This window comes from Triplophysa dalaica, chromosome 10 (assembly GCF_015846415.1).
Source record: "Triplophysa dalaica isolate WHDGS20190420 chromosome 10, ASM1584641v1, whole genome shotgun sequence".
Taxonomy (NCBI): Eukaryota; Metazoa; Chordata; class Actinopteri; order Cypriniformes; family Nemacheilidae; genus Triplophysa; species Triplophysa dalaica.
Window position 1 is genome coordinate 15895051 of NC_079551.1, and position 72089 is coordinate 15967139.

The 72089-nt window shown below is 45.2% G+C and overlaps 1 protein-coding gene and 1 long non-coding RNA gene across 2 annotated transcripts; both read right to left on the reverse strand.

Moving 5' to 3' along the window:
- Positions 1-25471: 25471 nt before the first annotated feature.
- On the reverse strand, positions 25472-27184 carry LOC130429334 (uncharacterized). Its single transcript, XM_056757824.1, has 5 exons — positions 26998-27184; positions 26773-26901; positions 26359-26493; positions 26106-26232; positions 25472-25594 (listed from the first exon to the last, which is right to left on the reverse strand). The coding sequence occupies exons 1-5, from the start codon at positions 27145-27147 to the stop codon at positions 25515-25517; spliced, it is 621 nt and encodes a 206-aa protein (XP_056613802.1). The 5' UTR covers positions 27148-27184; the 3' UTR covers positions 25472-25514.
- A 3877-nt stretch (positions 27185-31061) lies between these two features.
- Positions 31062-36798, reverse strand: LOC130430714 (uncharacterized). Its single transcript, XR_008907888.1, has 6 exons — positions 36610-36798; positions 35126-35217; positions 34969-35021; positions 34575-34711; positions 34384-34475; positions 31062-31161 (listed from the first exon to the last, which is right to left on the reverse strand). It is a non-coding gene; the product is annotated as an uncharacterized LOC130430714 (long non-coding RNA).
- Positions 36799-72089: the final 35291 nt, after the last annotated feature.

A 72089-nucleotide genomic window follows, 5' to 3' on the forward strand; every position in this document is an offset into this window, starting at 1 on the left:
CGGAATGCTATATGCCAGACGCAACAATGCAGAAGAGCTGAAGGCCACTATCAAAGCAACCTGGTCTCTCATAACACCTGAGCAGTGCCACAGACTGATCGACTCCATGCCACGCCACATTGCTGCAGTAATTCCGGCAAAAGAAGACCCAACTAAGTATTGAGTGCAGTACATGCTGCACACGCTTTCCTGTAGCTCAGTGGTGAGAGCATTGCGTTAACATTGCAAGGTTGTGGGTTCGATCCCAGGGGATTGGAAATACCTATGTAAAATGTATAGGATAAAGCAATGTAAGTCGCTTTGGATAAAAGCGTCTGCTAAATGTCTATCCTGAATGAAATGATGGATGCTTTAAGAGAGGGCAGTTGGATCAGACTTGCTGGCGCTGGTTAGACCCCTGCTGAGAGGTCATGGTGTTTTACGATGCCCAAATGGTCTCCTTTGGTCCGGCCAGATCCTACATATTCCCCCATTCGACTGACAGGGTTTGCATAGAAGCTTAGTTGGACGATGATTGCTTGGATCGTAATAGTCAAGGTGACAGGTCAGACTTATTCGTCCTCAGTGCTGTGGTGCCCTGGCAATGGGTCGATCTCGATCAGGTTAGGTTCGGATTCACCTTGCGTCTCTTCTCGTGGCTCCGCTTGAATGTCAGAGGAAACACCGCTGTACACTTGTTTACTGACTGTAAAGGCCAAAGGATAGGCCAAGGGTAAGTGCATATCCTAACATGGTGGTTAAACACAATGCGTTGTCTGTGGAGATCCAGTATCAGACCACAGGGGAGTTGACGAGAGCAGACATCCGATCAAGATTCACGAGTTCACCTTAGCAAATAATTAAAGGGGGGGCAGGGTGGTTTCGGCATTCTCTCCCAATCCCGGAGCGCTCTCCCTTTGTTCGGGACGAGTGCTCTGGTCTCTGTTTGCCCATGCCCCGAGCGCTTTCCCCCCAAAAATGCGACTAGTGCAGGACAGCAGCCAAAGCTGGGCGTTATTGCCCCCCCAAAAAAAAATTAGCAAGGTTTACAGCTGTGAGTTGCTGGCCTTCGTTTTGAGTAGGGTCCCAGCTGGAGCCTCTGAGGGGTTGATTTCTGTGTGCTTTCTCTGCGGTACGGATACTAGTGTGGTCATGTGAAATGTGGATGGAGGCCCCTGTGCGGAAGGTGCTGCTGCGGTTTAAACGACGTGCATGGGAACCCCTACTGGGACGACGCTTCATCTGAGGCGGTAGAAAGCTTCTGCTGGGGCGGCATTGCTGCGGCGGATTTAGATATAGATAGAGGGCCCCGGCTGGGGTAGCACTGCTGAGGTAGTGTAAACAACGGATAAAGGCCCCTGCTGGGGTGGCGCTGCTGCTGCGGTGTAAAAATGTAGATGAGAGACCCCTGCTGGGGTTGCGCTGCTGCTGCAAATGGAGATATAGGTAAAGACCCCTGCTGGGGTGGCACTGCTGCTGCAGTGTGAAATATAGATAGAGGCCCCTGCTGGGGCGGCAGCTGCTGCTGCAGTGTGAAATAAAAGCCCCTGCTGGGGCATCACTGCTGGTGCAGTGGAAAATACAGGTGGAGGCCCCCGCTGGGGAAGCACTGCTGCTGCAGTGTGAAATATAGATAAAGACCCCTGCTGGGGTGGCACTGCTGCTGCAGTTGGAAATACAGGTGGAAAACCCCTGCTGGGGAGCACTGCTGCTGCAGTGTGAAATATAGATAAAGACCCTGCTGGGGTGGCGCTGCTGCTGCAGTGGGAAATACAGGTAAAGACCCCTCCTGGGTTGGCACTCCTGTTGCAGTGTGAAATATAGATAAAGACCCTGCTGGGGTGGCGCTGCTGCTGCAGTGGGAAATACAGGTAAAGACCCCTCCTGGGGTGGCACTCCTGTTGCAGTGTGAAATATAGGTAAAAGCCCCTGCTGGGGCGTCACTGCTGCTGCAGTGTGAAATATAGGTGAAGGCCCCTGCTGGGGTGGCACTGCTGCTGCGGTGCGAAATACAGGTAAAGGCCCCTGCTGGGGTGGCACTGCTGCTGCGGTGCGAAATACAGGTAAAGGCCCCTGCTGGGGTGGCACTGCTGCTGCAGTGTGAAATGGAGATAAAAGCCCCTGCTGGGGCGTCACTGCTGTTGCGGTGGGAAATGCAGGTGAAAGCCCCCCTGCTGGGGAAGCACTGCTGCTGCAGTGTGAAATATAGGTAAGGACCCCTGCTGGGGTAGCACTGCTGCTGCAGTGTGAGATATAGGTAAGGACCCCTGCTGGGGTAGCACTGCTGCTGCAGTGTGAGATATGGATAGAGACCCCTGCTGGGGTGGCACTGCTGCGGCAGTGTGGAAAATAGGAAAGAAGGCCTCTGCTGGATCGACTCTGTGGCTATGGGTTGTTGATGGGTGTGGGGGATTGGCGGCGGACTAGGATTAACAGTTTGGTTGGTGAAGGTTAGTTGTGCTCCTTATTGGGGTATGTGTGCTTCTGAGCTGGCGGTAGGCTTGGGGGGTTATGGAGTGGTTTGAGGCTTCTGGCTTAGAAGGTGGTGTTGTTAAGGGGCTTCGGTGGGTGGTCTAGGGAAATATGAGTTCCGAATAGGGAGGTACTGGGGTGGGGTGTTGGTCCGCCTCTGGAGCCAGCTGCCTGAATTTCTTGAAAGCGAAGCGAGAGAGTGAATCGGCTATTTTTTTTTTGACCCGGGGATGTGTTTTGCGGTCAATATGAATTGGTCGCACGCTGATATCCAAGTTAGTCTTCTTATCAAAGGCGTTAGTGTGGGGGAGTGGGAATGGCCTTTGTTGATGCATTGCACGGCTGCTTCATTGTCGCAGTAAACTGAAATACTGCTGGTTGACCATTCTTTCCCCCACAGAAAGGCTGAGATGACTAGTGGGTAGAGCTCGAAGAGCGCCGAGGAAGACTGGGGAAAATTTTGTAGCTGGGGAGGCCATGTGGATGCGAACCAGCGACCTTGGTAATACCCTCCAAAGCCGACGGATGGGGCTGCGTCGGTAAATAATTGGATGTCTTCCGGGTGTAAAATCATGTCGTTGTAGAAAAAGGAGAGCCCGTTCCATTGTTTTAGGAAGGTTATTCACAAACTCAGCTCGTTGCGGCAGGCATTGGTTAGGGATAACTGGTCCTCGAGTGCTTAACGGAAGACGCGAGTGAGAGGAGGTGGGAGATGAAAGGGCGACCTTGAGGGATGATGCGGATGGCGAAATTAAGGTGGCCGAGGATGGAAAGCAGTTCGCGTTTAGTGCAGTTAGGGTTATCTATGAGAGCGCTGGCGACCAGAATGATCCTGTCGATTTTCTCTTTAGGTAGGGAAGCTTGAAATTTTGCTGAATCTAAGTTGATACCTAGGAACTCTATGGATGTGCTTGGTCCTGCGGTTTTTTCTTGTGCAAGGGGATCCCGAGCTTGGCGAAGAGCTTTTGAACCGTTAGGAGGTGTGCGGCTGGGAGGGAGTTGTGTGGGGAAATTATTAGAAAATCGTCTAGTAGGTGGATGATGTGTGGAATTGCGTAGTTGTTTGACAGAATTCAACAAATTGCTTCTGACAGCATGTCAAATATTTTAGGGCTGCTTCGGCATCCGAAGGTCAGGCGTACGGAAAAATAGAACTTTTGGTTCCAACGAATTCCAAATAAATGCCAGAAATCTGGGTGGATCGGCATTATTTTAAATGCTGAAGTGATATCGACTTTGGCTAGCCAGGCGCTGCGCCCTGCTTTTTTGATCAGGGTTATTGCTTGTTCGATGTCGTGGTAGTGAAAGGAGAATTCGTCGAGTGGTATGAGGCTGTTGATACTTGGGATTGCGGAGTTATGTGGTGATGAAAGGTCGATTATTAAGCTTTTTTTTTTTTTTGGGAAAATTTTCTGGTTGCTATGCCTATGGGGCTGATGCAGAAAACGCTGAAGGAAGGTTCGTGGAATGGGCCTATCATGAACTTTGTGTCGATTTCGCTTTTGATTAGGTTGTCGACTATTTTTGGTTCGGCGATAGCGGACTGGAGGCTTGCGCAGATGGTGCTCTCGGATGGGAGACTTTCGACGCCGGGGTTGAAACCGTGTTTGAGCCCAGACAGTAGAAACTCTGAGAAATTAGCGTCGGGGTGTTGTGACAATTCTAGAGAAAGGTAATAAACGTTTACTGGAGTCAAAGGGTAGTTTCTATAATTTTTATTTGCAGATTTTTTGACAGGGCATATATAGCGGGCGTGAGCGCCGCCGCAAAAATCGCAAATATGCATGAAGTTACAACGGTGCCTGGTGCAGGTGCTGTGGTTGAAATTCAGGCAGACTTGGTTCCTGGTCCGGTGGTGGTGCTTGGCTGGTGGTGCGGAATGGGTGCTCGTGCGAGGAACGTAGCTGGTAGATTTTTCCTGCTGCGGTTCGGGGCAGGGTGGAATGGAGGGGTTGATTTGGGGGCATGCTATGGTTGAGTGGGTTAATGATCGTCAGACGGCGCAGGAGTTGTTGTAGCATCCAAGAAATCCGCGTGCTCGCGCTGCCGAGGCGGTGATGGACCGGCGTAGAGTCGTCGGAGGTGCTGGACTCGGGTGATCCTGCAGCCAGCTGGTGTCAGCGTGGTCCGGGGCGTGGCTTAGGCTGGCCGAGTGCCGTCCTTGCTTGCTCGGTGAACGGCGCCTCTTCCTGGCCGCGGTTGGAGTAGACGGTTCTTGGTGATGGATGATGGTGGTGCTGCGGGTCTTGTCAGCGGCTTTTGGTTTTGATGTCGGAGCGGTTGTTAGAACTCCGGGCTGGCTGGTGGTGAATAGGTGGTACAACTCCGCCTTTGTTGCCTTCTTGGAGAAAGGGATGTCTGCATTTTCCAGAGCCTGTCTCAGGGTTACGACTGTCCATTTCCTCATCTCAGGAATCGAGCGTTGAGCCAAGGTGTAGGAAGAGGCGCAAGAAGCTGCTGATGCCCTGGATGGCGGAGGAGACGACGCCGCGTTGCTTTGTCGTTTTGGGGTGCGACGGACGGTGCAGGAGGGCTGGCGGCCTCTTGGTGTCTCTGTCATCTTACCCAAGGCGGCTTCTTGGCTGGTGCTCTGTTGGGCGGCCGGGTTTTCTGAGGGACCCTGGGCAGCCAAGGAATCGTTGATGTTCATTTCTGAACTGTCGTACTCAGACATGCTGCTGTATGCTGCAAAAATCTATGAGTGAAGGAGGTAAGACGGTTTCACAATTTATAGAGCTCGTTCTGATTTGGAAGGATAAATGATGTGATTGCTAATGCCGGGCAGCTGCGTGATTTCTGATGCCGTGCAGCTGCTTAATTATTTGCACGTGCTCCTCCCGAACTTTGTTAATAAAACATCATGTCTGTAAGGCCTGGTCGATGGGGATGATGTCGATCAACTGGAGCCCCTCCTCTGTAATCATCTCTAGATCAGGACCGAGGGTGAAATTATAGTCCCTGAAAAAGGTTGAGACCTCCAGCTCGGTGTGTGGTATTCTTCGCTGGGTAGGTGATAGAGTGCCAAGTTGTGAATGAGTAGGATTGTGTCCTTTTGGACTTGCATCAGCCTACTTAATCAAACCATGTGGATTCGAGTAGCGGTATCATCCTGGTTGTAGGTTAGAGTTGCTATCCGGGCTGGGGTGTTGACTAACCAGCGGTCTTCCACAATTTCAGCCAGTGTATAGGTGACTTGGACACAAGGTTTAGCCTCCGCTGGGCAGCGGGTGTCACTTCTCATGGGGTGAATCCCACAGATTCCCTCTGTGCTGTCCCGTAGCAATGGCTTACTTGGGCAAAGGTAGTGGATATCTTTGGTCAGGGTACACATGCGCGTGTTCGGGGCTAGGTACAGCTGGTCATTGTTGTCGTGGTAAGCCACCATTTTGGGGATGTGTATCCTGATGTGGGTGTTACCTTGCTAAAACCCGACATTTACCATGTCCTTGAGTCTCTAAATGTTGTTAGACTCATTATTGGGTAAGTTCAAAAGAAATGCTATCACACCTGTCTCGGGGGCTATGTGTAGAGGGATAGCACTATCCAGAGAGTAGGCGAGATGTGCTTGAAGGGGGTTTGTTGGTCCTAAGGTGGCTGAGGCCAGCACAGTCTGTACAAGGCTCAGCGGTACCAGGTATGGAGGAATCCTGCCCATGGCGAGACTGTCTACAGACGAGCTCACCTCTCGCAGCATGTCTGACATCAAAGCTGTCACAAGTTGAGCATGTGCATAATCATTCTGGGTTACAGAAAAAGCTGCTTCATGGAATTCACAGTATGGTTAAGGAGGACACTGTGGGTGTTGAGGACCACCACAGTGCCTTTTAATGACTTGCCTATGGTCTGCAGGGTTCTGCTTTGGGTTGTCCGTTGTGCTCTTAGCTGGGGATTCTCAGTTTGGATCTCCTGCACATATCGCCTGACAGTGGCTAGGCTCACCGCGTTGAGCCTAGTGATTCAGAGGTTAAACAGGGCGGCGGCCCCCAGTAGGGCTCCCAGGAAACGTTTGGTGAACCGTTTTTGCTCACTCAGGTCGGCTTGGGTAACGGTCATCTTCTGAAGTTGGGTGAGCATGTGGCTGATGTCAGCCTCTGCGTGGTCTTGAGCAGTCTGTGTCCATCGCCCGCCAGCCCATCCATCTTGTGGTTCTGCAATGGGGTAGTGTGCTCTGAAGACGTCACAGGAATTGAGTAGGACGTACACCTTTTGAGTGTGTGTCAGGCAGTTGGTGACCAGAAGGCCCAGTTGCTCCCTCAAAACGATGCCTGATGTGTAGGGCTGAAACATCAGATACCAGGCGAAACTGTAATACCAGACCCTGTCACCCACATCCAGTTCATCTCGTGATGCTTTCTTATCGTAGTATGCTTTCTGGCCCTCCGCACTCTTCTGGAGTTGCTGTTCGGCGAATGCAAACCCTGTTCTAAGATGCCTGTGCAGCTCCTCGAGATACTGGTGAGTGTTGTAAGCTGTGACCAGGTTGGAGTCTCAGGGCTGGTATAACAGGTGTAACGGCAGAGTCATCTGTCATCCAGTCATCAGCTCGAAGGGTGGCACACCAGTTAACTGACTCGGGGTTGCTCTAATAGCCATCAGCACAAGGGGGAGTTATAACTCCCAGTCCTTCTGGTTCACTGCCACACACTTTTTCAACATACCGACCACTGTCCGGATGGTTCGCTCCACTTGGCCAGATGAGATTGGATAATGACTGATATGGAGATGGGCTTGTACACCCAACAGTTTCCACGTCTCTTGCATAATCTCAGCCGTGAAGTGTGTTACCCTGTCTGAATTAACCCTGTAACATCTTGCTGCAGGCCGGGCAAGCATGCCACCTGTTTTAGTTTCTCAGGTGGCTCTGATACCGTGGTGTCCGGCACATGGTGCATTGTGGAACTGGGGAACCAAGAGCTTTGGTGTTGAGTTCATCAGGGATGAACCAGGATGTTGTCCAGGATGTTGTCTGTCACACGCAACGTGTGCTCCTTTCTCGATCAGATTTCCTAGAAGACTTTATACAGGGGCCTGTGTGGTAACTGACAGCCAGTTAGGGCTGGTTTCCGGTTGTTCAGTTTGAAGACAAACAACTAACACAGCACTTTCTGGTACCTCGGGATCTTGATTGATGATTGACTGAAATGTTTTGGCTGGTCAGTTAGGGTGTTGTTTTGGCTTCCGAATCTTTTGTTGTCAGGGAGGTTGTCTCTGAGTGGGGGCGTTTGCAGAGATCTGTGAATTGTCTTTAGGAGGAGGGCATTCTGAAGGGTTGTTGATTCACGCCACTGGTAGTCACAAGGAATCTGACTTACCCTTCTTATTTCGCTTGTTAGGCCCTTTTTGGACCAACTCCCTTAGTATCTTCAGGATCTCTGCTGACTGAGGTCCCTGTACTGTCCTGCTCTGGAGAGGGGAGGTTTGGACAGGTCACAGGAGTGTTGAGGTGCACCCTCTGGTGATGGTATGGGCTGGTTGCCCCTACTAGAGCGGGTCGGTGACTCCTAGGTCAACCATTATGTTCGCCACGACCATCTGAGACCCCGGACTGTGGATTACCTGAAATTTAAAGGGTTGTAACACCAGATTCCGGCGGGTGATCCGCGTGTTAATATCTTTCATGTGGTGGAGCCGCTGGAGGGGAGGGTGAATTCGCGCCACAGGAGATAGCGGAGGGTGAGTATGGCCCACCTGATCGCCAGGCACTCTTTTTCGATGTTGCTGTACTTCGTCTCTCTCCTAGAGGGCTTCCGACTGAGGTACAGCACCGGCCGTTCTTCACCCCTCGTTTCCTGGGACAAAACTGCCCCCACACCCCGATCCAACCTGTCCGTCTGCAACGTAAAAGGAAGAGGAAAGTAAGGGGAGTGCAATAACGGTCCACCACAGAGAGCAACCTTCACCTGGGTAAAAGCCTGCTGGCATTGCTCCGTCCACTGGACGGTATCGGGTGCCTCCTTTCTAGTGAAGTCAGTCAGCGGGCTGGTGATGTCCGAATAATTAGGTACAAACCTTCTATAGTATCCCGCCATCCCCAGGAACTGCCTCACCTCATTTTTGGTCTTGGGTCTTGGTGCGGTTGCAACTCCTGCAGTCTTATTAATTTGGGGACGCACCTGACCATGACCCAAGTGGAAACCCTGATACCTTACCTCAACACGCCCATTTGGACACTTCTGAGTGTTAGCTGTCAGCCTGGCCCCTCTCAGCGAACCCAGGACCGCCCTCAGATGGTGCATATTCCGCTCCCAGTCATTGCTGTAAATGACTATGTCGTCCAGATATGCCGCCGCATATCCAGCATTTGGTCGCAGCAGGCGGTCCATGAGCCGCTGGAAGGTGACCGGAGCTCCAAATAAGCCGAATGGAAGTGTAACGAATTGGTGTAATCCGCCTTCAAATGGCGTGGTGAAGGTGGTTTTCTCTTTGGATAGGGGTGATAAGGGGATTTGCCAGTATCCTTTACAAAAACGAGCCAAGCCAAGTCAATCCAGAAACTTGTCAATCCGTGGAATCAGTTATGCATCGAACTTCGACACAGCATTCACCCTTCTGTAGTCCACACAGAATTGGACAGAGCCGTCTGTTTTAGGGACGAAGGCCGAGGGGACGCTGCCGCGGCTGGTGCACCCGGTGGGTGTCCCGCTCCACCACTCCCCCAACAAAAGTTGGGACCCGGGGATGACTTTCAATGGATCGCAGCGAGGAGCTACTCAGTCACTCACGACTTAGTCATATCGCTGCCTTCAGGAGGGATTCCAACTTAGAGGCGTTCAAGTGTAATCCCGCAGACGGTAGCCTCGCGCCAGTGGCTCCTCAGCCAAGCGCACGAACCAAAGGTTTCTCACGTACTGAGCAGGATTACTGTCGCAACAACACGGCATCAGTAGGGTAAAACTAACCTGTCTCACGACGGTCTGAACCCAGCTAACGTTCCCTGTTAGTGGGTGAACAATCCAACGCTTGGCGAATTCTGCTTCGCAATGATAGGAAGAGCCGACATCGAACGATCAAAAAGCGGCGTAGCTGTGAACGCTTGGCCGTCACAAGCCAGTTATCCCTGTGGTAACTTTTCTGGACACCTCCTTCTTAAAACCCAAAATGCCAGAAGGATCGTGAGGCCCCGCTTTCACGGTTCGTACTCATACTGAAAATCAAGATCAAGCGAGCTTTTACCCTTCTGCTCCCCGGGAGGTTTCCGTCCTCCCTGAGCTCGCCTTAGAGCACCTGCGTTACTGTTTGACAGGTGTACCGCCACAGTCAAACTCCCCACCTGCCACTGTCCCCGGGGCGCGTGAGAAAACGATAAGAGTAGTGGTATTTCACCATCGGCGCCAGCGCGAGGCCGGGCCTCCCACTTATTTTACACCCCTCATGTCTCGTTCAAGGTGGCAGACTAGAGTCAAGCTCAACAGGGTCTTCTTTCCCCGCTGATTCCGCCAACCCGATCTCGGGAAAGGCCCGGGTGCTGTGCACCATCCGTCACCGTCCGTCAATTCTCCGTTTCCCTCCATGACCTCACCGATCTGATTGCTGTTCACATGCCTTAGAGAAGGTTCATAGAATGTCGAGCGAGTAGAGACGAACTCTCCTACACGAACGATCTCACCCTGCTGCGTCCCATACCCAGAGTTTCTAAAACATGCTCATTGGCCCTATGCCACAGTCCCCGAGCCCCCAGTGGGAACCCGTAGAACTGTACATCGCTCGTTCCCAGCGACTGAGCGATTCTGCTTTTATGAGGGCTGTAATACCGTACCTTCTCATTTGCCGCATCACGGAGCGTGTTAGAGTCAGATTCGTAACGCACCATGACTTTAATGACCAAGGCTTCAGAACCCTGAATGAGCACCAGGTCAAGCCGCCGCAACTCCCCGGAGGCAGTGACGAACGACTATTCCCTGCGGACCTCCCATCCAAGGCCTTCAGCCTTGGTCGCCAGGAGATGACAGATCTTATGGTGCCTCAAGACTCGCATTGATTGCATCGTGGGACACGACAGATCTTATGGTGCCCCAAGACACTGTCCCAAGACGTGAGAGACCGATTCCAACCACGCCGAACAGAGTCTGCATGATGCTGCTGTGGTTTTGGGCCTGCCTCTGAGTCGGGACTCAGCCGTAGGGTACACATTCGCTTATACCTGCAGCGCTGCAATGAAGCAGCGCTCGGTAAAGCCCTGATGTTTTCGCAGCCAGCTGTTGCTAGCCGGGCAACCTTTGAATCTGGCAATACCCTTGCCCTGAACAGGCAAGCTCTGTCCATATGTGGAATTCATCGGCCCTCCAATCTCACGGCCATGGACAGGCAGGCGTCAGCGGGCAGGGCTCGTCTCCGTTTGCGTTCACATTCCACAGTCCCAACTGTGGAATTTCATCTGCGCCTGCCCTCAGCCAGAGTAGCCTGAAATGATCTTTCGCCCAGTCACTAGTAGCCAACGTTTTCACCACATCGTTTGAGGAAATAGACAACCGTAACCACCTTCTCACCTGTGTTATAGGGGCTTGTCGGGCGAGCTAACAGATCCCCAGGCCACCATCCCGATTCCTTGCATATAATAGCCCATCGCATGTTGACTGAGGAAGGCGCAGCCATGCCTTCACAGTCTTACGTACGATCCCGTCCAGGTGGTTCAATTTTACCAATCCGAGCTCGGCATGATGGCCAGGTAGTGGAGTCGGGGTATTGCGTGCCGGTTCAGCAGAGTCACCTTCTGGGATGGTTTTAGGTGAGACTTTGCCAATCGTCTCACCCAGATGTCGAGAGTACTGGCCTGATCCGGCTGTACAATCCCAACCCAAGGATTGCATTGCGCCCAGAGGTACTTGAATGAGTCCTCGAGGCCAGTGAGTTGCAGAGCCGTACCCCCCAGAACCCATGGAGGACAGCTGTTAATCGTGTACGAACCTCTGCAAGGCCGGATGAGGAAGCCGAAGCATTTCCTTTGGTTGACTTTCAGGCCAGTGACTCGACAAAAGGAATCCAGTACCGCCAGTTGTTGTGCCATTCCCACCCAGGATCCGCTTACCAACACGAGGTCATCGGCGAACGCCAGACTCGACACCGAGTGACCTCCGAAACGATACCCATTACCACCTCATTCGACTTTATGAATGAGAGGATCCATAGCCAGGTTGAAAAGTAGTGGGGAAAGTGGGTCCCCTTGCTTAACACCTACCCTCAATGCGATAATCGGAGTGTTCCCATCTCCAATTCTGTAACGCGTCACGCTGTCCGTGTAGAGTTGCTGGACCATTTCTACCATGTGTGGGTCGACGCCGATCCCCATAAGAGCGGCCACCAAGTGCTCGTGTGAGATCGAGTCAAACGCCTGTGCAAAGTCAATCGATACCACTGCGAGATGGCTGCTGCACTCTGAATTGCAGTGCCGGATCAGGCCCCGGAGGACCTCGATGGTTTCAGAACATCCGGGAGTGGGACGAAACCCCCTTTGACTAGGGTGTAGCTGACAGAACAGAGCCAATCGCTTCAACAGGATCCTTGTGAACACCCGTACAATCACCGACCCGATGGTAATCGGCCTCCAGTTGCTGATATCCATCGCCTTCCCTGGGTCGGGTGATTTGGTTAGCAGTATCGATTGACAAATCTTCAGGCGCTTAGCCTGACGATACCGGTGACACACCACATGTTGAACATACGTGTGAGGGCCTCGCCTTCCGGGTCCCATTCGAGAATGTCCTGCTTTCGTATACCGTCTGGACCCGGTGCGGAGGCGTTCACCACTTGTTTCAGGCTAAGCATCACCTCCTCTTCCGAGATAAGCCCAGACAGGAGTTCGTTACCCGCGTGCTCCCCCGCCCTGAATTGACCCAGCCCGCGGAAAGAAGGCATTTCTTCCCACTTGTTCTTGTACGCCTGGAATATCACATGCGGGGAGAACTGGCACTTAGTTGGAACCGCACCATCCAGGATCTCCTCCGCCAGGCGGGCCGGGTCAGTGCGATACAGGTATTGATATCTGCGAAAGGCTTCCATCCGATCCTTTACGCCGCCTACGCAGAACCTTACGGGGAGCACGACCTCTCTTGCGGTGAGAGGGTGCCGGGCGCACTCTTGCTTCATGTGTCAAACCCTGAAGCATTGAGGAGGTTGCTTCCGTGACCAGTGCAGGTAACTGGTCAGTGCCTTTCAACCAATTTTTCAGGACAGGTATGTGTTCCGCATCATCGCCCTCAACCACGTCGACCATTTCATGAACGAGCTCTCGGAGTCGTACTTTGAGCCCGCTCTCTGGTCGGCCGGGTGTTGCCACGGGGATCGATGAATTCGCGTCAGGCTCGAACGGAATCATTTCGTCCACAGAGACATCTACTCGTTGGCGCTTCGAACGTGACAAAGTGCCCGGGTCACCATCCAACTGGGTCTGCATGGTTCTTGCTTCCAACGCCACGGGCTGGCACCTGCATTTTGGGACTTGGCAGGCGATCGAATGGAACGTAGGGGACGTTTTCCCACACGTAGGGGACGTTTTCCCACACGCGGCGCACATAAATCTTACCAAGACACCAGAATGCACGAGTGAGGTATGCCTCCTCGTAAGGCATTCGAATCACCAGCCCAGTCGCTGTTACCTGGGCTGCTGGAGCGATGACCATGGCAGAATCACCCTCCTGCTCGTCGGCAGTTTGCACTGTCGCAGCGGCTTCTAGCATCACCACTAGTTCCGGGTTGTTCAGTAAGAGCATTCGGAGTCCCCATCCTCGCGCCAGAGCTCTCCTTAACGCGCGTGAGGATTCCCGAACACTCGCTTAGTCGTCCGTCAATTCCAGTATCGTCAACGCCTTGGCCACCGTCAGCACCATGCACCCTGGCCAGGGGGGCATGGAGGGGGTCTGGCTCTAATGAGGTTGCGCACCCCTACGCTTCCTCATAGCAGCTTTGTAACCCGGGCGACCTGCTATCCGGTATGAGTTTTCACCCTCTGACATAGGATAAAAGCGTCTGCCAAAGCGAGACCGCCTCAATCGAGACAGTCATGTAATGGTGCTCCTGTTCCAGTCTGAGAGTGACACCTCTATCGGCACAGGAGACGGATGGAAGGTAAGAACCGTAGGCCCCTCCAGACCTCTTGCTCTGTATCACCATGGAACTATCACGGTAGCCCAATCGCTTTAGAGCGTTTTTTCTTGACCCATATAGCTGTTCCAAAGACCGCCATAGCAGTGCAAGTTACGGCTACGTCGCATGCCAGTTACCCTCTAGGATTGGACTTTGTTTCTGCGTCACCGCTCTCAGCCTCAACCGACCATTTAACGAGCGAGCTCTTTGAAGTGATCTCGGAGCCCGCTCTCTGGCAAGTGGGTTTTCAAGAGAGAGATCGATGAACTCGCGACGGGCTCAGCGCCGTCCTCGCCTCCTCGAGGTCGTCCTGGCGAGACTCAGTTCCATCTTGATTCATCCCATGAACCAAGCCAGACCATAAGTCCGCTGAGTTGCACGCCTGCTGCCTTCCTTGGATGTGGTAGCCGTTTCTCAGGCTCCCTCTCCGGAATCGAACCCCGATTCCCCGTCACCTGTGGTCACCATGGTAGGCGCCCAGAGTACCATTGAAAGTTGATAGGTCAGACATTTGAATGAGTCGTCGCCGCCGCGAGGGCGCGCGATCGGCCCGAGGTTATCTTGAGTCATCAAAGAGACCCATCATAAAGGAAAAGACCCCTGTGGTTGGGGTGCAGCCTGATAATGACCTCCAGCCAGTGCACTTGGACCAACCTAGTGGCAGAGCTGCACGGGACAGAATTGTGCTTAGTTAACTTGTGCTAACAAATATGCTTAGTTCCTTGAGTTTTATTGAAAATATTCTTTATAAAGAAAAGCCAGCAAGTCATCTTTTGCCTGCAATAAGAGATAGTTATGTTAAGTCAGAAATACTAATAATAGTGTATTAGCACTTACTCTGAAGGTCCTTTTGAAGCAACTACATCTCCAGTGGAATTTTTCTCTTTTTCAAGTTGTTGAGTTCTATTTCTCCTCTTAATTTATCGTTTTTCAACACAAAATACTCAATTTTCTGTTTAAGATGCTGTTTATATAGGGTACGGATGTCACCCTGTGTAATTTCGTGAAAAAAGGGTCAAAACATGCCTCATGCAACAAAAGTAAAAGTGCAACATGTCCCACCTCTGTATCAGCAGTTCTTTGTGCAGACTGTTCTGGAAGCCTTTCTGTAGGCCTTTCTCTAAGTTTGGACTCCTGCAACTCATGTTGCAGACAGAAAGAATAGGTACACAAGTATATACAAATAACGGTAAAGTTATTTATGCACTTACAGGTTCTTCCTCCAAAGGACAATCGGAGAGGGTTTCTTCACTGTCCTGTCCAATGGAAATAAATGGGTATTACAAAGTGTTGCACTCTTTCCTTTTGATGTAAAAGTAAGAACAACACAACTTACTGCATATGCTTCAGCCACCACTTGCTTGGGAACAGGTAAAAGTGTTGGTGTATTATCTAAAACTGCACAAAAGAGGGGGACATAATGTGATTAACTTTTTTGAATCGAGGATCCTATTCATCTCTATGTCTGCCTGTCCTTACGAGAAAATGAACATGGAGTACCTTTTCACCCCCTCCAGGACAAAACTGTGACCAAACTTCAGTCACTGACTCATAAGGGTTCCCAAAGCGTGGGACCAAATCATCAGTTAAGTACTAAACACTTTAATTATTTGTATGGCTGTATTTGACTTGCTGAAGGTCCTGAATACCACTGTAGAGTATTTGGCATAAGCCAAATTGTTGGCATCATTGAAAGAAGCGCTGAAAGAGTGAAAAACAGACGAGGGAGAGTACAGAGTCATTCTGCATGCTTTCTTACAATATCAGCTTCATCAGACTGATGTCAGGCGGTCATCAACAGTATGAGACAAGATGATGCGTCTTTTCACATCAGGAAGGATTCTTTGATTTGCAAATATGGCGAATCGTTGTACGGAAAACAGGTTTTTGAAGAAGCTAGTGTGCTTCCTGAAAATCCTTCTTTTAGCAAGACTTTTTGTGATGACCATAGTTGCCAAGTCCGCTTAGAATACTCGATCTTAACCGCAGTAAAGATAGTTTAGCGTTTTGACATTTGGACGTTTATAAGTTGTGAATCCGCATCGCTCTGCTGTGTACATGAACACATTATTAAATTTTGCACACAATGATGTGTGAATTCATATGAATGGGTTTCCCCCGCACGATATCCGCGTTTTATTTTTGCGACTTTTTGTTTTCAAACGCCTATAACTCATGAAGCTGAAGACCTAAACACATAAAAAGACCGTCATCTTGTCCACTTTGATTTGTGAATTTTTTCACAGCAAAGTTTGTCTGCCAAATTGTGTTAAGCTATGAGATACGGAGGATGACAAATACACAGTCTCTACAATTCACAGCTACTTTCAGTGTACATGCACTTAAAGTTGATCCCGATTTACTTGTTTATGCAGCCTAATTTGGTATAACTTTCACGAACAAATTCGTCTTTTTTATATAATCTTACACCTGTGTTTATTATGTCCTGTATAATATTATTAACGGTTTGAGATATTCTACATAATAAGCCTGTAAATTAAACGAGACAAGTGAGTTATACAAGTACACTGTAATCCCATACAGTTGTACTAGCTCATAACTAATAAGGTCATAACAGTTAAATGTCGTTATGCAGTTGACCAAACTATAAAGTGTTGAGCTCTGTTAAGATTTATGCCACTTTAATTGAATAGGGCTCTATATTTTACAGCTAATTTGTGTGGAACGCTCAAAAAGTTTATGAACCATACAGTAGTGCCATGACGTTATTGATGTCATGACGTTCTGGTGGGTGGGTCTTATCCCACCCCCAGGAAAGTGGAGTCAGCCATCTTGAATTTGCCCTGATGCGTGAAAGTTTTTCCAGCACGTGTGGATGTGGATTTTTTTTTTAATTTGTTTAAGTCTTATTTCCCTCGTTTTCTTAAGCGCCGTCTTATCATCAGCCCTGATTTGGTAACTCTTAACGTTTTTTATTTATTGAATTTTGATAAATAGTCTTATATTTTTAAACTAGGAATACATTTGTTCAATGTGCACAGTGAATATTTCTTGTAAATAGTTTACAAATCCAAGTATTTGCAACGTTAGAAGTTTTGAACTACAATACCCTTAACAACATACCATACCATAACGTTATACCATCTTCCCGGTTGTTGTTTCGCTGTTGAACGTTAATGCATGTGCTTACTTTGAGTATACTTATTTCAATAAGTTTCCGCGTTACACCGTCAATATTTTACGTTGTCGAGCTGTCTGTATGTGTGCTATCGTGAAACGAACAATAATAAACAACATAATGCGAGTGTGTTATCATGATGCTAACCAGGCATGTGTTTGTATTTCTTCGTAGACATTAGTGTGTATCTTTGAGATCATCTCGAAAAAATGTTAACAGTTCAGGTAGGATGTATTAGTATGAAATAGTGTTATTAAGAGTTTGTTTTATTTCACGTGTTTCCACAGTTGTTCTTTTGCTATTATTTAAATGTTTTTATCAATACTTTGTTAAAACAACAACACTAGTAATAGCAGATCTATAAGCACACAACTTTGATGCTTTGCTTGTTAACTAACTTGCTTATCTTTTAATGTTCTAATTTTTACTAACATTTTAATTTTTACTATGATTAGTGTACAATTAATGTTTTTGATGTTTTGGAGACTTTTATCTGTATCTTCACTTTTTTAATTTCATTTATTATTATGTTTTATTTTAAAATGTTTTTGAACATTAACAAATCATCTTTGCCTGCATGTTGTTGTAGTAGAGTAGGCGGGGCGAGACCGTGGTTCGAGGCCGGTAAGTGATTGTTAATTAGCGCCAGTGGTGCGCGCACCGGCCTCGCACCACGTAGGAGATTGGGAGCGTATAAAGAAACAATGGCGACCGGACCGTCGAAGAGAGAGGACCGGGCCCGAACTTGTGTTTGTATTTGTATTTATGTTAATGTTATTGCGCCGGCGGTCGTCCGTGAGGGGCCGCCGGCTATTATTACTTTATTAAATGTTTGTTTAAATGTCTTCCGGTTCCCGACTCCTTCCTTCCATACTTGAATCTTATTACATTGGTGCCGAAACCCGGGAGGAAGGAGAGACATGCTGTCGGAGAGCCCTCGCTGCTGAGGGGCATCGCGGTGCTGAGGAGTTCGGGCAGCGCGGACGAGCGACGTCCGCCAGTGGCTGCCCGAGGCGGTGGTTCTGGAGCGAAGATTCGGATGGGACAGAGAGCTCGCTGCCGTGCTCCTGGGCCGAGGTGGGATGGCGGCCGTCCAAAAGGGAGGGGAGGAGTCAGCGCCGTTGGCCGTGAGCCGGAATCCTGCTGCCAACAGCCATGATGGTGAGGAGCAGGAAACGGCGGACTGACTCGCTGCCCCGGTGCCCTAACACGGAGGAGCCATCGCCAACCGCCAGGAGGCGGAGGAGGATCGGGCCGTCCATCGAACGTCCAGCACCACCGCATAGCACCGCGAGGAAGAGCCTCTCGGCTGGTTGAGGAACGAGCGGCAGCATGTCAGGGAACCGGACTATAATTTTTTTTTACCTCTCTCCCCTCTCTCTTTCCGGTCGCTCCGAGAGCTCCCGTCCCCGTTGTCTCGTCTCGTCGCTGCATACCCCCCACCCCACCCCCCCCCCCCGAGGGAGGGAGCTTGCACAGTCGCGGGGGTACCCCCCGGCCTGTGAGGGGTGATGGGGGTATGTAGAAGAGTAGGCGGGGCGAGACCGTGGTTCGAGGCCGGTAAGTGATCGTTAATTAGCGCCAGTGGTGCGCGCACCGGCCTCGCACCACGTAGGAGATTGGGAGCGTATAAAGAAACAATGGCGACCGGACCGTCGAAGAGAGAGGACCGGGCCCGAACTTGTGTTTGTATTTGTATTTGTATTTATGTTTATGTTAATGTTATTGCGCCGGCGGTCGTCCGTGAGGGGCCGCCGGCTATTATTACTTTATTAAATGTTTGTTTAAATGTCTTCCGGTTCCCGACTCCTTCCTTCCATACTTGAATCTTATTACAGTTGTGTACAGATATTTTCACAAACTTTTCCGTGTTATTCTGTCCATGTTACAGGTGTTTGCAGAGTTCCACCGAATTAACAATGTTAACCTGCGCAGTCAATTCTACAAGGAGCTGGACAGACACAGGCCTAAACTCATCACCTTGTTCAGAGACAATGCCATCAAGACTGGCAAGATGGCGGAGGACCTGGACAACCTCAGGTAAACTCAGGTGAATTTTTTACTTTGCATGATTCAGAAACAGATTATTAACAGATTGTTTGTAGAGAACTGAACAAAGCCATAGTGTGAATTGCCTCGACTGTGGCACAAGGTTAAATGATTATGCCATGAACACAACGCTGTTGTCTCATCAGAGATAGACGTCTTGACAAGATGCATTCAAAAAGAGGTACCCTAAAAAGATACTTTAGCAGCTTCAATTTGAAGAAGTCCAAATAACGACTGTTTTCATAAAATTTGATTTGAACAATACTAAGTGTTTTTCCTTTGTGAGTTATTAAAGTATTTACAATAGAAAGTTATTAATTTGAAAAATGTTTTACTGAAGAAATGGTGACCCAAAATACTACCATCTATAGCAATGACCACCATCAAAATATGGAACTATTTAACATTTAGATTGTATTAAGTGTTTGCTCTGCGTTTGTGTAACTACTATTGCAATGGATATTTTTGTCCATCTAGGAACAGCGTGATGTAAATATGAGACGGGCCCTCGTCCTTCATGCACTTCCTGTGTACCTGTGTGAAGATGCCTTCAAGTTCTTCAGGACCTGTAATGTAGGTGTACTGGCCTTACTGTCAATCCCTTTGCCTAGCTATTCAGTCAGCTTAAACATATGACATCACTCAACGGACTCTAGGAGAACCAGGGGGATATTCCAGAAAGTGGGTTATGTGAAAACTCAGAGTGAACCCTGAGATGAGGGAAACTTGTGAATGTTAAATTCAAAACGAAAATACAACTGCATTTAAAACTTAGTGACTTATCTGTGTCAGTGATTTTTATTACTGCCGCAGCCAGAAAATGTTGCTTCCTGTTTTCTCCCGTTGCCATGGTGAATCACAGTATTGGAGCTCCATTGATGATGGCTTTTCACAAGTCGTCAGGCAGGAGCTCAACTCAGAGTTGATTTACCTAACTCAGATTAGCTGTTCTGGAACTGAAAATTTGGTTTCACTTCACAGGTTAAGTCAACTCAGAGTTCAGGGTAAGGCTCAGAGTTTATTGAACCTCCTTTCTGGTAAACCCTCCAGAACCTGTTTATGAAGTTAATTTGAGTTGTTTTTCTGCAAACTGGCATGTAGAAATTACATAAATGAAAAGGTAAGTATAAAGCATTCAACTAAACAAGAGTATGCCAACAGATAGGTGTGAAACTAACATAAGATATAAGCATATGAAAAGAAAATAGTTTAAACATGTAGGTTAGTTGCAGTCTAAGTGCTAAGTGACAGTAATGTCTAGACATCATCCGCATGATTTGTATCCTTAAGGGGCTGAACTCATTCTTGTCTTATTTGTGTTTATAGTCAGCAGATGGTCCAGACCTCACTGACACTCTGGTGGCTCTCCTAACAGTCGTCACGGATGACCCTACTGATTAGGGATGCACCGAAAGGAAAATTCGTGGCCGAAACCGAAAAATAGGAAACCAAGGCCGAAAACCGAAACTCCGAAAGAAATTAGGCCAATTATTAGTACTCTTGCATTTATGGCTATGACTACTAACTTTACTAAAATCAAGGCATTGCAATTGCATAAATATTCAAGTTTCAAAGAATAAATAAATTACAAATTATGCAAATATTTATTTAGCACATTGCAACAATGCACAGTATAAAATAAAATTCAACTAAGATGTTTAACTTGAACCCACTCATGTGTATATTGTCTACTGGGCCTGCTGAAAAGTTGTACAATTAAATGTTCTCTCATGAAAACAAAGTGCTTTTAGGTCAAGTTCATTTTACATTTTTCTCTGTAGGACTACTACAAGAAAGTCTATTCAGAACAAGTGCAACTGCTTAAGATACAACAATATTTTCTCTGTAGGCCTTCAACATAATAGTGTATCCAAAAAAGACTCCCATAGCCTATATGTTAACTGTAGAACTTTAACAACAACAAATGCACCAAGAATTGCAGATGTGCAAAGTTGATGATAAGTAGCCTAAGAATAGAATAACCAATTTATTCTGTCGTCTGAAGCGCTATGATGTTCAGGAACGAAATTTGGAGAAAAATGTGTTTAAAGTTAAGTTATGAAAATAAAAGCCCAACAGTCCAATATCACAAGTAAAAATCACTTTACAGTGGTAAGAGACTTACTCTTATAACAATTTAGTAAAAACATTTAAAGAACGAGAGCTCTGCCATTATCACTACACAAGGAAACATTACGGACATCAACTAATAAGCAGTGAAGCAAGTTTTAAGTTGTTTATCATGTGCATAGTGTCTGGACTTTTGATCATCTCTTGTATGTTTTGCGATCGCGATCGCGGTCCGGCTCGCGTGAGCAGTGGAGCGGGCATAACTCCTGGTGCTATAGACGCGGAGCTCTGTCATCTCACGAAAACATTGTATAAAAAACATTGCATGCCATAGTTTACATAGGACTGGCGGGAAATGTGCATTAATACTCCTTCATTCTTTATGTTATGTGGTTTACTTTGATAGGTGAACTGTCTTTCCCGCGTCCCAGCGCGACACCCGACAGGTTTACCCAAATCGCATCAGATGTCTAGTCAGTACAAATGACAACGACACGTAGGAAGCTTCACAAGCATATCCCGCTGAAGGGAAACAGGTATTTACAAATTGCCCTCATTGTAATCTGCCAGAATGACGGGCGGCCATCAGATTTTTCCGTCACTGGTAAAAAAAAATCTGTCAATGACAAAGAATCTTTGGGATTACGCGACCTCTGGTTCACACACGTAAAGGAATATTGGTCCCACTCTAGAGCCCTGAGGGTGCATGCAATTTAGGAGACGCTTTAGTGCTGCGATTAAAGGAATAACGTCCGCTACAGTTGCATCAAAGGAGCAGTATCTGTTTGTGTCATCACAACATTTCGGCCGTATTGTTTCGGTGATAAAAGTCTTTCGGCCGAAAATGCACTTTTGGGCCATTTCGGTGGCCGAATATTCGGTGCATCCCTACTACTGATGCAGCCCTCTTCAGCCCTGAGAGCATCAGTATTGTCGTGTAGAATGAAATACTTGTGAGTGGTCCCACAAATCTGGCTGACTCATTTCTTCTGCTCTTTGGGTACATCTATGCACTAGACCTACAGTACCCAAAGAATCTCGAGCTTACGTTCACATTTGTCCAAAAGGTTGTCATGTGTCTTGAGGACAACAAACCACTGAAAGGGCGTCTACTGATGCTGAAGAATGATTTGTTCAATGAGTGAATTACTCAGAACGGATTATTTGTTGAGATGGGTATTGAGGACGTTTTTTTTCCATCTTTACAAATGTAATTTTTTTGCCTCTTCTACCTCAGATTTAAAGTCTGACACTGTTTGCCTGTTCTACCTCAGATTTAATACATTGATTGTTAAATTTTAAAAACATTGATGTATTGCCCAGCCCAAGTTTTTGTACTAAATATGTTTAATTCATGCACTATACATGTTTGATGTTCCGCTGCCTAATGCCTACCTAGATGTTGTCAGTTAAAGTACGGCACAGTGAAAACCAGCACTTTATTTAAATGTTGTATTTAAAAAAAGTGAGTTACAGCCTTCAAGATACAGTAGTATCAAAATGTTTTTAAACCGTGACATGGCTCCACATTCTAATAGTTGTCATTGTTGTTGAGGATAGATTATACTTAGAATCTTATTGAATTTTAATCCTATGTTTACCCAAAATACTGAATCTACCCTCTGTAGCAATGACCAATATCAGAATATGGAAATAATGCACTTAATGTACTTTATAAAAACAAAATGTGTTTTAGAGTCGTTTTGTTTTAATTTATAACAAGCACTTTGTTTTGACTGATCCGTTTTGATTTGTGCCTTTTTAAAAAGCACATTGTGTTTAATAAAAAAAGTTGTAAAATTGTCACTGTGGTGTCACTTTTGTTCTAACATTGCTAGCGGATTATAATTGTGTAGTGGGCCGACATCAGTATTTCAGTTTAGAATCAATTTTGAGTGCATGTCCCACATTAAGTTGAAGAATATTTAACATTTGAGTGTTTTTCCCACTTTATATGAGTTGAAGAATAATATTTTTTTTTGATTGAATTACTCCCTAATTATAAGTTGAGGAATATCAATATTTAAAAGATAACATTGAAAAAATATAAGGCAACTAATTTTTGTTTTATCTAAACTTAAAACATTTAAAAACATCACCAATATATTTGTTTAATCTGTTACAAAATAATTTTTGAGTTCTGTGAACTTATTAGGGTTTACAGTGTACACAAGCTGCGTGCAAGTGTCAAGTTTAAACAGCTTGTCATTTTAGATAGTTTAAGAGGAGCTGTGTTTCAGTAGATGTGTGCCGCGTGCGTCTCTAGTAACTCAAGCAGAACCAACAAAGGCGGAGCTACCAATACTCCATATTTCATAATTTACACACATGTCACGTTTAACCCCGGGAACAAACTAAATTACTTTAGTTTCAGCAGCATTCAGTTCAAACAGAAGTCTTATCCAGTATTACATTTAGTCGGTCTAAAACACTGATTGTGCATCAAAAGGTTTCAACCATGTCAGTACACAAATGAGCGTCTAAACTTATTTACAGAGCACATTTTTTATTTTGGTCGCGTATGGAAGTAAAATAATGCCTTTAGTTTTGAAGCAAAAAAGATTGCCGAATAGCACTAACCGAAAAATAAATGTGTTGAATTAACAGTTCTTGCATTTTAAGGTTCCGCAATCCAACATGGTTGCATATTTAAGCTGTGCATTTTACAAACGAAAACATTTCACGCAAAGTTTCATTGTATAAAACTCAATATTAAATATTCAGATTATTTCAAAATAAGACTTTCGCTATTTCATTGTTAAAATTTCAATACAAATTTAAATTTCGGTGCGTTTTATTTCGCTTACTCAAATTCAATGATTCAAATTCGAAAAGAAATTCGAAAAGAAATTCGACATTACACATCCGGGTATCACAGGAAGAGCAATCGAGCATTGATGGATAATCGAGGCCTGCTGCTTGTCCCCCTCACCAGCAGGTGGTGCTGTCACTAGAGCACTGACAGGTGTATGCGAATTTTGATCATTTAAACCACAGGAAGCAACAGTTGGGCAGAGGCTATCATAGTAGCTTGATTTGCCAAAATGAGCCAGGAGGTAAGTAAACATTATGTTATGTGGGCCAGTATGTTTCATTTATTTAATTAGTTAGATTGAGTTATTTAATTGAACATATAATATTTTAATTCCAGCGCTTGCTTTTGCACTTTATATTGGAAAGACTACACTCACGCCTGGAGCATGCTGTTGGACGCGAGCCTCTTGACATGGACTACCTGGAGTTCATCTGCTCGCAAGAATTTGTCTTTTTAAGTGCGGTTTCAAATGTAGTTACTGTCCCACGAGATGTTTTAGAAGCCGTCACTGAACTGCTCAGAGTAATTCAACAACACCTGTCAGACAGGGAGACGCACACTGTGACTGTTCTGCTGGAGGAGCCAGGGTCAATGGGAAGGCCACGTTTCATAATATCGCCAAATTACATTTCACATCTCATAGACATGAACTGTTCGATTCCAACCATCGCTCGCTTGCTAGGAGTAAGCACACGCACCATATTCAGAAGAATGGCTGAGTATAACCTGTCAATTCGGGCACGGTATAGCAGGCTCACAGATGCAGAGTTAGATGCCTGTGTTACAGATGTAAAACTACAAATGCCCCATTGTGGATACAGAATGATGAGAGCAGCGTTAAAATCTCGAGGACACCAAGTGCAGTTCGAACGGGTCAGAGCTGCAATGTATCGCGTTGATACAGTGGGAGTCATGTCTCGAATGACACAACTTGGTTGCGTTGTACGAAGGACCTACTCTGTGTCCAGTCCTAGGTCAATAATGCACATTGACACCAACCATAAACTGATCCGGTAAGCTTGTCAGGATTGTTGACTCATGCTATTTCATGTTGTAGTCATTGAGAAATATGTGCTATTTGAAACGTTTTGTGTGAATACTTTGTTTTAGCTACAATATTGTCATCTTTGGAGGTGTGGATGGCTTTCCCCGCAAGGTAATGCTATCTTAACCAAATTGAGATTTGTTATGTATAACGTTATAATCCAGCATAATGTTTCTTGCGTAGGTAATGTACCTTGGAGCTGCACCTAGCAACCTTGCTGCTACTGCCTTGGACTTTTTTCAAATTGGATACAACTGGATGACAAGTCTTGGTTTAAACTTCCAAGGCACATTTTTTAGTATATGTTCATATGGTATGGCTAGTTTGTTTACATTAACACCATGAAGTCTTATTTCAAAAGCAGTGTTTTTATTCAGGGTCTAAGCACCAATGTAATGTAAGCATGATGCAAAGTCCATGGTTAAAGCATTAATTTATATAAAGACAACCTTCCAATTGTGTTCTTGCACACTTAGAGAGTACGTAGTGACCAGGGCTTCGAAAATGTGGACATTGCTCGCCTGATGTTCATGATTCGTGGGACAGACAGGGGCAGCTTTATTTCCGGAAAAAGCGTCCACAATCAACGGTTAGAATTTTTTTATTACTTTATTTTTAATCTTTTGTCTAAAATGAATTTTACTTATTTTCCCTGACTCCATTGTCTTATCATTACTTTTCACTATAGAGAGGTTGTGGAGAGATATCTGGGCATCGGTGACCAATGTGTACTATGATGTTCTACATGCTTTGGAAGAAGCTGGACACCTTGATGTTTCTGACCCTACTCATCTGTTCTGCCGCCACTATGTATTTCTCCCACGACTTCAAGATGGTCTTAACCTTTTCCGCACCACCTGGGACAATCACCCAATACGAACAGAGGGCAGCATGACCCCTAACCAGTTGTGGGTGTTGGGAAGTATCCAGCATCCTGTACCTGAACCTGATATAGAGGTATATGTTTTCATTATTTAAGACATGTCAACATTAAGATTTAAAGCAGGACAGTAAATGAAATTGAAGAAATTTTACTATTTAATTTAATTTAAATTTAAATTTTACTATAAAATTTACAAATACTTGTAAATATAAACCACTTAAAGAGTTATTTTCGATTCAAAAACTTACTTCTCATTGAACATCAATTCATATCCTTATTGGTGTGCATTGAAAATACATAAGGGAAGTAAATAATAATCACTTTTGTTTAGTTTAAGTTTCATGTTTATGTAAATCTACAACCTTCTGTGCATACAAGGTGCATTCGATTAGCACAACCATGAAATTAAGCATACATTCACATGAGATGAATCACAAAAAAAAACGTTTTTTGTGGCAATATATATAATATTAGTCTGTATTGACCCCTCCGAACATTCACTTACTGTAGGTCACATAGAATTAAACTCTTAAAAACTGAAACTACTGTGGTCTTAAAACTTTGAAACATGTACCTGACTCGATGAACTGCTTTAAAAATCCAGCAATCCTTTCCTTAGTAGCAGCCGGGTACTCGTCGTCGTCATCATCATCATTATTATTATTGCTTTCGTTAGGCCAGTCAATACATGAAAGTAGCATCTAAACCAGTAACAAGAACTAAGTCTGTGATCAGATATTTGTGTTTGCCAAGAGAATTTAGAATGATAAGCATAATATAGCTAAAAAAGGACAAAGATAATTTTAAGTCCTCATTGCCAGTTTTACCTCAGGGGTGCATAGGTCCTCAGATTCCTTGGGGAATAACACTACATCCTTCCTGTCAGTAAGTAGGGGCCAAACAAAGGTGTCTTTCAGTCCCTGCTTGGTTTGTTTCATTTGGCGTGTTCTTCTCCCAAGAACCTACAAAGTAAAATAAACAGAAAATCCAATCCAACAGTAACCAACTAAATAAACAACTACTCATTGCTGTGTAACAGTGCCGTTATAAGCAGGACAGAAATATATGAACAATGTATGTCAATTTAAACTTAGAATTGCTCAATCACAAAATTAAGGCTCTTTCATTTGTAAGTTGTATCGAAAAAAACAATCTAAACGTATACAAGTAAAATGTGTTAAAACATTTGATTGATCATGATAAAAAGGCATTCACAAACACTAACTAAAAATTGTATTTACCGCATGTGACAGCAGACGCTCGTAAAGCCACCTTCTATTTTCTTCTGTTGGACCAGGAAGATCCCAAGCCAAACAAAGTTCTAAGACTTTACTGTATTGGTCCTCGGTCAATGAAACTTCTCCACTGAGCTGAACAACAATAATTGTAGTAATACATACCAAACAAACTCCAAATACAACAAAAAATCATCCAAAACAAGACCAAGTTTATAATAATATACATACAAAGCTGATGGTCTCTCGTACATCAATATCTGGACAGTCCTCCAATTGCAAAGTGGCTGTATCAGATGAGCTGTGAAACAGAACATGAACAAAAGCTCTGCTGAGGCCTGTAAGACACGGGCCACCATGCAAAAAGGAGTGGCCTAGCATTCTTCCTGCTACCAAGAAAAGATCGCTTTCTATTAGAAGCTGTGCTGAAGAAGGCACCAAATGGTCTGGTTCTCCTTAAAAGAGGCATGTTACACCTGTGTTTCCTGTTAATATAAGACATAAAATGAGCAACATCATTTTATCGTGAAATAATAAAAAAAACCTGAATTCTATGTCAAAGTAAACTTTGTAGTCCAGCATAAATTATAAAACTGCTTACCCAAATTTAAATTGAAACCATACTTCAGTTTTTGAAGAACTATTGAAAAAAAGTGTCTGGTGACTCCTTCACCAACTGCAGAGTCCCCTGAAAACAATGAACATATAAAGTAAAATTATTCTGACATCATAACTACGCCATATGAACTAAAGTAAACATTCTCTTGTGTATACAATTTTATTTTCTCTAGACTGTACCTTGAAGATTACATTTAACAGGACATGCCCACTCTACATTTCGTTGCTTGTAGAAGTTAATAAGTTCCCTCTCCTGATCTTGAGCACACAATCTTAAATCCATAGACAATAAAAGAGGTTTCCCTGTCTCGTGGAGACTGAGAATTTCTTGTGTGTACAAAGATGCAGCCCTTACTGCATCTGGATGGGTCTTCCAGTCTGGTAAATAAATTAAAATGTTTTCCTTAATCATGTAAGATCAAAGGAGCTTTGTTTCAGACCAACTGACATGTGGTTAGTTTTTCCATCTTTACTTATTTGCTACAGTAGTTTTAACAACATACTCAATGAGACAACTTAGTTACCATCACTCATATATGTCACTTGAGAGCTGTGGTTCATTTCATTGTCCATTTCATTGTCCATGAACGTCAATTCGGTAGTATCATTCATTGTATTATCAATTGTTCTGCAAAAACGGAAGACATTACACACTTAAAATACAATTTATAATATGAGGACAAAGAATACTATTAAGCACAGTTTCCTGTTTCTCACAAAACAAATATTATCCAGCTTGCACACCTGGCCCCACATTCACTGGCATGAACCTGCAAGATGTCATGGGGCATTTTTTCTTGACATATAGGACAGCCAGCCTGTAATACACAAATCACAAGAATAATTTTGTATTTCTAGATGCAAAAATCGAGAAACACTTTTTGGTTTGTTCTTTACAGAGTAACATTTTATGCAGTCTGTATTTTCTAATTGATCATCTCTGGAGCAATACATTTAGGAATAGCCAGAAATGAATGTACACTAAGTGAAGGTACCTGTTCATTTTTCATGACTTCATTGATGTCACTGTACTCCCTTTCCTCATATTGGGCTTCCTCCTGTTTTTCTTCATCATCATCCAACGTAACAACATCAGGACAAGACTTAATATGATTAGTTAGGACTTGTAGGGGGTGTAATATGTTGCATTTCTTGCACACTGCCTTTGGCATGTTGCGGAAACTTTCAGAAGATGGAGGCAAGGGAGTAGTGTCTGACTCATCCTGAAGAGGAGCTATGTAGAGGACTGAGTTCTCTCCTACTTTGGTAGCTTTCACAAGTCTGTCTGTGTACCCACAGTCTGCAGGTGCCACTATTGTGAGTTTTCGAATTCCCCACCCTCCTGAAATTTGTAGCTGTTAAACAGTTATAAATGTATAGGAATATGTGTAGGTATACACATACAGTTGTACCATGCATAATCTGGAAAAAATGTACTATTTAAAAAAAACTTCAACAAAATAAAAGGATTTTTAAAATTATGATTTATACAAATTACAATTAGATTTTATTTTAGTATTGCCATGAACAAGTTATTTTAAATAAGAGATGTCTACATATAGTCCACAATACAGCATAACTGATTTTATAAAAGATAACGCCATGTGTCTGTCAATTGTCCTCTGTGTTTCAAGATTAATTTAACATAAATATAGTTACTGCTGGACAGAGGTCATATATGCAAAAGATGCCGTTTGAGCAAAGATTTTCAGGAGGACTTTTCTAAAGACCATTGGATAGTTAAATGGGTCGGATCAAACAAGGAACTCTTCAACAACTACCATAAAACACTGTCATTAATTGTCCGGGTACCATTGTACAGTGTTATGCATCAGGTGTATGTACATTTTTGAACAGACTTATTTTTGTATTCTGTTATTATTCTGTGCTGTGGACTATGTAAGCATCTGTGAGGAAGTTATTCAAGGTAGTTAATATTACCTGCTGCTTTATAAAGGAGCCAGCCTCCAGTAACTCCTCCAAGTTTTGGATAAAGCTCAGTAAGAGTATCACATAGCTAGTGAATATAATTAGATTAATTAATTTTGCTACTGTTGCTGCCCCCAAAGGAGGATACCCTATTGCCATTGCAACAAAATATTTACAAAGATAACAAAAACAATATCCTTGATACATTTTATTTATACTGACAAGGACTATAATGGCAAATTATATAATGTACTGTACCTCCTGATGAGTCATGTTTTCCAGGGTGGCAGTTCTGCGTCCTAATCCTGCCTGTGCATGCAGCAGTTGATCTGGACCACTGGGTGATCTTTCACTTTGGGTCGGCAGTAGGTGAAACATGACCTGAAATGTTTTTTGTTTCTTGGGCACAGGACATGTTTCTGTGAAGCGTCGTTTGCCTCTGCGATTTGAGAACAATCCAGGAAAAGACCTGTTGAGGAAGTTATAACAACTATAAATGGTTACTTACAGTTCTACAATAATAAAAAAATAATATAAATACACTACCAATCTAAACTTTACATCAACTTGTTCATTCCTTATTCATATTTTTTCTAGATTGTAGAATAATAAAAAACAATAATATTATGAAGAGAACAATTTTGTAATTAAAGACAACTTAACCAGATCAAAGATGTTATATTTTGGAGTCTTCATAGTAGCTAACATTTTCCTTGAATGTGAATAATTGGCATTTTATCAGCTAATTTCTTCAGGTCTCACTCCGAGATGGTTTTTAGACTGAATTAGTAGTTTGAAGTAGTTACCATCTTTGCTTTGCTCGTATTGGCTTCTCTTTCCATTTCTAAAGAAATATGTGATGTTTTTCCAAAGTATATTTTTGTCTACAAAATAGGGCTGGGCGGAATGACGTAGGCTGTTAATAACCTAAACTTTTTAGGCGAGCCCAGCGAATCTTGCGTTTAAATCCTAGATGATGCTCGCTGCTTATGACGTCACATGCCACAAACCCCCGTTTTGGGTTAGATGCGTGTGGAGTCAGAGACCCGCGTTGCGAAGACAAGCGCCACAAGCGCCTATAGTGTGTTGCGACTGAGAGTGAAGAGCGATGAAGACCTACAGTACTGACCCCCATGAACACTGGTTTATAACACCAGTCATATACATATATTCTCATTATCTGTGCATATATAATTCGATAAATATAAATAAATAATAAATCTCATCATCAGAACTTAATTAGATTGAGTACATTTTCATAACTTGTCTACATTATAACTTTGAGCATCCAAATGAACTTAATGAATAAATAAATTGAATTAATCTAAGAAAAATAGGTATAAAATATAGAATTTTAATGGGAGATGGTTTCCGTTAAATATATATTTTTACCGTGAATAACATTACTCATTGCATGAAATAGCTTTTTGATCATTCCCCCCACCCTACTACAAAATAATCGGATATATATAAGCAAATGCCTTTTGATCAACATCACATAATACAAAGATCGCATAATACACATAGTTAAGTGATCATAAACATTTTAACAGTTGTGTAGTGTACTATAAAAGCAATATAAGTTTGTGCTGACCTGGTCATTTCTGTGCGAAGAGTTGATTGTCCATGAGGTTGGAATCTTTGCCTGTTATAATGTCATCAAACACAAATTGATGTATTTATATCATCATCATAATGAATGTGTTGACTTTCAGGCATACAGTGCATGATATAAAACCTACTATACCTGTTACTATCCTGGCTAGTAGAAGGCCCATCAGCTCTTTGTCTTTGATTGCTCAAAAGTGACAAAAGGTGCCTTGCTGATCTCAGAACTTCACTGTCATCCTTGTTAAGCAAACACGACATAATACCATACCATGACCATCACATTACATGAATACACACAATCGTCAAAACGGTTGTAAAGTTTATCATAAATACGCATCAAGTTCTCTTTAAAACAAAGAGAGGAATAAACAGTCTTCGTTTAGCGGCAGATCGATCGTTTAACTGGTAAAACACTACCGCCATCGGTACAGTACTGGCCATATTGGCAGTGTCTGGTAAATTGTGGGCCACTTTTCCACGGACATTATGTGAGGTGTGATATGCTACTGAATTTATATCCCATTTGATGTACACATTCATTAGCTTAAGATAACCATGAACACAAAACGTTACATGTGCACGTGTTAATGAACTTTTGTGCCTTCATTAGCTTAAGATAATCACGAACACAAAACGTTACATGTGTTTATGATCACACAAAAACATGTGCACGTGTTAATGAACTTTTGTGTCTTCATTAGCTTAAGATACTCATAAACGTTTACAGTACTTGCCTCTTGGTCCATTTCGGCAAATCCCCTGTGGTCTAATGATCAAAATTCGCTTGCACCTGTCAGTGCTCTAGTACAGCACCACCTGCTGGTGAGGGGGACAAGCAGCAGGCCTCGATTATCCATCAATGCTCGATTGCTCTTCCTGTGATACCCGGATGTGTAATGTCGAATTTCTTTTCGAATTTCTTTTCGAATTTGAATCATTGAATTTGAGTAAGCGAAATAAAACGCACCGAAATTTAAATTTGTATTGAAATTTTAACAATGAAATTGTTTAAGTCGTATTTTTAAATAATCTGAATATTTAATATTGAGTTTTATACAATGAAACTTTGCGTGAAATGTTTTCGTTTGTAAAATGCACAGCTTAAATATGCAATCATGTTGAATTGCGGAACCTTAAAATGCAAGAACTGTTAATTCAACACATTTATTTTTCGGTTAGTGCTATTCGGCAATCTTTTTTGCTTCAAAACTAAAGGCATTATTTTACTTCCATACAATTTCCAATTGATTAGATCTTGTTGATCTAAACTGATTGTTGATTCTCAGTCTAATGGTTGTTCACTCCAAAGCGTGTCAGCGTCATTTCATTGTATAAGTCATCACATGCACAATAGTCTGTTCAATTGTCAAAATTAGTCAAGAACATAATACCATGAATACCATATATGAATCCCTTGGAAAATTTGATTGATTACACCAATTGACAGTCATGTGAAAGTAGAACTTGACTAACGAAGGAAGAGTTTCACACATCTCAGATGACCAATCAAACAGTAAGTTTAGTTACCCGACAGGTGCTGTCCATGACTGTGAATGCTGACAAACATGTATGTTAAGAGCTTGACCGTGCAGGACCAGTATAATTTCTGAACATGGAGGCACCTGGCCAAGTAAATGAACAAGGGCAAATGCGTGCTCGAGGAAGAGGAAGAAGAGGAGCAAGGGTGCTTGGTGGTGGAAAAGGGGGAAGAGGCAGGGGAGCACCAAGACACCATGCTGTCCCAGATGAAATTCGGTCCACAATTATAGACCACGTCATCGACCGTGACCTCACAATGGCGGAGGCAGGTCGCCGAGTGCAGCCTAATGTTCCTTTTTCTCCGCTTGGACGTAGAGAGTTTATAAGCATCAGGCTCAAGATCAGAGGTCACTGCTCCATGCAATGGACACTGCGTGTGAGGATATTACAGGAGATCAGTGTAGGGGACGGTTGAGACATGCAAGCCGTTTCTTCCCTCATTGCATCGCCAGAGAGAATATACGCTGTGATGTGGACGAGAATCTGTGGCCAGACAGACAGCAGCGTGTGGATGGACAGGAGGGTGAGGATGATGGACAGGAAGGTGAGGATGATGGACAGGAGGGTGAGGATGATGGACAGGAGGGTGAGGATGATGGACAGGAGGGTGAGGATGATGGACAGGAGGGTGAGGATGATGGACAGGAGGGTGAGGATGATGGACAGGAGGGTGAGGATGATGGACAGGAGGGTGAGGATGATGGACAGGAGGGTGAGGATGATGGACAGGAGGGTGAGGATGATGCCCTGGAGCGGGAGGGTGAGGATGATGGACAGGAGGGTGAGGGTGAGGATGATGGACAGGAGGGTGAGGATAATGCCCAGGAGCGGGAGGGTGAAGACAGCGACCAGTGAAGAACTGTTAGTTGTGAAACTCCAGCTTTATTTAAAGCACTCTAGGCTGCATATAATTTGAATAGTTTTTTATTTGTGTATTTATATTACAATATATTATGGTGTATACATTTTCTTTTTACTCCTATGTATTGACGTAAGTTTATGTGTGTGAAAGATAATGATTAAAATGTGTGATGTCAAACCTTGGAGGCTACTCTTACTCTAAAATCCTATTTCTTTTTTTCAGTTTTATACACAATTGCATTCTGTTAGCTAGACAAAAAACAGAACAGTAACTATTGTCAATGAAGGAATGGGCCAAGACTGAAAGGTGGACATGAGCGATGTTTCAATGGTCCTCTGCCATAGTGACAAAACATCTAAATATTTTGACTTTTTGATATAGTGCTTACACAATGCCAAAGGGGTGAAGCATTTTGGGGGCACTGACTGTTTAAAAGAGAAGGAAATTTAGTTTTGACACATGAGTGAACCGTTTTGGGAGAGGTATTTGCAGAGTTTTAGAGAGTTTTAGAGAGTTTTTGCAGGTGAACCATGGTGTTGTGCCGAACCATCCACGTTATTTTGGCAAAAGCACCAAGAGTGTTGAGAGCGTCCGGTCTGTTTCAAGAAATGAGTCAAAGCATTTGAGAAAAACTGTAATGCTAATTAATGCCTTGTTTTGACATTATGGAATTTAAGACTTAAGACATTTTAAGGATCCGCGGACACCCTGTTTTATATACGATGTTAAAAAGCTCACACTACAGCAGGGAATGGTTACATTATAAAACAACGCGAGCAACATAATAAAATTACACGAGCGCTTTTGCCCTTCTTGATCAACCAGTGTTAGGCCACATCTCATCGCAACTCAACAAAGACAATAAACCCTAAATAAATACTTAATAAAAGACAATATAAACACAACATTTGTTGCCTCTAGTGGAACATTATTACTCATTATTAGGACTCATGTTGTCTTTTTTCACGCGCACGTCTGCATTTGCAGATCACAAACATACGACAAAGTCAACTCACGTTAGTCCGTAACAAAGTGTTTTACAATGAAAATATACTTACAGGCTGCAAATCAAAAGCGCCAGACTGTCCTTGTAAAGTTTTAATGGTTGGAATAGCCCCACTTTTAACCAAAGCGTTCGTGAAGCAGCCGTCTGGAAATGAGCCGCACAAACTTGAACAGTGTTGTAAATATAATTGAACCATTCCTTTTCAGTTGTCTCAATTTAGCCGGGCTAAACAAAGGGTCTTACTTTTTTTAACGAAAGACACAGCGTCTCCACGACATGAGAGTCTGAGACTCGGCCTTGCAGAGTTTGCCGATGTTTGCTGCTGATTTGTCTGCGTTCACATCCCCGTCACATGTGACATCCCCCCCAGCCGTCTGCTCCTGCACACACAAATAAACACTAGCACACAGCCACAGAAACTGACATGTTGCCATGACAACGACCACTTAGACACATCAGAAACAAACTGCTGATAACACATGTGAACTGATGTGTGACAGAGAGTCACAGTACAGTGGATTCAGTTCAGTGATCATCATCATTGTGTCATTTATATCTATATGTTGTGTTTCTGTACTATTAGTAACGTGTAATAGTCACATTTATACATGTGTCATAATTAAAAATGTGGACTTACAACAGCTGTAGAGTGAAGCGCTATAGACGCATCTGAACTTCTGTTCATATCCACTGTTAACACACAAGACAGTATTTATTCTGACAGAAACATACAATACAATAATAAACTGCAGTGGATTTTTGTTGTGATGATTGACATAATGAGAAGTGCTGACCTGACCCTGAACGGCATCATCACTGACCTCCTGCTCTGAAGAATAACTGTCATCGTCGTCTTCAGAATAGTTGTCCACGTCTGGAGAACGGTCTTAAACACAAAGAGACATGAGATGATGTCATCATTATAATAGATGGACATTTTTTGAAATACAATTCAGCTCTATGAAAATCCCATATCAACCAAAGTAACATTTAAAAGTGGAGTTCACTTCTTTCTCCAACACACAAATCAATATATTTGATTATTAAAAAATTTGACTTTCGGGAACAAACAGGACTTTCATCAGTACACACACATGTGAATGTGAGAGTGTGAGACGGCTAATAAATGCAGTGAATGTTCAAAGACTAATATTTGGACACATTTTTAAGTCCAATATAGAGTTTGAAATACATTACATTTTTTTATATGTAAAATGGTTGATTTCACTAAAGTTATGGCCGAGGTCGGCTGAAGCGCTAAGATGTTCAGTAACGGATTTGGAGAAAAACGAGTTTAAAGTTAAGTGATGAAAATAAAAGCACCACAGTCCAGTATCACAAGTTAAAGTCACTTTATAGTGGTAAGAGATTTACTCTTATAATAATTTAATATAAATTACATTTCGTAATGTTGAAGTCTATAAAAATACTGAACAAAACCGTTTGAACAAAAGGAAAGTAAGGTAAATGGTTCAGGGCACACTTAAAGAACAAGAGATCTGTCATCATCACTACACACAAGGAAACTAACAAACATTCTGTCAATGTCACAGAATTTTGGGTTAATGTGACCTCTGGTACACACACGTGCAGGAATATCAGGACCACAGCCAATCAGAGGGGGGTCCGCTCTTCACTATCTCTGATTGGTTTAGACTCTCTGATTGGTTTTGCTGCATGTCCGCCAATAGAATATTAGATAAAATATTAAAATAATTACATTTTTTATATCTTTTACGTTGTCACGACGTGACCAAGACCGGCAGATTACGTCACAAGATTACGTCGCCACGACATAAATTTGATTTAAATTTTACGTTGACGTTACGTAACAGTCACTTATTTTGTCTATCTGGGCATCGTTTATAATTTACATAAATATTTTTACAGTTATTATGTGAAATAAGTTTAAATCAAGAATGAATTCACAACATTTCAAACATGCGCAATTTAACGTTACTAGCACACATATATCAAACGTGCTAATCGCCAATTTGATTTTACAATGGAGTCTATGCACAGAGCTAGCAAAGCTAGCGTCACATGGTGGATACCCCACAGCACATATTAGCACATCTCACTATACTGTATTGAGATATAATTCTCTGAAACCTCCAAACATCACTTTATACATTTTTAAACTCAAACAAAGCATTTTCGAAGCGCATTTTACATAATACATTGAATTTAAATCGGTTTCTGTTCAATACCCGTTAAATAGTCAATTTCAACATTAGATTTTAATAAACACAATTATCATAAAAACAGTGATACTCACCGAGGAGAAATTTACATTAAAGAACAAAGAAATAAATGATCCTCTGAGGTAAAGATTCAGTCTCTCATCATCTCGTCTCATAACGCGGTTTATAAAGTTTAACTTTCTCACAGTCTTCATTAAAAGCAGTTTTATTTCTCGAGTTTTCCACTTGTTTCGTGAATCTATTGTGAGATGATTTAAACTGCGGTGCTCATATATTCTACCTGTTCCGCTAACACTCGTACTTTATCAAGAGGGGCGGGGCTTATGCTCTCGTCTGCCCAATGAGAGAGACTGTTGCTGCGTCATAATTCGCCTTGTTATATTACGTACTAAAAGTATGAACTGTTTTTGTATACTTTTGAGTTGGTAGCAAAAAAGTGTGTAGACGAGGACGTCACATAAGAGAAACGATCGTTGTTGCCTAGCTTCGCACATTCACCATAAACAAAGCATGTGACGTTTAATTTATTCCTATTGTTTTATTGACGCTTTCCGTTCCACCTTAAAAAACGCGAAGCATCCGCTTTTCCGGTTTCTTATTCACGCTTAGTTTAGGGAATAACTCGCGTTTATCTTCTTTACGTTTTGGAGTCTGTGAAAAAACTGTTTTTTCTTAGCGCGCGCGCGTCTTGTGTGTGTGTGCGTGCGTATGTGTGTGTGTGCGTGCGTATGTGTGTGTGTGTGTGTGTGTGTGTGCGAGCGTGTGTCGTGAGTAGTGTTATCATATACTGTGTGTCAAAAGTTTGATTGATTTATGGTCACCTGTCAAAGTTTATGTCAACCAGTCACTCAAGCAGAGACTTTTATGACCTCTGAACCCTGATGACAGTTATATTTTATGACTGTTGTTACGTTCTCTTCTGACCCCAACTCTTCCTTCAGTGGGTCTAAATACCTTCACCCCCTCATCACTACCTAATAAAAAAGGTGTTTTCATCTTGTGATAGCTGTTTTAAAATAGAGTGAGATAATATAGATGTTGTATGTGGAGTTTTCTTCTAAGAGTGTTGTTTCCTTGCTTTATGGCTTTTATCATGCAAATGAGTGAATTGAGACTTGAGGTTTGGAATCTTATCAATGTGTGACTGTCCCCCTACTATCCCAGACAAGTCTTTTGACCAGTCAATCAAATAAGATGATTTTTATGATCTGTCAGTCTTGTTTGACAGTTTATATTTTAAGACTTTTGTTGTAGGCCAGGGGTGTCCAAAGTCAGTCCTGGAGGAACTGTGTCCTGCAAAGTTTAGCTTCAACCCTAATCAAACACACCTGAACAGCTAATCAAGGTTTCACAAAGCAGACTAGAAACTTCCAAACAGGTGTTGAGCCCAGTTGGAGCTAAACTCTTCAGGACATTGTACACACCTGTTGCAGGCCTATCCCTGCAAGGAGTTTTGTTATCCTGCTCACATGACACCCTGCTGTTCTCACATCACAGAGGCCTGTTGCACAAAAGTAGAATTAAGACATCCAGGGATAAATGACTCAGCTGAGCTCAATGAAGCCAAAACATGTGCGTCCAGGCTTAATTGGTTGCACAAAGACCAAGCCAGGATGAGCAGACACGGATTCATTAAGCCAGGTGAAACCAATCCTGGATAGGTGCGCGCTCACGGCTCACTCAGATAGACCCCGCCACAGATCACAGATTAACTGATTTACCATGGCAACTAGATCCGCATACTTTTCCCCGTCGGAAGCACAAATCCTCATGGAGGCATACTAGGAGGTAAAAGATATAATTAAGAAGAAAGGCAACACCGCCACAGTGATAAATCAAAGAGAAAAAGCGTGGCAAAGTATTGCAGACCGCCTGAATGCGTAAGTAGTGCACAATTACACACTCACCGCTCCGCTGAAACATCACAATTACAATTCAAATATTTAATTCACATCTCCAAAAACGCAGTTGTACTGTAATTATGAAACGGTTAAATTTTTAATTGAAATGCACTGCAGATATGAGTGAAATTGTGTAAAGTAACTCCATCACACAGTATAAAGCTATGATAAATTATTATTAAAGCCTTACATTTATTATTTAACGTTACTACCCTCAGTATGGTTTAATCTTAGCCGTTGTACTTCGGTTCTTATGTTGTCCACCATTTTTTTTGTGTTTCTCCTGCTTTTATTAATGTAAAGCTGCTTTGACAGAATGAAACAATTGTGAAAAGTGCTATATAAATACAATTTAATAAATAGATGAGCTATAATAATAATCACTTTAATTTATATAGCGCCTTTCAAAGGACCCAAGGTGGGTTGCTCACTGCACTGCAAAAATGTCTTTCTTACTTAGTATTTTTGTCTTGTTCTCAGTAAAAAGAAAATATCTAAAAAAAATCTTAAATGTTTTCTTGAGCAAAATTACCTAGGAAAATAAGCAAAAAAATCTGCCAGTGAAACAAGAGAACTTTCCTAAAATTAAGTGTTAATGGAAAAAGTAAACTTATTTCAAGAGAATTTTTCTTATTATATTGACAGATTTTTTTTATTTTTTTGCTTGTTTTAAGCACACATTTACTTCAAGTTTATATTTGTAACTCCATGTAGTCAACTGGGACTACACGGAGATGGTGAAACGTTACCCCCACAGACCGTCCAGGCTGGCTCTTCTGGAAGAGCTGCGCCAAAGAAACTTTTTTGTAGCTAATGCTTCTAACCACGCAGACCTGGAGTCTGAAGAGCCGTCCATCAGCACAGCTGCCGTTCTTACAGCCAGTAAACCTTCTGGAGCATCCGGTTGCAGCTCTGAAGCGGCTGGTGGCATCTTGGTGGCGGAGGACAGCAGCTCCGAAGGCAGCACCACTGATCCAAGCGACCGAACATGGCAAAAGTAAGTTCTTAACCTCACACACATCAGTGCAGAAACTGTGAACAAACTGTAAGGTTGTTTTGAGCTCATTTTCTTCTGTCTGTATTTTTTTCAGAGATCAATCGCAGTACAGCACAAGTGTCAGGGTCAAGATGACGCAAATGGGGCTCTGCGAAAAGTTCCCTTCAGAAGAGGCCATGCTGACCTACTTTAAGGGCTACTTAATCCACACCCTGCAGGTCCCAAACTGCCAGCAGGAGGTAAGATATATCCCATTTGCGTTTCTTTTTAGTATGTTCCGTATTGCTCTTTGTAACTGGAAATGTTTTCATATATAGTAGCACAGCACATGTAGAGCAGCTATTTCGTTCCATAAAAGAAGGTAACTCAGATAAAAACACAGCTTTAGGGGTGTCTGTGTGTGGCTGGCCGGTGTGTGGCTTTTCGTCTCACTGCATCATCTCACACTTCTCTTTTTCTATCATCACAGGTAGACAACGTATCCAGGATGCTGAGGTTCATCCAGCCGAGTGAGGATGAAGTTAGCTTGGACTTCCTGCTTAAGTCCACTGAGACCAAGGATTACCTCACCCAACTCCGGGGCCCATCAACCATTCTAAACTATCTCAAGAACATGATCCGGTTTGTTCAGTATTTGAAGACCCATCTGAACTTGGCTGCAGCCTGACTTCTACAGGAAGTGCCAAGCCTACCTCGACCTCCTCGCTTCTATCAGAAAACCAGTGGCCAAGTCTAACAGCAAGGTCACTTGTAAAACAAGGTCAGTTGCTAATCTGCTTTCCATTTGTTTTTCTTTATTGACTTCCTCCATGTTGATAGTAATTCTCCACCGCATTGTTGTCTTATATGTCATTCTAGGTATGAACCGTTCCAAGAGGGTGAGAAGAGCCTTCAGGAGTGCCAGGCAGGCCTCCGGAAGGCCAAGATAGACATGCTGTCCATTTATGGGAGGCTGCTCGAAGGTGACCACTACCGGATGAAAACCCTGGACACTGTTGTGGCCACTTCAAACCTGCTCAGCTCCCTGACACGTTATGTGATTATCTGAAACAGTTATAATCATAATGTCTCTCAACACTCATCCATCAGTTTGTCAGTGTGGGTAACCTTGAAACCTTTTCAATGTTGCAGCTCCTCTTCTGACGACTCTGGCGAAGAGGGTGCCCGGGCAGAGAAGAGAAGGCGAGTGGAAGAGGTGGGCAGCCCAACCCCGGACATTGACGTTTTCCTACAGGCCTTCCCTGTAGAAATCAATGGCCACCCACCCAACAAGACCCAGAGAGAAAAAGCTGGGTTCCCCACCAACAGAGTATTCTATGACAAGTGGAGAGCTCTGCAGTACGGCAAGCGGGAGGAACATATTTTGTGTAAGTGTAGATACTTTCTTAGCCAATGATTAGATTTGCTCCAACAGAAACATTTAGATCTCGTGTGTGAACCTGAATTTTAATTTAAATGTTCTCTTTTTGACAGTAAAATGCTCAAGATGTGCCCCAACTGCAGCGAAGGTGGCTAAAGTCATAGAGGCAGAGGGGTGGACTGCCAATTGTCCTTGTCCGGAGCACATCGTCGCAAAGTGGAGGCTGCTAAGCAGAGCTCAGGCGGAGAGTGACCCGTCCATCATCAGGGGTGTGACCAGGCAGAAATGACCGGGTCTGGCTGTGAAGGACTTTGGGGAGCAGAAAGGTATGTACAAATGTCTTATGAGTACAGTAAAATCCATATAATAAAAAAAGAATATAATAACATCATGAACAGCACATTAATGACTCCCTCTTTTTGACCACAGGAGTTGTTGCAATCAAGGTCTTTGGGAAGGGCTCCATCTTTTGTGATTTCCACGGAAAGGTGATCACAGGCGCTGAGGGCAGGGAGATGATTTCAGGTTATCGAAAGCCCTTGTTGAGTTAAAACTGAAAAAATTGATAAAAAAAATCGAAACTAGGTCCCCCGAAACCAGCCGAAGGCGACCGGCGGGCCCGGGGGCACCGCGCCCAGCGGTCGTTTCGCCCAGCGGCCGTTTCGCTCGTCCAACGCAGTCAAGTACCAAAATATTGGACATATTCGGCGTTGGATTCATATTGGCTCGGTTGGATGGCGTTTGTCGGCGACGCCAGGCGTTGAACCTTTGCAGTGTGCGTTCGGCCAGCCCTTAGTCACGACCTCCCAAACGCCCTCGGGCGTGCGGTTCCCATTTTGTCGTTTTGAAATATGCATCAGATGTGAAGCATAACGAGGGTTGACCCGAGAAATATGATTCCATATAGAAAAATATAGCTCATATGAATCGTTATGACAAAACATACGCCAATCTGCAAAAATCAACTTCGGGTGTTAATCCCGGGTACAGCTGTTGAAGTTGCACTTGCACACAGTTGAAGATTTGTCCTCTGTATTAACCCTAACTATGTAGGAGCAGGTAGTCATGTCAGCCTGGGGACCAACTCCAATTGTACCTTGTGGGTCAAGATCAATGACAGGAGTATCTGATATGTGATATATCTATAGTCTGTCATTTGTTTTAGAGTAATATAATATAATAATTATCTTCGTGCTTTAACAATAATCAAAAGGGTCCACCGTTGGTCTCCCACCTTATGTGCTATAATCAGCACAAATGATCTGACCCTAAACGTTAAATCCAATCCACCATCCCCCCTGATTCTTTTTACAACTCGAGTACTGGTTACAGCTCCGAGCATATTGTATTCATTTGTTGAGAGTTCTGCATTTTCACTCCGGACACTGAAAATATCCATGACTGGGTCTGTTTTAGTGGTTTATCCAGCACTTCTGATAATAGTTGAAAGACAGATTTCCAATAGTTCTACATTTTATGGCACTTCCAAAACATATGTCCTAATGATGCTGGGGATATACCACATGTTTCAGAAGAAAACATCTTGAAGTCTGTGCAGGACTTTAAATGGTATTAATCCATGTCTTATACACAGAGAGAAGGAATGAACCTGTTCTTGTGCTCCCTCCCATTGTATATCAGGTATATTTATTTCAAGAGCTTCTTGCCACGGCTCTCTTACGCTGTAGAGAGACATTAGACTAAACTGTGATAGTTTATGACATATATGGATATTCCTCCTTTAATACAAGGACTCTTCAAAAATAGTGAATCCATTGGTGAATTTGTTGACTGGTTAGGGAAGGAAGAGAAATTATTTTGAGTAAAGTTAAGAAATATGAACTAGGTAGAGTACATTACTGCTGTAACTGTTGAAGTGTTGGATGATGAGGCAGACCCATCCCACCTTCTGCTTTAGTTCCCTGCAAATATATCTTAATTCTCAGAGTTTCTTAATTCCAAATGAACGGAGTGACCATTTTATCCAAACTTAAAAAAGGACTTCACTATATATAGTGGGATTAACTGAAATATGAAAACATATTTATGTAAGATAGTTATTTTTGGAACAATTCAAAATTGCAACTCTCATTACTACCCCACTGCTCAGGTGTTTTGTGACGCCACAGAAATAACCAAATTTCCAAAGTTTACTTTCTAAAGTTGTGAGTGTTCTGAGACTTCTTGAGAAATTCTGGTTGAATGATGTGCTCTCAGTAGAACCAGACATGTGCTATGAGGTGTCCTTGCAAAGCTTGAATCTAATAGTGTTTGTATGAGACACAGCTTCTCTCCAATGTCCAGTTTAATGAGTAGATTGATGTGTGATGTCATCAGTTCTTCCTTGACCAATGAGAACACATAAGATCTGATGATGATGATGATGATGATGATGAGCAGCAGCTGTACACAATCAAAAGCTCTTGTACTTCAACACTTAAATAAACTGACTCAACACTTATATTCCTCTTCTAGTCATTATATAATCATATATAATATAATCTTGATGTTGTTGATATTTAATGAATGAATGAATGAATAATTACCTTGAACTTAAAACTTTGTTTCTCAATTGCATGGGTTTCACGGACTGGATCATATATGTGACTATGGACAATAAAACTAGTCTTATGGGTCAAATTTTTTGAAATTGAGATTTTTACATATTCTGAAAGAAAAATAAATTTGATTTCTATGTTGATTTCTAAAGTTTTTATATATTTAAAGTAGGAAATTTACAAAATATCTTCACGGAAGATGATCTTTACTTAAGATCCAAATGATTTTGCCATAAAGGGACGGATCTCCGGTCCAGAAGCCTTAGATTGACGACCCTCGGTCAGAAAGGTGTCCACCCGGCCTCCACGACGACGGCGGCCTCGAGTCTCTGAGACCCGGCCTCCCGGAGACATAGCTCCCGGTAGCCGGAGCGCTCCGAGGCCCTCCTTGAGACCCTACCGCCGAGTTAGTCAGGCTCTTTAGGGAGTCCAGGAGTTCCCCCTCACCTATAGGATCCAGTGGCGACCAGTGTTTAGCTCCTTTGGCATTCCCCCTGATTTTAGCCGGGGGCCCTTCTTCAGCGATAATTCTAGCCCTGAACTCCGATAGGCCTGGTAGCGCTCGCGATGGAGACTGCGAGGCCTCCCTCCAGCTCCTGTCTAGAACCGCTGTCGCAGTGTCTTTTTGGTTGGTGTTAAGCAGCTTTTGAATCGAGTCATATTGCCTGAGTCGCAGTTGCTTAGGATTCATTTTGGAGGGTTCTTTCACCAGTCAAACTACCTTCCCCCGCCATGTCTCAGGAAAGAGCAGTGATAACTGTTCCTCCACTACCTTGGCCCCTTCCTCCACACTGATCCTATTCTCCTTTAGGCCTTGTGTGATCGCTCTTAGGCCTTCGGATAGAGCTGGCGGTTCACAGAGATGCCATTAGGATGGTGTCCGTCATCCTCTCTTTCCAGTCAGCGTATTGGTCTAGATCAATGCCAGTGGGGGGACTAGGAGGTGCAAGCATGGGTGGTGACTGGGTGGGGGGAGTTGAACGTGTTGACGGTGACCAGCTTATGGCAGTAAGATGCTTCTTAATGGCATCTGCGGTGCGGGAAGGTTAATCTCACCAGGGAAGCTAAATCTTTCTTTGTCAGCCTATCCTTCCAGATGGAGTTGGCGGTTGTTCTAAGTAGTTCCTCCTCTTTACGGGCCCATCTCATCCCGGCAGTGCCTTTGATGGAAGTTGATGGCTCGTGCGCTGTCTCTGTTCTTGGGGAGTCCGTCGGCCTGGTGGGTTCTTCGGGTTGACGAGGGGAGTCTTCTGGGGTCCGAGTAGGTTGCTCAGGAGCATCCGGTTGCCATCTAAGGATAAGAAGTCTCCTTTTGATGGCTTCCCCTGATCTTGATGGAAAGAGGCCCTGCAGGCGGTCGTAGAGGAGTTTCTTGGGCATCTTGTCCTGCCAGGTCTGATTGGCCAATCGTACCAACATATTGTCATCAGGCTCACTCCATAACTTCCTTCTGCTGGCTCTCTGCCTTAGCCTTTCGTCGTTCTCCTGGGCATCCCCAGCCTCCTTTCCATTGGAAAGGTTCTATCACAATCTAGACACCTTATCAATTGGGGTGATCCATGAGAAGCAGCTCCAAGATCATAGTCATCTTTGTTCCTTTGTTGCTCGGGGTCTTTTCTTACTTTCTTTTTAGTAACCAGCTCGACCCCTCCCGGCTTTGGAAGGGCAATCATCCCCTCCCTCCCCAGTGGTCGCCACGAGGAGGCGCCTGGACCATGTAACTAAGAGAGTCATAGTTACTCCCGCTGTTTACCCGCGCTTCCTTGAATTTCTTCACTGTGAGATTCAGAGATCTGGGCAGAAATCACATCGCGTCATCCCCTGGACGAGGGACCCGACGAGGGCCGTAGCCGGGGCGGACTGCGGGAAGGGCCCGTCCCGCGTCTGGGGTCGCCGCCGCACACCTAGCACCGCCCGCCTACCCCGCGGGCGCGGACACCCCCCTCCACGCCTGCGAGGGGGCGACCGAGCGGGCGGGCGAGGGGTCCGCGGCCCGCAGGGATCGACGGGAGCGCCCGGGGCAACCGCTCCGCCAGCATATATTATGCTACTGATAAAAAGGTTTTTAAAATAACATTCAATTAAGCAAACTGTTTCACTGATCCATTACAGCCACAAAAATGTGATATTTCATTGAATATGGCTTTGCTGTATTTTCCATGCCAAATGATGAGTGATCGTTGTTCGCCATTGACCTTTGTTTGTGTGTGCATATGAAACAAAACATTACAGATACAGTGTTTGTCTATTTGTGTTGCAGCTTTGTACAACGGTATGTACAAGGAGGTGGGACGAAGGATTTCAGTCTGCCTCATTAATGGTGGTGTAGAACCAGACTTCTTCTCTGAAAGACTGTTCTCTCAAGTCTTTAATCTCCTGTATCAGATATTGAGGAGATAAATTTAAATATGATAAATTCTATTTTATGAAAGTCTAATGTTTCAATTGATTACACTGATGCTTTGGCACAATGGCATATCCTCTGCTACTACTTAAAAATATTCTGTTTAGTCAACCATTAAAGTAATGCTTGGTCTGTTGTTGTAATTTGCTGTAAAATTAGATACCATCTTCAGCACAGTAATACATTTTATTCCTAAGATGGAGATGGTGGTCTAGTGGGTTAAACCACTGAACTGGTAAATCAAAGGTCGCTGGTTCGATCCCAGCAGCCACCACCAGTGTGTCCTTGAGCAAGAAACTTTACTCCATGTTGCTCCATGGGGATTGTCCCTGCAATAAGTGCACTGTAAGTCGCTTTGGATAAAAGCGTCTGCTAAATGTAAATGTAAATGTAAGATGGCGTAACTCTGATGTCTATATTATGATTTAAGCAGTAGTTCGCCCAAACATTGGCCCATATTTTTTATTTCCATATTAGGAATAAAATTGTATTATGTTCAAAGGCATTGGAGACCAATACGGTAAATGTGAAGTGAAGCATGACTAAACTGGTAAACAAGTCTTATCACTTCCATTTCTTATCTGATATCACCGATACCTATGATTTTTGAAGCATCTAGCCATGTACAACTACTCATTATGTGTTGATTTTAGTGGTGGGCATAGATTATTTTTTTAAATCTAGATTAATCTAGATTAATTCCAAAATTAATCTAGATTAATATAGATTAAAATGGCTCATTTGAATTCTGCCGAAGGCATTCAGAATATTTGTGCTACCCAAATAATGACTAAAAGTAAGTCTTTGAGAACGGGTTTCTCTAGCCAGGTGGCGCATTAGACCAGGGGCTCATCTCCTGTTTCCAAAATGCATCACAAACTGCTTGAGAAAGCTGTTCTACTATGATAATTGGTGATGAAAATTTAATTATGTTCAATAAGATGAACTTGTATTTACTTCCGCATTAGCTAAGGGATGATTTGCGTTTAGGTGGTACTTGAGACTGGAAGAGCTCCTACAGTACATTTACATTTAGTCATTTAGCCGACGCTTTTAACCAAAACGACTTACAAAGAGTGAGGGAGCAACAAGCGACCTGTCATACAGGAGCCATAATACATTAGATCTCAATACAAAGTTACTGGTTTCAACTAAAGCTAGACCAGAACCTGTTGAGAGAAAGTTTTTTTTTTTTTTAAACCAATTCCGAATTGCACAAGGTGCAAACAACCTTTGTCTTGTCAATGTTTCCATTGGGAAGCTTCTTAAAAATTAATATTCCCTGAAGCAAACCCGGCGGCTTCATAGCTGCATCCATGTTAGCACGTCACGTTTGATGCGGTAATTTCACAGTAACGTTATGTTGTGTTCAGACCATACGCGAATGGCGTGTCAAGCGCGAGTGATTTATATGTTAATTCAAAGAGCCAATAGACCTACTTGCTGCGCGAATGAAGCCCTGGTTATGAGATGAGGCGGCGCTAAGGACGCGAATGAAGCCCTGGTTATGAGATGATGATGCGGCTTCTGCTTCCGCGAAAGACGCGAATCACGCGAGTTGAAAAATCTCGTTCTCGACCCGTACAGTGCAGTTAAGCTGGTATACATCCGCGCTAAAATATCAAGGTGAAAGTCATCATAGCTTGCGTAGTTTAGACCCAGCTCCCAACCCAACTTTGAGAATAGATTAACGGCGACATTTTTTTTTTTCGCGCGATAAGAGTCTCACTGCGTTAACGGCCCACCACTAGTTGATTTATAATCTATTTTAATATTATAATATGATATATGCACATGTATTGGAAAATGATCATGTATATCTTTAGTAGATATTTTACAGGCATTTTTAGTAAATGAGCTCTTTATGTAACAGACCCGATACTAAAGATTTGATGAGACTTGTTTACTGGTTTGGTCACATGACATTTAGCATATACCCTAGGGGTGAACTACTCTTTTAAGCTCGACTCAGAATATTGTAATGTTTCTTGACTTACCGAGGCACTATGTTTCATGATTTGATTCTCTTTTAAATTGTTTGTTAAATTGGATCCAGTCAGCACAGAATGCCATCATTGGAGCCTCTGAGGAGCTGTCTATGCTGGGGTCCCTACGCCATATACAGACCTTAGAAGATAGAGATGATATGCTAGTAGCAGCAACCAAGTTCTTGCTGGAGAGCAGGTTGAGGGATTACGTGGAACAGTGTGAGAATCTGGATTTCGTCCTGTCCTCTACAAATATTGCATCTGTGTTTAATACAAAGTTCATGTATCATATGTATTCATTCCTATTCATTACTATTAATATTAGCTTCTATTCATATTAGATGTGCCTTTCATTCTTGTTGTTTAACCTCGTTGAAAGTTCTATCATGTCATGCTGTCTTATGTTGATATGAGTATCTGTTGTTCTCCATATCAAGGTTCCTAATGATGCCTATGGACGATTGTTCTGTTATTGTAATAATGAATATGTAATCATATCTGATTGTTCAGGAGGAAAGACTAAACAGAAAGTCTGGTGATTTTCCACTGTTTTGGTGGTTTTATATGACGCCTCCTAAGGCAAAATTATAAGTATTAGTCCTAAAACAATAAACATTGGACTCTGATTGAACAAGCACTTGTGTCTGTGTCAAACTTTGTCTCCAGGCCTGAATACTCTGTGTGTTCCGTCGACTAGACTCTTCAACCGTAGAATATTGTTAGACAAGGGGACATAAGAAGTTTACATTCTTTCAGTTGGGGGCTCGTCTGAGGGGAGACTCTTCTCTCATTGAACGAAAGAGAACAAAAGACCTCTGGGGCGCACTGACGATCGGTCACAGACCTACATTAAAAGGGGTAAGTGTTTTTTCTATACAGTTCTTTATGACTTACAGAAATCTAACGCTTACCCTGTAGGATTCTTGTGTGTTTAAATTCATGTTAGTGGGAGTTGATTCTCCCATTGTTGTACCAGTGAGGCTGGCGACAGTAATTAATAAAATAATTATTAAGGAATATGAATAGGTTTCAATCCATGTTAGTGGGATTCGACTTCCCATTGTTGTGACAGCGAGGCTGGCGACAGTAATTAATAAAATAATTATTAACGCACGAATATGAATGGTTAATGCAGTCTTGATCACACTGTAATTTGGGATCGAAGTTGTGACGGGAGAAGCAATGACACATACACGAGGGGGTTATTCAGATGTGCCCCGGAGGGTATATTTATTTAAAGTCCCCGGGGGAGACGGAAGAAAACAAACAGCGGAAGCTTGACTTCCGGGTTCCCAGGGTTTTCCGGGTATCTTTCTTCCGAGTGAGGTGGCGTTCTGCAGGGGTCGATGGTAGCTCCCTCGATGTGGGAACTTGCCGATCCTGTTTCTCTAGTTTCCTTCGGATTCTGGAAAAGAAAGATACCAGTTTAGAAGGTTGTCCGTATTGGAGACGTTGCTCACCTTCACTCCGTCTGCTTGGGCTCTTTATAGCCCTTTGTCTGAGAGCCTCTGATATCCGGCAGGTGTGAGGCTCTAATTCCTTCCGTCTCCATGGCGACGCTGATTGCACCAGGGGTGACTCGTCACATTCCCCCCCCCAAAGCGTCGACCTCGTCCGGTGGGCTGTCCTGTGGGGAGACTTCGGGAAGAACTTACATGTTGGGGGGGGGTTCCCTGACCGAGATGTCCATCCTGACCATAACCTCGACAGACCGTCTGCGTTGCCATGGGAGGTCCCGGCCCGATGTTTCACAATAAAGTGGTAGTCCTGGAGCGCCAGAAACCACCTTGTAACTCTGGTGTTGGTGTTCTTCGCCTTGGCCATCCACTGTAGTGGTGCATGGTCGGTGACCAAGGTAAAGCTTCGTCCCAGCAGATAATATCTTAGCTCCAGGACTGCCCACTTTATGGCCAGGGCCTCCCTTTCCACCGTAGCGTATCTGCTTTCGGCTGGAGTGAGCTTTCGGCTGATGTAAACTATGGGGTGTTCTGTCCCATCCTGGATTTGGGAAAGGACGGCTCCTAGTCCGGTGTCTGACACATCGGTCTGGAGGGTGAAGGGGCAGCTGAAGTCCGGTGCTCGCAGGACTGGAGAGGACGACAGGGTCCGTTTCAGGGTCTGGAACGCTTCTTCCGTGGCAGGTGTCCATTTTACCTTCTCTGGCTGCCCCTTCCTGGTCAGGTCGGTCAGGGGACTGGCTATGGAAGAGAAGTTGGGAATAAAACACCTGTAATACCCGGCCAGTCCAAGGAAGGCACGTACCTGGGTTTTGTTGTTGGGTCGGGGGGCATCCCGAACTGCTTCAACCTTCTTTCTCTGGGGTTGGATGAGTCCTCCCCCGACCCTGTACCCCAGGTACTGGGCTTCGGCAAGTCCAAGGTGACACTTCTTTGGATTTGCCGTCAAGCCTGCCTTCCGGAGGTCCCTCAGCACTCTCCGTAATCTGTCTAAATGTTCGTCCCAGGACCCCGAGTGGATGACCAGATCATCTATATATGCAGCCGCATACTCTTGATGTGGGCGTAGTAAGATGTCCATCATCCTCTGAAATGTGGCAGGTGCCCCATGAAGACCGAATGGCAGCACTGTGTACTGCCAGTGACCTGAGGGCGTGCTGAACGCAGTTTTCTCCCGGGACTCCGGTGAGAGGGGCACCTGCCAATATCCTTTGGTTAGGTCAAGTGTTGTGATAAACCGAGCCTTTCCCAATCTGTCCAAGAGCTCATCCACCCGGGGCATCGGATAGCTGTCGAAGCTGGAGGTCTCGTTTAGCCGCCGAAAGTCGTTGCAGAACCGGAGAGTGCCGTCTGGTTTTGGGACCATCACAATAGGACTGGACCAGGGACTACGAGAGGGTTCTATTACTCCCATCTCTCTCATCCTGTTGATCTCCTCCTTTATAGCCAGTCGACGAGCCTCCGGGACCCGATAGGGCCGCTGTCTCACCACTACTCCCGGTGGTGTTCGGATCTCGTGCTGAATTATCCGAGTCTGCCCGGGCTTTTCTGAGAACACATCCTGGAATTGACTGACCAGGGCTTGTAGGTCGTTTCTCTGGACGGGGGACAGCTGTTCTCCCATCTGGACCACCGGTGGTTCGGACGCTGCAAATGCTGCCACCTGGGTGGGGGTGGCGATCCACTTTTTCAACAGATTTACGTGGTACAGCTGGTCCTCCCGTCGTCGTCCCGGCTGGCGGATCCGGTAGTTGACCGGCCCCACTCTTTCCAGGACGGTGTACGGGCCCTTCCACGACGCTAGGAATTTTGAAGTGGAGGTCGGCATTAATAGTAGCACTCTATCTCCAGGCTGGAATTCCCTAGGTTGAGCGGGCCGGTCATACCACCGCTGTTGGGCGCGCTGGGACTCTACGAGGTGTTCCTTCACGATCGGCATTACTCTATCAATACGGGCCCGCATCTGTTGGACCTGTTCTATTAAACTTCGATGTGGCGCCGGCTGATGTTCCCAGGCGTCTCTAGCCACATCCAAAAGCCCCCTGGGCTGTCGGCCGAAGAGGAGTTCAAAGGGAGTGAATCCTGTGGATGCCTGGGGCACCTCCCTGATCCCGAAGAGCACATAGGGTAGTAGCAGGTCCCAGTCGCGCCCATCCTCTGCTACTACTCGTCGGAGCATCCTCTTCACGGTCTGGTTGAATCTTTCTACAAGACCGTCCGTTTGGGGATGGTATACGGATGTCCGGAGTTGTTTCACCTTGAGTAGTTTGCAGAGGTCCGCCAGTAGCCGGGACATGAATGGTGTTCCCTGGTCAGTCAATATCTCCGTGGCAATGCCCACCCGACTGAAGAACAGGAACAGCTCTTTTGCGATCGCCTTCGCCGTTGCCTTCCTTAGCGGTATGGCCTCCGGATACCGTGTAGCGTAGTCTACTATGACCAGGATGTGTTCGTGTCCTCGGGCAGACTTCGGGAGCGGTCCTACCAGGTCCATCCCGATGCGCTCGAAGGGCACTTCGATCACTGGGAGAGGGATGAGTGGGCTGGGGGGAGGGCGTTGGGGAGATGTCTGTTGACAAGTTGGACAGGCCTGGCAGAACCTTTTGACTTCTGCTTCTAGGCCGGGCCAGTGGAACCTGTCTCGAATCCGTTGGATGGTGTTCGCGGCTCCCAGGTGTCCTGCCATCGGATGAGTGTGTGCCAGCTCCAAGATCGTCTCTGTCTTGGTCTTTGGCACTACCAGTAATAACTTTTCCTCCCCCCGCCTCAGTGCAGCACAGTAGAGCAGACCCTGCTTGACCACGAAGTGCGGAAGGGGGTGGGGAGGGGGTTGGTGATCTTTTCCATCGACCATCCGGACTTGCTTCCAGCAGTTTTGTAGTCGCGTGTCCTCCCGCTGTTCCCTTCCAAACGAACCCCCTCCAGTTATCTGTTGGAAAAGGTCAGAGAAAGGATTAAGGTTCGGACACTCACCCTCCCGCTCGCTCTCCGTCGCCATCAGGACAGGACGTTGACTCCGACCCTTGGGGGGACGATACTTCCTCTGGCGATCCCCTCGATTGGCCGGTCGTACGGAGGCAGCTAGCAACTGATCGAACCCGGGCCAATCCCGGCCTAGCAACATCGGTACCGGCAGGTCGTCCACGATCCCGATCTCCACCGTCCATGAGCCCGGGCCTGCGGCCACGGTCACCTGGCACGCCGGTACACTACGGGTGTCTCCATGGACACAGGTGATCGGGATGGTGGCCTTCCCACCGATACGCGGCCGGACGATCCCGGGTCGAACCAACGTTACAGAGCTGCCTGAATCCAGCGTCGCTGTGATGGGACGACCGTCGACCTGCACCGTTCGGCGTGGTGCTCCTGAAGGAACAGCCTGGTGCACTGCACAACCGGCCAACCACACTGGGGGTCCGTGAGATGAGGGTTCAGTCGGCATTGGTTCGTCTAGAGGTGTTGCCACTCCGGGTCTGCTCACTGGCCTCGAAGCGCCCTCCGATTGTCGCCATGCCGGGGTATACCTCCGGGGGGGTGTCCCCGCTCTCTCCCTCACCTCCCGAGCGGCTGCGGCCTCCGCCAACTCCACCGCCTCGACTACATCTCGGATACTGGTAGGTCCGCGCATGCCGACAATGGTCCGGAAGCGTCGGGGAAGGGCTCTTAGCAGCTTGTCAACAACGACTTTTTCGGCTACCTGGGTGGCTGATGGTTCTTCGGACAGTAGCCACAAGTGTCCCAGGCGCGTCAGTTGGGCGGCCTGTGCCCTCACCGGTACCTGTTCCTCGTAGGTCCACTGGTGAAACTGCTGGGCCGCGCTGATGGGGGACAATCCAACTCGGGCCAGTATTTCCCTTTTGAGGGCCTCGTAGTCATCGTTAGCTGGGGGTAGTAAGGAATAGTAGGCCCGTTGGGCTTCACCTGACAACAGCGGGGCTAGGATTTTTGCCCACTCGGCCTTGTCCCATAACTCTCGTGTCGCTACGACCTCAAAGGTATGGAGGTACGCCTCAATATCGTCTTGGACCGTCAGCTTCGTAAGAAGTTGGTGAGCTGTGGCCTTGGCATCCGGTAACGGTGTCCTCGCCATCGTGGCCTCTCTGAGCATGCCTAGGACTTGGTCCGTGTGCTCTTGCCGTTGGGTCAGCTGCTCTGTGCATCTTTGTTGACGCGTCGCAACTTCGGCCAACCGGCGAATAATTTCCTCCATTATCAGAGGGAGAGAGAGAGTTAGGGTCCACCGGCAAATCTGAAACCCAAAAGAAGGAAGGGAAAAAAATAATAATAATAAAAAAAAACCTCGGTATGTATCAAAGCTTGTCACAGTGCCCGCATTCTCCACCAGTTGTGACGGGAGAAGCAATGACACATACACGAGGGGGTTATTCAGATGTGCCCCGGAGGGTATATTTATTTAAAGTCCCCGGGGGAGACGGAAGAAAACAAACAGCGGAAGCTTGACTTCCGGGTTCCCAGGGTTTTCCGGGTATCTTTCTTCCGAGTGAGGTGGCGTTCTGCAGGGGTCGATGGTAGCTCCCTCGATGTGGGAACTTGCCGATCCTGTTTCTCTAGTTTCCTTCGGATTCTGGAAAAGAAAGATACCAGTTTAGAAGGTTGTCCGTATTGGAGACGTTGCTCACCTTCACTCCGTCTGCTTGGGCTCTTTATAGCCCTTTGTCTGAGAGCCTCTGATATCCGGCAGGTGTGAGGCTCTAATTCCTTCCGTCTCCATGGCGACGCTGATTGCACCAGGGGTGACTCGTCACAGAAGTGTTAGCTTTGAGGTAAAGGCTTTGTTACTCACAAAAATAAATAAAAATAAATAAAATCTGTTTAATGGTTATTCTAAAAGATAACATTCTTACAGTTAAAATTGAAAATATTATTGATATCACTGTTACTGCATGTATTGAAATATTGGTGTCAGAAAAGGACGGTGAATATAATATCCCCCTCTGAACACAATATAATACATGCAGCACTGTTGAAACTGTTGGTCGATTGAACACAAGGGTTTTTTCTTTGTTTTGTCTGTACTGTACTGTTTATCACCGCCGGGTATATATAGAGTGTAAGATGGGAAATTCTGTTTCGAGGCCACTGCCGGGCGAAACGCCAGTCGCATTTATGTACAGAAATAATCAAGGATTTTATACAGATCCATATGTTAGCAATATCGCAGGATGGTCGGAGGGAATAAAACCGAAAATTGATTTTCCCTATCCGAGGGAAGGTTCATTTGCTGATGAGTGTATGTTACTGGCAGGGGGCATGTCAACGGGAGGTTGGGGAGACCCAACATGGGATTATCCATACATGAATAAAGCTTATACAGTATGGAAAGACATGAAAAAGGTTTGGGACCAGGGTCCGGAAAAATCTAAAATTATTGCGTATGCAAAGCAAAACCAGTGGCCATTTGAAAAGCCACCGGGATATACGAACCCTTGCCAGACACAGTTTTCTCCCTCTGCACCATCACTGCCGATAAAACCAAAAGAGATAAAACCGGAAAAGTTAATTGATAAACCTAATGTAACAACAAACCCTCAAAATTCAATGGTTTGGGTAAGAGCTGGAAACACGCTAAATGAAAGACCGTTAAGAATGTCTGATATGGAGGCGATCTGTAAAAGCTTGCCTTCTCCACAGGAAGCGGGTAAATATGTATCAATTTTGCAAACACATACAAAATATGGGCATTTTACAGGAAGAGATTTCAGAGCGGTGTTGTTAAGAACACTAGAGAAAGATGTAACAGAGGAAATGCTGATTGAAAAATGTCCCGCATTATTACTTGACAATGATAAAATCACAAATAGCGGTACAGCTGCAAACCCACACGAGATGTTTTGGGAGACGGCTGCTAATGTTGAAACATTTTTCAAACAGCTAAGAGAGTTTCTTGATGAACGCTTAGGGAATCAACAGGACTTATCATATGCTGCAGGCACTAAGCAGGCAGCGAAGGAATCAGCTGCTCAATTTTTTGTGCGTTTTAAGAAAGCATGGGTCGAAGATTCTAAATTGCCTATGAATAATGATATAAAGCCTCTATTTGTCAATACTCTGTTAAATAACATGAATCCGAAACAAGCGCAGTTAATCAGAATAACAACTTCAAACTTGCATGATATGACTTTAGATGCTCTAGGAAAGCGAATCAGAGAGCTGGATAGCTCTGGGGGGTTTTCTGTAAAACAGGAACATGCTATGTTTACAGGATATCCCGAAAAGAGGAGGACTGAACAAACAGCTGTAAACCCTAGCCAAAGGAAGAAGTCTGAGGTCATTTGCTTTTGTTGCGGAAGGAGGGGCCATTACAAACGAGAGTGCAGACACTTCCGCAAGCCGATTTCTGGTGAGACACACATACAACAACCCACACCACCCAGCAGACATGAGACCACGGGTGCTCCATATGAGACCACGGCTGCTCCATACCCAACCCAGTGGCCCTCAAATCAAGAATAGGGGTGCCCACAGAGTGATCAGAGTGATGTCAGTTCTGATTTATGTATGATGACCCTGACCTTTTCGAATAATGGGGAGGATTTGCCTTATTTTTTCCTTATGATAAACGGCCAGCCTCAAACCTTTCTGCTTGATACAGGCGCAGATGCTTCGTCTATGACTTCTAACAGTTATGAGGGTCCTATTACTAATCAAATTATTCACTCTGTGGGAATTTCCGGAACTGACATTGTTTGTACTGTAACACCCCCTTTACAGGTTGCAGCCTCTGGCATTAAACCATTCTTCCACAAATTCACAATTATTCCAGGTGCTCCACTAAATCTTTTAGGTCGTGATATGATGCATAAATTAGGCATGGACATTAAGTTTACTGATAACAAGGTTGTTTTTTCCTTTCTGTCTAGTTTACAGGCATCCGTCGATCCTCTGCCTACAAGTGGACTGATAAGCGTCTCAAGGGTAACTCCCTCCGGTAGCAGCATATCTATAGGGGCGGACACCATGATTAACCCTTTGTTATGGTCTCAGTTCAGGAATGAAACTGGTTTCATTGACATGGAACCTTATCAGGCTAAACTTAAAACAAACAAGCCTGTCTACATTAAACAATACCCTTTGTCTAAAGATAAGGAACAAGGCATTCAACATTTGATTGAAAACTTTGTCAAGCAGGGTGTCCTCGAACAAACACACTCACCATATAACACACCAATTAATCCTGTTTTGAAAGTGGATGGGAAAACTTGGAGATTAACTCAAGATTTAAGGGCAGTTAATCAGTTAATTATACCACTCGCACCAATTGTGCCTGATGTTTTGACTGTTATGAATTCAGTGCCACATTCGCACAAGTATTTTACAGTAATTGATTTGTGTGCAGCCTTTTTCTCTGTACCTGTACACCCAGATACTCAGCCTTTGTTAGCATTTACATTTAAGGGGCAGCAATATTCATGGAAACGCCTTGCTCAGGGCTATGTTGACTCACCCGCTGTCTTTTCTGCAGCAGTGCACAGAACTTTGGCCAAAATGACTGATTTGCCTTCAACAGTGTGTGTGCTTCAGTTTGCAGATGACATACTCGTGTCGGGGGAGACGGAGGAGGACTGTGAAAAAGCATCTATAATTGTTTGCAATGTACTTGCCGAAACAGGTTTTAAAGCCTCGAAAGAGAAACTGCAATGGGTTCAATCCAAGGTAACCTATCTGGGACATGTGTTGATGCAGGGTCTCAGAGCAATATCTACAGATAGGGTCCAGCTGATCAGAAAGGTTAAGTCCCCACGAACAATAAAGGAGCTACAAAGCTTTCTGGGACTAATTAACTATTGTAGACAGTGGATACCTGACTGTGCGATTCACGATAGGCACCTGAGGGGTCTGATAGATCACAAAGCTCCGCCAAACACATCATTGGAGTGGACTGCGGAAGCTGATGAACATTTCAATGCTTTGAAAGCAGCCATCACGACGGCACCAGCACTTGGCCTGCCGGACTACACCAAGCCTTTTCACTTGCATGTGAGGAAGACAGCGGGTGCCGCCTTAGGGGTCTTATTGCAACTTCATGGCTCAACATATAGGCCAGTAGCATATCTGTCTAAAAAGTTAGATAACATAGTCACAAGTATGCCAGCATGTCTTCGTGCTGTGGCTGCATGTGCTCTGATTGTACAGATGGCTGAGAAAACTGTGCTGTCACACCCTTTAATATTATATGCATCCCATCAGGTAGGTGTAATTTTACACAACATGCAAACACAACACATGACAGCGCAACGAGGCTCAGGTTACGATGCTACTCTGCTGGCAACAAAAAATCGTCTTGGTTACGTATGTAACCTCAGTTCCCTGATGGAGGGAACGAGACGTTGTGTCGAGAACGACAGATGGGGTTCGCCCTTGAGAACCAATCAACTCTGACTACTATAGAAAAGGCCAATGAAATTTGGCGAATGCAATTTGCATGCCGGGCTCCGCCCCCGGAAATCCGGTATAAAAGGAGGCCGGCGTGCAGCATTCACTTACCTTTGTTCTGAAGAGCCTGAGACCTCTCAAACTGCAGCAGAATACGATACGTGTTCGTGGCATAAGGGACACAACGTCTCGTTCCCTCCATCAGGGAACTGAGGTTACATACGTAACCAAGACGTTCCCTTTCTGTCGGTCTCTCGACGTTGTGTCGAGAACGACAGATGGGGTTGCCTATGGAAAACGCCACAACGCTGTATCGCGTCACAATCTCTAGCGAAGCGACGGTAACAAGCCTGGGCGTGTCATCTCGAAGCTTTCGTGAGACTGTAACCTTCCAGTGTGGTGGTCGGGGGGTTCCAGAGCTTTCTTGGAGAAAGATGGGTACAGCCCTGACCGGTAACTTTCACGGACGGGGCCTTAGCTCTCTATAGGCGAGAGGCCATCCAGATCAGTTTACACCGGGTAAGCGCGACTCTTAATCAGAGAAGCGCTACAGAGGCCACCTCCTACCCGTGGGGAGGAATATGGTGGATATAGGTATGGTCTCGTCCTTGGAGGAGAACGCATGGAACGTGCGGACTGAGTAGTTAACCGCGAGGTGGAGGCCCACCTGGGGAAGCTCATGGGTTACCAGGAGTGGGAACCATTCTCATGAGGATACATCAGACGGAACAGCCCACGGAGGGGGTGTTACAGACGTCCGGTAGCACTAGGTCCGGTTAGAGCTATCTGTGATAGCTCACATGGTATCCCGGCCTAAGGGGGAAGGCTGCTCTGCCCAGCCAGCCCCCAGGGGGTGCTTGTTTGGTGATGGATGGAATGCCTATTCTTAACCAGTGTCTGGGTAAGAAGGGAGGCTGGTGAGGTACCAGTTTCTTAGCGATGTGTTCGGGTAAGAAGAAAAGGTAAATAGCACACTGACCCAACCTGTTAGAGGGTGGAAAGGTGCTTTCGCAGGCATACGCCCCCCCGGATGCCAGTCCTACATGTCGCCACGCAGGACGTGGGCTGACACCGGGTTTACGCGAAGGTTGTTAACCCTTGCGAAGGTGTTTGGGCATAGCCCAACCCGCAGCTCTACAGATGTCTGCTAGAGAGGCGCTTCTGCCAGTGTCCAGGAGGTGGCTAAACTCCGTGTGGAGTGAGCCCTCACTGCCAATGGGCATGGGAGATTCTGAGATCGGAATGCCGTCGTAACGGCGTCCACGACCCAGTGCGCCAGCCTCTGTTTGGAGACAGCCTTCCCCTTCTGCTGTCCTCCAACAGACACGGAGCTGGTCAGAGCTTCAGAGCTCTGCGTGCGGTCCAGTACGTACTGGACACAACACTAATCGGGTTGGGTCTTCCTCCCCTATGGGGAGCGCCTGCAAGTTCACCACTTGGCCCCGGAGGGAGTAGTGGGAACTTCTTGGGCACGCATCCGGGCCTGGGTCTCAAGATAACGTGAGAGTTTCCAGGGCCGAGTTTAAGGCAATCCAGGGACACGGAGGATGCTCGGTGGTCCCCTACCCTCTTGAAAGAAGTGAGCGCCGTCAGGAGGGCCGTCTTACTCTATGAGGAAGATCGGAACCTCCGAGGGGCTCTTTGGGGGGCCCTGAGGCTCCCCAGGACCACTTAGGGTCCCAAGAGGGTATGGAGCGGAGATGAGGCGGATTCCGCCCTCTCGCTGCTTAGGAACCTGGTGACCAGGTCGTGTTGCCCTAGAAACTTTCCACCGACTGAGTCGTGATGAGTGGCAATAGCGACTACATACACTTTCAGTGTGGAAGGGAGATGTTAGTCTCCAGTCTCGTGAGGAGGGGAACACAATCCTGATCAAGCACCTCAGTGGGTCTTTCTCGTTGAGAAAGACACCAGGACGAGAAGAGGCACCGTCTAGAGGCGTGTAACCGCCTAGTAGATGGGGCCCTAGCCTGGGTGATGGTCTCAGCCGTATAGGGGGAGTAGCCATCTTAGGATCTTCTCGTCCCGTCTAGAGACCAGACATGGGTGTTCCAGAGGTCTGATCTGGGATGCCAGAACGTGTCCTTCCCCTGAGAGAGCAGGTCCTCTGTCAGGGGAATGGTTCAGGGGGAGTCGCTGTCCAGAGCATCGGCTCTGAGGCCAAGTGCGGTTAGACCGGTGTGGTGTAACCAATAACACTTGGTGCTCCTGCTCCCTGACCTTGCACAGAGTCTGTACAAGAAGGCTCCTGGGGGGGGGAAGGTGTGCTTCCGCCCATCCCGCGGCCAGCTGTGCGCAAGGATATCCGTGCCGAGGGCAGGGACTATCAAGCGGGCAAATGGTGGTGTTACGGGAGGTGAACAGGTTTTACCTGGGCCTACCCGAACAGCCTCCAAATGAGCTGGACTGCACGGGGGTGGAGTCGCCACTCTCCACGAGGCATAAACTGGCGAGAAAGCACGTCGGCTGTCTAGTTCAGTTTGCCCGGGGTGTGTGGCCTGCAGGGAACGAGTCACCTGTTGACTCCACCGGAGGAGGCGTCGAGCAAGTTGTGTTTAGCTGCTGTGTGCGAACGCCACCCTGACGATCTGTATTCGCTACAGCTATAGTGCTGTCCTCGGAACAGCACGTGCATGTCTCGCACGAGAGGCCGTAGCCTGCTCAGTGCAAGTAGCATAGCCCACAACTCTTGGCAATTGGTATGCCAGCGCAGGCGGGGGTTCGTCCAACACCCCACCTGCGTGCCCGTTGCACACTACACCGCACCCCTGCAGGGAGACTTCAGTCGTCACCACGACCTGCCTCATAACCTGCTCAGAGGGACCTGAGTCCGTCGAAAAAGTCATAAAGACTAGGGGTTATGGTGCGTCGGCAGCAGGGCGGCATCACCATGCGCCTGCTGCCGGTGTGCCACGCTCTCCTCGGAACTCGACTCTGAAACCAGTGTTGGAGCGGTGTCATGTGCATCAACTCGAGGGGTATTAGCCCGCGAGGACGCCATGTGTCCCAGGAGCCTCTGAATTGTTTCAGGGGGACCGCTGTCTGCCTAAAATGTTCATTTCAGACAGTTCAACACTGGTTGGGCACAACTGCGGACAGGTGTGCCGACATGGTGACAGAGCTGAGTTCCATACCGAGAAAGAGGATGCTCTGCACTGGGGAGAGCTTGCCCCTCTCTTGGTTGACCTGGAGTCCCAATCGACCTAGGTGCCGGAGCACCAGGTCCCTTTGTGTACATAACAGATCTCGCGAGTGTGCCAAGATAGGCCAGTCGCTGAGATAGTTTAGTACCCGCTCGCCTTCCTCCTCTCAGGGAGAAAGGGCGGTCAGGGACAGACCGAAAGGGAGGACTCTGTACTGATATGCCCGCCTCTCGCACGCGAACCGTGGGAACGGCCGGTGTCGAGGAGGATCGAGACATGAAAGTAAGCGTCCTTCAGGTCGATTGCCACGAACCAATCCTGACACCTCATAGATGTCAGGACGCGCCTCTGTGTGAGCACCCTGAATGGCAGCTTGTGAAGGTGCTCTGTTCAGGGTACGCAGCCTTTGGGGGCAACCCGCCGTCTTTCTTGGGAACGATGAAGTGCGGGTGGTGACCCACTGAACATCTTGGTTTTGAGGGACGAACTCGATGCCTGTTTTGCCAGAAGGGTGGTGACCTCTACCCGAAGTACGGAGGCGTCCCTGCCTCTGACAGAGGGAGAGATGATGCCCCGAAACTTGGGTGAGTCTCTGGCGAACTGGATCGAGTAACCAAGACGGACCGCCCTCATTAGCCAGCGAGACAGTGTGGGCAGCTCTCGAGCTCCCAGGGACTGTGACAGGGTGACCAAGGGGACGGTCTGCTTCATCATTCCCACGGGGGGTGGTTCGTCGGCTGGCGGAGCTAACCATGTCGCGGGGAGTCCCCGGAGGGAAGGTTTTTGCTCCGCCTGCTTACCTGCCTGGCGGGACAACGGCACGCACTGTCGGTTTGAGAGTGGTGACGGCTGTCGTATATGTGTACGACCTCACGCCTCGCCAGGGTGTGAGGTCGGTTCGCCGAGCACAGTCCAGTGGAGTGTGCGATCGGCTGCAAGTAAACCCGGGGAGAACAGAAAACTCAGTGAGTAAGTGGGCGCCAAGCCCTAACAAGGGCCCGGCTTTGGTGACGAGGCAGGAGTCGTCCCGTACCGACCGATCAGAGCCGTGGCTGTGAAGGTTCGGGCCCGATGTTGTTCTCCCTGGGGTCTTCCCGTCAGTGTCCCTCCTCGCGAGGAGGTTGCTGACGGGGTGGAGGTTTCCCCCTCGACCTCTGCTTCCGGGGTGCCGCCTGTGGGGGCACAGGAACCGGAGCCGATGTCGAAAGGGTCCTGGGTTGCAGGGAAGCAGACGTCACGTGAGATCTCGGAGGCCTGTAGGCGGCCGAGTCGCGGCGTGAAAAAAATGTGGTTAATTGCCACTGTCTGCTTCGCCGTCAAAAAACTGCTGAGCGCAGTCCTCGACGGTGTTACCAACAACCCACCCTGCGAGATGAGTGCATCAAGAAAGCGGACTTCCTTGCTGTCACTCTTCTGCACAAGGTATAGCCGGGGGTGTCTCTCCTGGACCACTACCGTGGACATCGTCCGACCCAGGGCCCGTGCCGCCGCCTTAGTCGCCCGTAGAGCGCTGTCAGCGGTGGCACGGAGATCCTGCATTATACCCGGGTCGGCCTTACCCTCGTGGAGCCCTCTCAACGCCCTGGCCTGGCGGACCTGCAGGATGGCCATGGCATAGAGAGAGGAGGCAGCCTGGCCCGCAACATCGCAAGCTTTCGACACCAGTGATGCCGAAGTCTTACGTGCTTTGGACGGTAGGAGTGGTCGATCCCCCCCCAGGTGGTAGCCGTCCGCGGCACAGGTGCACCGCAGGCGGACGTTCCACCCGGGGGATCTCGACGCAGTCCTTGGCTGCCTCACCATCGAGGGAAGTAAGGGAGCCGGAGCTGGTTTCACTGGAACGGTCCGTGAGAGGAGCGTTCCAAGTTTTACACAGCTCCTCATGCACCTCCGGGAAAAACATGGCACCCGGGGTGGGCGCGGTTTGCACCGCGCACCGACCTCGGGAACCACGTATCCCCGGGTTAGCACGGATGACATCACTTCTGCTTCCTCCTGAACTCGACCGCTGGGGGTGGAGTTTGGATTCGGCAGAGTCGGATGCCAGTCTCCCTCCGATGCTGCGAGCGACATCTCATCTACGTCACACATCGTTTCCGAGTGTGTGCGTGAGGATCCGGACGGTATGCCACCGCCGGTTGGGGAACGTTCAGAAGAGCGAATCGGGGTGCGATCGGCCCGTGAGCACTTGGCTGGCGGGTTTACGTTCGCAGAGTTCCCCGTATCACTAACGCTGCTAACGTGGGTGGTCATCGGGGCCGTAGCCACAGATGTCACAGCCCGGGTAGCAGACGAAATGGTGGCTGGTTCCCGTAGGAAGACAGCCACCCGTGACCGCAACTTCTGAATGACAATCTGCCCGCAGTGCAGGCAGATGTGTCAACGAACGCTGCTTCAGTGTGCTGGACGCCCAGACACCTAATGCAGCGATCGTGTCCATCCCCCTCCTCGATGAGGGTGCCGCACCCAAGAGAACAGCGGGACATGCCGCGCTGGAGAATGCTCAGTCAGTCCTGAAAAGGACTTTTAGAAAAAATCTCTAACACCTCCGGAACCGCCGAGACGCCCAGGGGAAGGTCGCTGCAGAAAGGGACGATCCGCTGTAACATGTCGTAGCACCAGCGTGTAGTTGTAGAGGATTGAATCCTGAGTTGTACTCATGAGCGATGGCTCTGAAGAACAAAAGGTAAGTGAATGCTGCACGCCGGCCTCCTTTTATACCGGATTTCCGGGGGCGGAGCCCGGCATGCAAATTGCATTCGCCAAATTTCATTGGCCTTTTCTATAGTAGTCAGAGTTGATTGGTTCTCAAGGGCGAACCCCATCTGTCGTTCTCGACACAACGTCGAGAGACCGACAGAAAGGGAACTTAGCATTCAAACTACAGCAAACGTTAATCCTGCTTTGCTGGGTATTTTGGGTATGGTAGACATGGCAGATTTTAATGTTGAACATGATTGCATCTTTGAACTGACCACCTCTTACTCTTCTAGGTTCGATCTGTTGGACACGCCCCTAGAGGGGGGAGAACACATTTATGTTGATGGGTCTTGTTCAAAGCCATCTGACGGTGTCTACCTCTGTGGCTATGCTGTGGTTTCCGAGACAGGAGAGGTAAAAGAAGCTTTTGCTCTAGATTACAATTCGGCTCAAGCTGCAGAGTTGATAGCATTAATACGGGCCTGTGAGCTGATGACAGGAAAGAGAGTAACAATTCACACCGATTCTCGGTATGCTTGGAGTGTTCTTCACCATTATGCCAGAATGTGGGAAGCGAGAAGTTTTAAAACTGCTGATGGAAAGCCAATAGCACATGCAAATCTGATAGGACAGTTAACTGAAGCAGTTCAGCTTCCGCTCGAAGTGGCCATAGTAAAGGTCAAGGGTCACGCTTCGGGGGGGGGGATGAACAGACTATAGGCAACAGAAGGGCTGATGAAGCCGCAAAGGCAGCAGCCCAAGCTCAGATTAAATCACCATTTCATCCAAAAAATGAATCAAAGGTAGCAATGACGGTGCACATAACGAATGTATCTGACATTGATATCAAATTCCTGCAAAGTCAAACAACACAGGGAGACTTAGAGCATTGGAGAAAAAATGTTTGCACTCCTGATAAGGAAGGGATTATAAGAGATGGACAGGGTAGAATAGCACTACCGAAATTAGGGTTAATCATCCTAATTAGACATTACCATGGGTTATCTCACACCAGTTGTGCAAAAGTAGTTCAAGCAATTATGCATTGCATGCTTAACATGTGCCCAGGTAAATCCGCACAAATCAGCTAAGCACGATGCATTGACACATCCGGAAGCTCCTTTTCAACATTTACAAATTGATTTTACGCACATGCCGCCAATAGGTAACTTAAAATATCTTTTGGTAATTGTGGATCGATTCTCAAAGTGGCCTGAAGCATTTCCATGCGCAAAGGAAGATGCTAAAACAGTGGTAAAAATCTTAACGAAGGAGATTGTGCCAAGGTGGGGCGTACCGGCCAGATTGGAATCAGATAACGGGACGAGTTTCACGTCAAAGGTAACACAGCTCTTAGCAAAAGCGTTGTCTATTGATTGGCATTTTAATATTCCATATCATCCGCAAAGTGCAGCAGTCGTGGAGAGATGTAATAGAACACTGAAAACACGACTAACAAAAGCTGTACTCGATACAGGAAGAAAGTGGGTTGATTTATTGCCCGCAGTCTTGGCAGAAATACGGATGACCCCATCTTCCACGACAAAATTGTCACCGTTCGAGGTACTAATGGGTAGACCTTTCCCGACCCCGTGGGTCAAAGGCCGGTCTGGTATTTCTTCTTTGGGTGATCTTCAGGTGATCCAGGAAGACTACGTGACCTCCCTAGTAGAAAAGTTAAATTCGATATGTGCTGATGTTTCTTTGTGCCTTCCTCTTCCCTCAGAAAACCCTACTCATAACTTTGTTCCAGGACAAAAGGTCTTTGTGAGGAATCTGAAGCCAACAAAGGTTGGAGAACCAAAGTACCACGGACCAGCGACTGTGATTGCCGTAACACGGACAGGAGTTCTGACAGTGGATACACGCTTCCAGACTGAAGTTGTGTTCTTCAGGAGAGCAGGCAAGCTCCAATTTAACCTTAATACATCTCAGGGTAGAGAAAGCACTGACTAAGCTGAGGACAGAACTACCTTTTGTGAGGTAGGGGCCACCCAAAGCAAGAAGATAGGAGGCCCATTGAGCCAACAGTGCTGACTCCGTAGCTTCCCCTGAGGTGCATTGAGGGCCAAATTGAATCATTGAAATTATCCTAATCAATTTCCTATGGAATTCTTAGATATCAATTCTTACACTGCATGCACACTAGCAGAAGCCCTTATTGTGTTCGGCCCAGATCTTCTTAACGCAGTAAAAACGACCATAGGAATTGCGCCTGACCCAACGAGAGTAGTGCTGCAACGTCGAATACCAGGTAGCCTAATTCTGTATGCTTTCAGGCTAGAGGAGGGGGAATTAGTTGTAAGCAAGAGAGACTGCCCACATCCACAATGATTGAACCTAACAGGCCGTGGCATCCGTTCAGGCAGCCAGGTATGTGTGGACTGCGTGGAACAACAATTATTCTAGTCCTAATAAGTATAATAATCACTGGTATAATCCTAAATCAAGAAGTAAAATTAGAGAAAAATGAAACTCTCGCCACACGGCCAAAACGGGAAGTAGATGAAAGCTTCCCTGATAAAGAGACGATCAAGGTCACTCTTAGGGCAGGCAGCAGTGCAAGCTTCCTTTGTGACCCAATATCTTTAACCATGGGGGCAGCTGGCAATATGGAAGCAGTTAGGGAACAATTCGGAGAAAGTCTGTATATCTGCAAGGGATCGTGTAGGTGGTCAGAGGTAATAGCGTATCATGGCCCTGAAGCCCTAGGCACCGACCCCAGGTTTGAAATAAAGATTGTAAAGTTACCACAGAGAGTAATGTGGGATGGAAAACGTTGTGTATATTGTGGTAAGGCAAAAACCATTCCTATAGAGTCTCATCCTTCGCTTCTTGGTCCAGACCATAAGGAAAGTTATGCAGGGGTAATGAATGTTACCATAAGAGAGGTTACATTTCGAGATGAAGGAATTTACTACTGCGTATGGGCCTTATTGGGTAAAGACCGTTATCAGGAAGTTCAAATTAAAATAGAACCGCCAACGATGAGGGAAATAAAAGAAAGAATTAAGGAACTAAGTGCAAACCCGATACCCAGCTATTCAAATAAGCAAAGAGAAGCACCACAGGATATTGAATTTTTTATGGGTTCTAATCTCGACCAAGAAACTAAAAAAGTAAGAGTTGCAAAATCTAAATGTGGTGGTAATTATGCATGTGCCTTAGCCTTATTGCAGAGAGAAGTCTTAGCAGATGAGGTTAGAGGAGATTGTTGGGTATGTATACAGCTCCACTCAATGTGGAGAACGCAGGAGCTTACAGCAGACATGCTAGTAAATGGTAAGGGTGATTGCAATATGCCATAACAAATGTCTTTAATTGTACAAATGACTCTGAATATTCGAGAAGGAAGACCACCAACATCCGTAATGCGAGACTATAACTGTTCGTATACAGGAGAACCTTTTCAAGGTCCTGCCTTTTATGTAAATGCTCGTCCCACAGAATTATGTGTGTGTTCCAAATCAGGCAGACATATAGTAGGAATGTCCGATTGTAGAAATGAAATTACTTTGTCTCAGTCAATAACGGACATCATAATTGCACCATACAATATCTCAATAAAACTACTGAGGGATTTGAATGTCCATTTTCGATCGAATGATGTTAGCAAAAAGAACGACTGACGTCGACCAGGCTATGCTGGTTAGACGCACATCTAAAGGTTATCGTCCGAAAGATCAGAATCAAACTTGGGGATCCATATTTGATCATAACAGCGATACGGACGAGGATGATACTGAATGTGTTCAAACGCAGGAGTTAGAACCAGAACCAATACCGGTGATAGAAGAACCAAGAAATGTTGATGGACGTGACAATGTAATGGAAGGAGATAATGGGCTTGACGATTCGGTAATTGAGATTGGCACGGTAGATGATGAAGAGTAGATATAATTATGTTTATGTTTTCGTTTTTATTGAGGGTGATTGGTGTTGTTATGTTTTTATTGCAAATCAGTCCGATTGATCTTTTACCTCAAAGAGCAGCTTGCAAACCAGAAAAGCACATAAAAATACGCAAATGCAACTATCCTTTTATTAAAGATTTTGTATTAACCTTTTGATTAACCTTTTGTACTACTCTATATATATTTGTTCTTTAAAGGGACACAGGACTGCTTGTAAGACCGTTGGTCTGAAAGTGGCCATTGTGAGAATCTGTCCTGTCCTCTACAAATATTGCATCTGTGTTTAATACAAAGTTCATGTATCATATGTATTCATTCGTATTCATTCCTATTAATATTAGCTTCTATTCATATAAGATGTGCCTTTCATTCTTGTTGTTTAACCTCGTTGAAAGTTCTATCATGTCATGCTGTCTTATGTTGATATAAGCATCTGTTGTTCTCCATATCAAGGTTCCTAATGATGCCTATTGACGATTGTTCTGTTATTGTAATAATAAATATATAATCATATCTGATTGTTCAGGAGGAAAGACTAAACAGAAAGTCTTGGTGATTTTCCACTGTTTTGGTGGTTTTATATGACGCCTCCTGAGGCAAACTTATTCTCAACTCAACTCAACTCAACTTTATTTATATAGCGCTTTTTACAATTTTCATTGTTACAAAGCAGCTGTACATGAGACACATTTAATACAAGTATGAATTCTAAAGCAGCCCCCCCGGCCAGGCAGATAGTGCAAAACAATATGCAAACGGTGGTGAGGAACCCAAAACTCCCATCGAGAAAAAAAACCTCAGGGGAACCCAGGCCCAACCAGGGGATTCCAGTTCCCCTCTGGCAAAAGCTGCTGCCTCTGCACAAGCTCATCAGTGCTTGCACAACAAGGCTTAATAAAAATATAAAAATTAAAGATTATCATTAACAATCTAATAGCATTTGAAATGTTGTAGAAAAAAAACAAAGTTGTCGCGTCCTTTATCCAGCTCTATCCTCTTAGCACTTGTCAGGTCACCGCTTCCCATTCTCAGCTCTGCCATCAGGTCTGGGCATGAACTGCATCCTGCGGTAACCTTGGAACAAAGAGACAAGACTGGCTGAGAGTAGAGTACTGTTCTGCACTCTTTGATGCAACAAGTACATCATTTGTTGTTGGATGTGTTCCTGGTTCCGGTTGATCTAAATAATGCAGCCTAAATCCTCTGAGGATTAATATTATGGAGGTGTAGTGTATGCAAGATTAAAAAGATGAGTCTTTAGTCTAGATTTAAACTGACAGAGTGTGTCTGCCTCCCGGACCGTGCAGGGAAGAATATTCCAAAGTTTAGGCGCTAGATAAGAAAAGGATCTACCACCTGCACTTGATTTTGAAATTCTAGGTATTACCAACTGACAGGACCCCTTAGAGCGTAATGTACGTGGTGGTCTGTAATACAATAGAAGTTCATTCAAATACTGCGGCGCTAGACCATGTAGGGCTTTATAGGTAATAAGCAAGATCTTAAAGTTAATGCGATGCTTTATAGGTAACCAGTGCAAGGTTGACAGAACCGGGGTTATATGCTCATACTTTTTTGTACGTGTAAGAACTCGAGCTGCCGCGTTTTGAACCAGTTGCAGTTTTTGTAATAGGCCCGCAGGGCAACCACCTAGAAGTGCATTACAGTAATCTAGTCTTGATGTCATGAATGCATGAATTAATTTCTCTGCATCTGACAGTGACAGCATATGACGTAATTTAGATATATTCTTAAGATGGAAAAATGCAATTTTACAGGTGTTTGCGACATGGCTTTCAAATGAGAGAGTACTGTCAAATACAACGCCAAGATTCTTAGCTGATGACGAGGATTTTATGGAGCATCCGTCAATCGTTAAGCAGTATTCTTGGTTGTTACGCATAGCAGTTTTCGGTCCAGTAAGTAACACTTCTGTTTTGTCCGAGTTTAGTAGTAAAAAATTGTTACTCATCCACATTTTTAAGTCAACTATGCAATCCTTTATTCGATGAAACTGCTGGGTTTCATGAGGCATCGAGGAAATATAAAGTTGAGTATCATCAGCATAACAGTGAAAGCTAATTCCGTGTCGCTTTATTATATCTCCTAGAGGTAGCATGTATAATGCGAAGAGCAGGGGTCCCAAGACTGAGCCCTGTGGTACACCGTACTGGACTTGTGATTTGCGGGACACCTCATTGTTTATTGCTACAAATTGAAAACGGTCGGATAAATAAGACTTAAACCATTTCAATGCTATTCCGTTAATGCCGACGTAATTTTCGAGTCTATGTAGAAGTATGCTGTGGTCAATGGTGTCAAATGCAGCACTGAGGTCTAGCAGCACCAATAACGAAATACAGCCACGGTCAGACGCTAAAAGCAGATCATTTGTAACTCTGATCAAAGCAGTCTCTGTACTGTGACATGCTCGAAATCCAGACTGGAATTCATCATTAATGTCATTCCTTTGGAGGAAGGAGCATAATTGAGTTGAAACTACTTTTTCCAGAACTTTAGATATAAAAGGTAAATTCGATATAGGCCTGTAATTCCCTAGTTCTTTAGGGTCGAGTTTGGGTTTTTTTAAAAGAGGCCTTATAACAGCCACCTTAAATGCTTTAGGCACATGTCCTAATGTCAGAGATGAGTTAATAATACTAAGAAGAGGATCTATAATTTCGGGGAGCATTTCTTTCAGTAGTTCTGTAGGTATAGGGTCTAGCATGCATGTTGATGATTTAGATGATTTAATGATTTTAGACAGTTCATCGTGATCTACTGTAGAAAATAATTGCAATTTCTCCTTAGGGGTGCTGTAGTTAGTTTGTTCAGCGGATTTCACTACAGGTTGCATTGTTATAATTTTTTCTCTTATATCTTGGATTTTACTTGTGAAGTAGTTCATAAATTCATCACTGTTATGCTGATAATCAGAATCTGACGTCGATGACGACTTATTTTTTGTTAATTTAGCCACGGTGTTAAATAAGAACCTAGGGTTGTGATGGTTTTCCTCTATTAGTGTTGAAAAGTAGGCGGATCTAGACGTTTTTATTGCATTCCTGTAATTTCGAGTACTATCCTTCCATGCTATACGAAATACCTCTAGATTCGTTTTCTTAAAGTTGCGCTCCATTTTACGGGATGCTTTTTTTAGAGTCTGAGTGTGTTCATTATACCACGGTGTTGGGCTGCTATTTTTAATTTTCTTTAAACGCAGAGGAGCAACTGTGTCTAATATTTCCGAGAAAGTAGAGTTAAAATTTTCAATAGTAGTGTCAAAATCGTCAACGTTATTACTCATGCTGGATATTTTAGACAATTCAGGCAGATTATCGAGAAACGCATCTTTGGTAGTTGAAGTAATCGTTCTACCATATTTGTAACAAGGAGTTTGATTTGCAGCCGTAGGCCATTGAAGCAAACATAATATCAGATAATGATCCGAAATATCTTCACTCTGCTGAACGATTTTAACATCGTCCACATTTATACCATAAGAAAGTATTAAATCTAAAGTATGATTACGAAGGTGAGTGGGTCCTGACACATGTTGACTAACGCCCATGGAGTTAAGAGTGTCTTTGAAAGCCAGTCCCAAGGCATCTGTATCATTGTCTACATGGATATTAAAGTCACCGACGACAAGGACTCTATCTGCGGCCAGTACTAGTTCTGATAAGAACCCACCAAAATCTTTAATAAAATCTGTGTGGTGCCCTGGAGGCCTATATACAATAGCTAGAATAAATTTTAAAAATGTTTTGTCCTTAGTATTAGGTGTCGATACGTGAAGTACCATGACTTCGAAAGAACTGTACTTAAAATTAGACTTCTGAGAGGTAATAAAAGAATTCTTGTAAAGTGCAGCGACACCTCCCCCTCTACCTTTTAGACGAGGCTCGTGTTTATAGTAATAATCATGGGGAACGGATTCATTTAGAGTAATAAAATCATCTGGCTTTAGCCATGTTTCTGTCAAACAAAGCATGTCTATTTTATGATCGGTTATCAAATCGTTAACAAAAAGTGCTTTATTTGAGAGAGATCTAATATTAAGCAATCCGAGTCGTAACAGCTGATTATCTGTATTTTGTTCATGTTTGATTTGTTTAACGTTTATTAAATTACTTTCAAGAGGTTTACGCAATATCTTATGTTTGCTAATCCGGGGGACAGACACAGTCTCTATTTTATGTTGTTTGTAAGAAGGGATTATTACATGTTGTATATTTTGTGTATTCTGTAACGCGAGACGGCAAGCAGACAGTTGGTTAAGCCATTCTGTCTCCTTCCTGACCTGGGCCCTAGGTAGTCAGACTTTAGCATTATTAAGACTGTGTGCCAAATTTCTAGAGAGGAGGGAAACCCCATCCCAGGAGGGATGGAGACCATCTCGTTTCAACAGGTCAGGTCTGCCCTCAAAACTCTTCCAGTTATTTATAAAATCTATATTATTCTGCAGGCACCACTCAGACAACCAGCCATTTAGTGATGATAATCTGCTATAAATCTCATCACCACGGTAAGCAGTAAGGGGGCCAGAGAATATTACAGTGTCTGACATCGTTTTTGCGAGCTCACACACCTCTTTAATATTATCTTTAGTGATCTCCGATTGACGGAGTCTAACATCATTTGTGCCGACATGAATAACAATCTTACTGTATTTACGATTAGCCTTAGCCAGCACATTTAAGTTTGACTTGATGTCAGGCGCTCTGGCTCCCGGTAA

Excerpts from the sequence above, each read along its gene's own strand:
- LOC130429334 (XM_056757824.1), bottom strand. The coding sequence starts at position 27,147 with ATGCTAGGCCACTCCTTTTTGCATGGTGGCCCGTGTCTTACAGGCCTC. Across the intron at positions 26,902-26,997 it reads TACGAGAGACCATCAGCTTT|CTCAGTGGAGAAGTTTCATT; the intron begins GTATGTATATTA and ends ATTGTTGTTCAG. Across the intron at positions 26,494-26,772 it reads AGCGTCTGCTGTCACATGCG|GTTCTTGGGAGAAGAACACG; the intron begins GTAAATACAATT and ends TTTACTTTGTAG.